We start from the raw sequence: 71,250 nt of genomic DNA, 5'->3' as shown, positions 1-71,250 counted from the left end.
CTTTAGCTCCTGACACCTTATTTCTTATTCCCAAACTGAGTATCATTTCCCCATATAAAGGGCTCTACGTAATTATTAGTCCCCAGTCCAACCCACAAAAGCCTAAGTAATCCATGGTATACCTAAAAGTTGTATTTCAACTACTCTCAAGTATACTCGGAGTTTTCTTTCCCTTGGGAAAATACTGAATTCTCACTAGAGGAGCAAGCAAAGGACGTCTTCCCAAGATTCTAACAGAAACCTTTACCTACTCCTTGAACAGAGAGAAATGGAACTAACCTTACTGCCTTCATTGTTGCCACAGTCATTTTACACAGATTATGTCACCAAATTTTACACAGATTATCTCATTTTCTCGAAGATATTACACAGATTTTACAAATGGGGAAACTGAGTGCCAGAGAGCACAAAGCAAAAAATGGAGTAAGTGATCAAGTCGGGATTTACACCGGTAGCAGTCTAACTTCAGAGTTTGTGCTCCATCCTGCCTTTCAAAAGAAAATCCCGCGGTCCAAGTCTATTACTGCTTGGGTGTTCTAAGTGAGGAACAAAGAAAAATTAGTCCCTTAGAGAAAGAATCCTATTCCCCAAAATCCACATGTTGAAGCCCTAACCTCTTGTACGTCAGTACACAGTATGTTGGAGTTTTATACTTTATGTTACATAAAAAAGACTTCAGAATATGACTGCATTTGGTGATATGGTCTTCAAAGGGGTAATTAAGTTAAAATGAGGCCATCAGGAGAGGGACCTTAGAAAAAAAACCACCTTGATCTTGGACTTCCAGGCTCCACAATTGTAAGAAATAAATTTCTGTTATTTAAGTCACCCAATCTGTGGTATTTTGCCATGACAGCCCTAGCAAACTAACCACAGTTCTCATGGTAAACACCACTGGATCTCCTACCCATTCACGTGGGATGAGTTATCTTGAGGCCATTGTTGGGCTCAAGGCTCATTAATGCAATTCCTTTTCTCCCCTAGGCTTGAGGTATGATTTCTATAGAGCTTTTTATATTAACCAAATCAGGATAACTTATATTAAATCTTCAAGTATTTTCTTTAGGCACAGGAGACCATATCAATGCGCAGGACTAGAAATAGGGATACAAAATAAACAGGAGAGAGATGTCTACAGCATGCCTGATGTCTTTGGCACACTCTTGGTCTGTGAGCCAAGCATCACAGGGCTTAGCTTAGCACACCCCAAGGCTTAGTGCTAAGCTAAGACTTCGGGTGCTACAATAAGGACAGGCATTGGAGCTGAGTTCCTAAGCATGTGAAAAAATTGAACATACTTTATTAGTCTAATACTTTATAGTACAGCATAGTAGTTAAGAATGCAAACAGGAGATACACTGCCTGGCCTTAAATCTGGGATCCTTCACTTAGTAAGTGGGACATTCAGCAAGTTATTTAAACTTTCTGCACCTCAATTTTTTACGTCTTAAATAGAAGGGTTGTTATGAGGATTAACTCAGTTAATGCATTTAAAGAGTTCCAATACCTCTAGCACATAGTAAAGGCTCAATATATTTTAATATTATTGCTTTTGGTACAGAGGCACAACATTTTCAGGTTTGTTTCCTTTTTTTTAATTACGTATCCACCTATATGAACAGAGCAGAATTCGTATTTTTGTGACATCTGATTCCATTAAATGAATATAGATATAGAGCTATTTCTGCTATCAAAAGATTTGGTGTATTCAAAAAGTTTCTATAAATGGTGATTGTTTTATTCAGAAACTAGGTGTTTAGCTTTCCAATATATTGTCAATCTGTCATTCATTTAACAGTCATTCATTATGCATTTACTACATGCTAGGCAATGCTATAGGCAATGTAAACGCAAGAGAGGATAGCACAAGTCCTGTTCTTGGAGTTTGAATTGCGTAGTCTAATGGAAGAAATAGATATGAAAACAAATAATTATAAATATGCATCTAATACATTTAACCAACACTTAGCAGATTTTCAGTATTTACTAAATGAATGAATGAGTGCTTGAATAAAGTCATATAATGGGAGAAAAAAAAATCAGCAGAAGAAAAGAAACATTTAGAGGGAGCAAATAACTCAGCCTAAAGAATTAAGCAACACTTCACAGAGAATGTAATATTTGAATTAATTTTTTTTTTTTTTGAGACGGAGTCTCGCTCTGTTGCCCAGGCTGGAGTGCAGTGACATGATCTCAGCTCACTGCAAGCTCCGCCTCCTGGGTTCACGCCATTCTCCTGCCTCAACCTCCCGAGCAGCTGGGACTACAGGCGCCCGCCACCATGCCCGGCTAATTTTTTTTTATTTTTATTTTTTAGTAGAGACAGGGTTTCACCGTGTTAGCCAGGATGGTCTTGATCTCCTGACCTTGTGATCCACCCACCTCAGCCTCCCAAAGTGCTGGGATTACAGGTGTGAGCCACCGCGCCCAGCCTTGAATTAATCTTAAAGTGTATCCATTAAAAAGTATTATTAAATAAGAAATTTCTTTTTCCTTTTTTGAGACAAGGTCTTGCTCTGTCACCTAGGCTAGAGTTCAGTGGCATGATCACAGATCACTCCATCCTTGACTTCCTGGGCTCAAGTGATCCTCCCACCTCAGCCTATCAGGTAGCTGGAACTGCAGGCATTGTACCAACATTCCTGGCTAATTTTTTATTTTTAGTTTTTGTGGAGATGGAGTCTCACTACGTTGCTCAGGTTGGTTTCCAACTCCTGAGCTCAAGTGATCCTCCCACCTAGTCCTCCCAGAGTACTGGGATTACAGGCATGAGCCACTGTACCCAGCCTAAATTAGCAATTTCAACATGCAGAAAGAGGAAATCTTTACAAAAGCATTAATTCCTCATTGGAAACCCTCTGAACAAATGAAAAAATTTCAATTCTTTTATATATATATATATATTTAAAATCAGTGATGTAGTAGAATCTGCTTGTCTCTGCCCTCAGCATATATTTGATGGATATGTCAACATTTTAGAAAAACTCTTTGTTTTAGCTCTGCATCATCTTTATCACCAGACTTGCTGCCCTTTGTCAGAATGAGGTGGGTCTGAGGCTCAGCGATGCACAACGTGACCAACACCACAACCAGGATAGGAACCACCATGCCCAGGTCTCCCCTTTACCCACAGTGTCCTATGGTGGCTGGTGTGCTGCTGGATTCAGCTCAGGACTGACTTTGGAACCACCTGAGAAGCGGCCAGAATCTATTGCCACATAGACAGTGCCCTATGCACAGCTGTCAATTCAACAAAGAGCCACTTAGTTTAAGTATGGCAGATCCAAGATGAATGGATGGCATCCTGTTTGGACAGCTGCTGCATTAAGGCCTGTGGATGAAAGAAAATATGACATCTACTACAAAAGATATCATTTGGGAAGAAATTTCTGAGAACTGCTTTCTGCTAGGACTTCAAACCATGTAATATGCAGCTCCAAACACAGTAATCACTGTGTAACTATAAACCTTGATGATCCAATGCTTAGAAATGCCCTGGTTATTATAATGGGCTTTGAAATATAATGCAGCATGGCCAATATCCCACAATGTTCCATGCACAATTATGTATCAACCTTGTTTTTATGGATGGAAACCTATTAGAGAAAATAAGGGGGGGCCGGGTATGGTGGCTCACGCCTGTAATCCCAGCACTTTGGGAGGCTGAGGTGGGCAGATCATCTGAGGTCGGGAGTTTGAGACCAGCCTGGCCAACATGGTGAAACTAAATACACAATTAAATTGTCCCATAAGGCTATTTCATATTCTTTTTTTTCTCCACTCTACTAAAAATACAAAAATTAGCTAGGCATGGTGGTGGGCGCCTGTAATCCCAGCTACTCAGGAGGCTGAGGCAGGAGAATTGCTTGAACCCAGGAGGCGGAGGTTGCAGTGAGCTGAGATGGTGCCACTGTACTCCAGCCCGGGTGACAGAGCTAGACTCTGTCTCAAAAAAAAAAAAAAAAGAAAAGAAAGAAAAGAAAAGAAGGGAAAAAACAATGTGTTTTTCTGATGGAATTAAAGTAGGGGGCATCACTTGGTAGATCCAAATTACCCCTAAAGAATGGCCCCAAACTGAGACAAGGAAATCCTGGGAGGCCTCATAGTACACTCAAACTAAATTACATCTGCGTGTGATTGCTCATCTAAGCCTAGTATGAGGGATCCAACATTTCTGGATGCAAAACGTATTCTAAGTGCACTGGTGTTATTAGTGCACGATAGTAACTAATAGTTTAATGGTGGCTTAAACAACACTGGCCCACAAGACAGAAACGGGCTACAGGGTAGATAGATGCCAAGCTAGGTATACTAAGATGAGTTGTGTTTGCTCTTTAATGAGGAGTAGCATTCAAAGGAAAAAGATGTATTAACTAGAAGAGAAGGAATGCTCTTTTGGGAAGAAGGCAAAGGGGATCAGCCTGGGAAGATAATGAGGCATTAGCAAAGTGGGTTAGGCAGACTCAATAAATAACACTGGACACTGCTAAAATCCAATGTTGGAAATGGGTCTGTGCTGGAACCCAACGTAGCCTCATGACTAATTCAAATGAAAACTGAAGTGGGCATGAGGCGATGGCCTTCTATTCTAGCTGCTGAGGTTCCAGGGGCACACCTGTGTGAGTCCTATGGCTCCCCAAACATGTGGAAGTTCTCTGGGGACACTTGTAATTTACACAAATAGGACTGTTCTCACATCTGTAACTGGTTGATATTAAAATATATCCCACGAGACAGTTAATAAGGATAGGAGGTCTTGTAAATATTACTGTGTCCTCCCCATAGGTGTGAGGTGGGCCCTGCTGTGTAATAACACACAATGGAACTCAGCCTCAGTACAAACCTGAGAGATAAGATGGGCTGACTGGCTTTGTTCCCAATTAATTTACAGAAATAACTGTCCTGTCTAATTGTACTGACATTTGCCCTTGTGTGAGCAAGAGTAGATTCTGTGGGAAAGGAAGAGCAAATACCTTTGAAATTCTTGCTTTTTTATGAAATTGAATTATACCATGGTCACAACACAAAAAGATGTAATACTGGCATTGTTGGTAAGACTAAACTACCTCATGTAAATAAGTTTCATGATCTGATATTGACGATCAAGTGTATTGGAAGATGGAGTTAAAGCATATTGGAAGATGGAGTTAAAGCGTACTGGAAGATGGAGTTAAAGCCTCCTCAGGATGAAATACCTAGGGAAAATGGTTTGTTGAATAACTTTATCTAGTTAACCATCAGCTCATTCTTGTGCTAAATAAATCTATAAAACCTTATTATAAGGCAAAAATAGGTGTAGATGAAGGAGGGGGTAAGAATAATCATATTAGTATAAGAATATCCAAATGCACTTTGAGAGGCTGAGGCAGGAGGATCACTTGAGGCCAGGAATTTCAGACCCCAGCCTGGGCAACATAGTGAGACCCTGTCTCTACAAAAAAATTTTTTTAAATTAGCCAGGCATGGTGGTGCACATCTGCAGTCCCAGAAACTCTAGAGGCTGAGGTCGGAGGATTGCTTGAGCTCAGGTGTTTGAGGTTGCAGTGAGCCAGGATTGTACTACTGTACTAAAGCCTGGGCAACACAGCAAACCCCTGTCTCTTAAAAAAAAAAAAAAAAAAAAAAAAAAAGAATATGAAACAGCCTTATGGGACAATTTAATTTTTTTTTTTTTGAGATGGAGTTTCACTCTTTTTGCCAAGGCTGGAGTACAATGGCACAATCTCAGCTCACCGCAACCTCCGCCTCCCGGGTTCAAGTGATTCTCCTGCCTCAGCCTCCCAAATAGCTGTGATTACAGGTTCCTGCCACCACACCCGGCTAATTTTTTGTATTTTTAGTAGAGACCGGGTTTCACCATGTTGGCCAGGATGGTCTCAATCTCTTGACCTCGTGATCCGCCCACCTCGGCCTCCCAAAGTGCTGGGGTTACAGGCGTGAGCCACTGCGCCCAGCCTTTTAATTGTTTATTTAAATCTATCCTTTCTCCATACTGGGTTCCAAATGTTAGGCATACATGTATTGGTACTACTGCTCTATCTGTTCTATAAATGCTACACTAAATGTAACTGTTCTGGTAGATATGAACATTTTTTGGTGAGGGGTCTGTGATCAGAGACCAGGGATAAACACTGAAATAATAGGAAATATATACATTGGTCTCTGTCCCTGGTTCCTAACACAGAGCTCCTAGAAACCTTGTAAATAGCGGTTCTAGGAGAATCTTTTGTTCTAATAGTTAAACTTTGATGCAGCTTCTGACATACAGCTCCTAAGACCTTTGAAATTTCTTTAGTGATAGGAATATCTGACACAGAGCTCTTAAACACTTTGGAATTTCCTGGGTGATAGGAGTGTCTTTCGTTTTACTGAGGCGTCTCTTGTTCATCTCCTGGATGGGGCTGATCACCAGAAAGACCAAGCCATGATTAAAAGCTTAGAACTTTTAGCCCCATCCCCTATTCTCTGGAGAAGGGAGAAGGGCTAGAAATGTAGTTAATAATCAGTCATGCCTACATGATGTGGCCTCCGTAAAAATTCCAAGAGTAAGGGTTTTGGAGAGCTTCCAGTTTGATGAACACATTCCCATGTTAGGAGGGTGACTAACCCCAACTTCACGGGGACAGAAGCTCCTGTGCTTGAAATCCTTCCAGACCTTGTCCAAGGTACTGCTTCATCTGGCTGCTCATTTGTATTATTTAAAATATCCTGTGTTATAAGTCCACAATAGTAAGCGCCAACCTAAATAACAGAGAGATCCTCCCTAGAGGGAAAGATACTTACCTGAGAATAAAACACTGTAATGGGAATACTCATGCCTTAGTAAACTATGTGCATATTCAGGAAGGTAAAGGAAGACAAAGGTCTTCAAAAAAAATACAAAGATTATATAATTGTTTTGAAATATTTATTCTTGGCTACAAAGATCAATAACAAGGATGACAACAGTCCGAAACTGGACAGGCAGTTGCTGGGCATAAGTTCTTTCAGAAGTATTTTTTTGTGTAAGTTTGTGATAGCCTTTGTGCAAGGTTGTGGTTTTTGCATAGTCTTTTTTGTTATCAAGCAAACAAGCATGAGAACCCTCTCTTGGAGGCCTTCCCTAGCTCTATTTATCAGGATTTTCTCAACAGTAGTGACTGCATTTTGATTCTCACCACTTCCATTTAAGTAAACTGTCTTTCTGATTTCTGTGAGGTGCTCCACCAAATTACTGAACCTAAGGGAGGGGGTCATCAGAACCTCTGATTTGTAATCAAGTCAGACAGAAGTTGTGGGTAACCTGGGAACCTACTACTTGTAGTTGGCAAGTGAAGTGGGAGGCAGTCTAGTGGGATTCAGCCTTTAATCAGTGAGGTTGGTGCTAACTCTGGTTAGTGACAGAATTGAGATGAATTGAACTGAATTGTTAGACACCCACTTGGTCTTGGAGAATTGGTTGGTGTGAGGAAATGAAAATCCACACAATCCATTGTCAGCAGTGAAGTGTTGTGAGTAAAAGCAGTACAATAGGGAGAAAAAATGTTGTTTTTTTCTATACAGAACATTATGATGGTTTGAAGAAAAAAATTTTTGCCTATTAAAGGCTTTTTGTTTCATTCCCAATGATTTTGGCAATTATAAACAGCTACATGGTTTTTGGTGTACATACATAAACACGCATTTCTCTGGAGCATATACCAAGGATAAGAATTCATTTTTTTGAGAGGACTCAAGTTTAAATTTAATGTATACTGCCAAATATTTCTCCAAAATGATTCTACCAATCTATGCACACAGTAGTAGCTTATGCTATTTACTAATTTCTGAATTGTTATCAAAATTTGGAAATGCGGCCTGGTGGCTCATACCTGTAACCCCAGCAGTTGTGATTACACACCTTGGGAGGCCAAGGCAGGTGCATTGCTTAAGCCCAGGAGTTTGAGACCAGCCTGGGCAACATGGCAAAACCCCATGTCTACAAAAAGTTCAAAAATTAGGCCGGGCGCGGTGGCTCACGCCTGTAATCCCAGCACTTTGGGAGGCCGAGGCGGGCGGATCACGAGGTCAGCAGATAGAGACCATCCTGGCTAACACGGTGAAACCCCGTCTCTACTAAAAGTACAAAAAAAAATTAGCCAGGCATAGTGGCGGGCGCCTGTAGTCTCAGCTACTCGGGAGGCTGAGGCAGGAGAATGGCGTGAACCCGGGAGGCGGAGCTTGCAGTGAGCCGAGATGGCGCCACTGCACTCCAGCCTGGGTGACAGAGCGAGACTCCGTCTCAAAAAAAAAAAATTTTTTTTCAAAAATTAGCCTGATATGGTGGATGTGCTTGTAGTCCCAGCTACTTAGGAGTCTGAGGTGGCAGGATCACCTGAGACCAGGAGGTGAAAGCTGCAATGACCCATGATTGTGCCACTGCACTCCAGCCTAGGCAGCAGAGTGAGACCCTGTCTCTAAAAGTAAGAAAAAAAAAAAAAAAAAGGGAATGTCAGCTTTATTAAGTTTCCAAGTCAAATGAGTTTTGTTTTAATTTTCATTTTCCTGTTTACCAATAAGGTTAAGCTTTTTGTTTTTATTGTTGATTGTTGGCCTTTTGGAATTGTCATCTACACAGAAGTTTTCATTATGCCACTATCACAGTAATTTTTACCGTAGATTTATTGTCTAAGTTTTTTGGAGAAATCATTTCAAATTTACACATTAAAATTATCTTTGTCTATTCTCAAAAAAAACTTTATTTTTTTTTGAGACAGTCTCACTCTGTCGACCAGGCTAGAGTGCAGTGGCACAATCTCAGCACACTGCAACCTCCGCCTCCCAAGTTCGAGCAATTCTTGTGCCTCAGCCTCCTGAGTAGCTGGGATTACAGGTGCACGCTACCATGCCCAGCTAATTTTCTGTATTTTTAGTAGAGACAGGGTTTCACCACATTGCCCAGGCTGGTCTCGAACTCCTGAGCTCAGGCAATCTGCCCACCTCAGCCTCCCAAAGTGCTAGGATTTAAAGGCGTCAGCCACTGCACCCAGCCAAAAAAAAAAAAAAAAAAAAAAAAAACTTTTTTATTATAAAAAATTTCTAATATACATTTGAAAATGGAGAAAATAGTATCCTGAACTGTCATGTTTGTCACCCAGCTTCACCAACTGTCTATTCACAGTTAATCTTATTTCTTCTAAGCACCACCTAACTGCCACCCCCACCCCCCACACACATATACCAGGATAGCTCTGAAGTAAACCTGGATATCACAGTATTTCACTCATTAAATGTACGTATATTAAATACATAGAAATATATTTATAATATAATATAAAATATGTTAATATGTCAATTATAATCATATAGTGTAATTATATTATACATTAAATATATACAATTATATAGAGATATATTCACATTTTTAACATATTTTAAGCTATATTATGATAAAGACTTTTCTTTTTTTTTTTTTGAACAGGATCTGGCTCTGTCACCCAGGCTAGAGAGCAGTGGTGCCATCTCACTGGAGCCTCCACCTCCCAAGCTCAGGCAATCCTCCCACCTCAGCCTCCTGAGAAGCTGGGATGACAGACATGCACCACCACACCCGGCTAGTTTTTTGTATTTTTTGTGGAGATGGGGGTTTCACCATGTTACCCAGGCTGGTGTTGAACTCCCTGGGTTCAAGTGATCCACCTGCCTCTGCCTCCCAAAGTGCAGAGATTACAGGCGTGAGCCACTGCACCCGGCTGATAAGCACTTTTTTGGAACAACTGCTATACATTTATATAACCTAAAATAACAATAATTCTTATTATCACTAATATGCAGTGTTCAGAATTCCAGAGTGCCTCATAATTATTTTTTCACAGAGGGTTGTGCTTTTTACAGACATTCCATTTAGTTGTGCCTTGCAGAGGTACCCATGGCTGCGGGCTTCCTCAGAGGAACAGACATTTCTTTCATGGAAAATCTCAGAAGCAAATGAAGCCCATGACCTGCCTACCCTAAAATAGTTCTAAACTTCAGGTTGGCCTGAGAAACTCACATTCTACTTCATGTGGGAGCTTTGTTTATTTGTTTAATGATTAATGTGTAGGATTAAATATTTCCTAAATACTCAAGGACTTATTGCCTCCTTCTTCATTACATATATTGATATGTTTGATATGCCTAATAACTTTGTTAGCATGACAGCTTATTTTCTCTAGGGCACATAGAAATTGATCTGCAAAACGACCACCCCCAAACCATCCATTGCAACCCACTAGAGTGAGGGGAAGATAGTGATAGAGTTATTATTGTGTTTCAAAATTTGCGTCCAGGCCAGGGGTGATGGCTCACATGTGTAATCACAACACTTTGGGAGGCCACGGTGGGAGTATCCCTTGAGCCCAGGAGTTGGAGACCAACCTGGGCAACATAGTGAGACCCCATCTCTACAAAAAATTTTTTTAAAAATTAGCCTAGCATTGTAGTCCTTGCCTGTAGTCCCAGCTACTAGGGAGGTTGAGGCAGGAGGATTGCTTGAGTCTGGAAGGTCAAGGCTGCAGTGAGCCATGACTGTGCCACTGCACACCAGCCTGGGCAAGAGAGTAAGACCCTGCTCCAAAAAATAAAATAAAATTTCGTGTCCAAAGGATGAGGTAGAGCCGATCATTATTTAGATATTGAAGAAATTATCAGCCCAAATCCCTTCCTCACGCAGTTGTCATGGGGACCAGATGAGTTGTAAGAACACGTGCTGGGATTTGTAGGGCTTAACCCTGCCAGACACAAGTATGTTGCTCCATGTCTGCCTGTGTCCCAGGGCATCCACCCTAAATGTGAGCATGAACACATTTACCTGTGAGAGAGGCAGAAATGACAAGAAGGGATGAAGAGAGAGCAATGAAAATCATCCCTCCAATTCAATGACCAGCTTTTGTTTTCCCTCATCAAGGAGTTTGGTAACGTGCCATTTTCCCAGTACTCTGGACAAGCTAAACGGTAATGCCAGGGAAGCCAAGAAATGCCTCAATTCATGATCAAGACTGGAAAGGTGACTTATCCTCTAAGGAAAATGCTAGAACTCTCCCAGACTCAAAGGAAAGCAGCCAACCTATTGCTTGAGATCACAAATACATGGCCATTAACTTTATTTCACTAGAACTTAAACCTTTGCCACAAATTATTAGTATCACATTTTTCAAAACAACATGCTCCTTTATTAAAGATTAGCTCCCAGGAGCCACTCTTACTTTTCGTCTAAAACACTATGGTATGCACTAAGTTCACTTCATGTCCTCGGGGCAGGAAGATACCTCTGGGGTGGCTAAGGAGACTCTACCTCCTCCCCCTCTTTCTGGTCCTTTGGCCCCTGGCCGAGGCTGCTGGCAGAAGAGCTGTGTTACACCACTGGAGAAGCCATGTAGGAATATTCCCTTCAGGGGAACTGAGCGATGGCCAGTACTGGAGGGGAGAGCAGCTGCACCTAACAGTTTCCCCTGAGTAGTCCCAGACATTCCATCTTTCTGGGAAGTGCAACCAAGAACATTTGGGAAATCAGACAAAGGAATGCAGAGAGCAAACCCGGTTCATGTTTCTTCTCCATCAAAATCTGAAGAAGCATCCAAGGAAGAGAAAGAGTGCCTCACATAGTATTTATTATCCAAAAGTAAGAGAAATGTACTCCTACTAGGATTCTTTTTTAAAACAGACAGGGAGATAGTTCTTTAGGGAAATCTCATTTGCAAATGTGTATTCTCATTTTCTTTCACACAACAGACAGTGGTGACAAAACATGCTGGAGCCTTGTAATATCTGAAACTGGGGCTTTAAAAAGGGGAGAAGAGGAAGAATGGTCTTCTGCTCTCATTTCTAAGATCTCTCATTTCTTTTTTTTGAGACAGAGTCTCACTCTGTCGCCCAGGCTGGAGTGCAGTGGTGCAATCTCGGCTCATTGCAACCTCCGCCTCCCAGGTTCAAGCGATTCTCCCGCCTCAGCCTCCTGAGTAGCTGGGATTACAGGCATAGGCCACCATGCTGGCTAATTTTTGTATTTTTAGTAGAGGTAGGGTTTCACCATGTTAGTTAGGGTGGTCTCATACTCCTGACTTCGTGACCCGCCCGTCTCGGCCTCCCAAAGTGCTGGGATTACAGGCGTGAGCCACCGTGCCCAGCCAAGATCTCCCATTTCTAATCTACTCATGAGAACCAAGTAACTGGAAAAGTAACTGGAAAAATAATAGATTTATAAAACAAAGGAAATAAAATGAGCTATTACCTATAACCAATTGATGAGAAATATTTTCATTTAATAATAGATTTATCTTAAATATAAAATGCCTTACTATATATACTAGTTATAAATTAGACTCTAGAGTAAAGATAATAAACTGGAAAATAGTTTTGACAAATATATCACAGGATTTTAGAACAATGTGCTACATCTGGTGCAGCATAGCATTCTCTTTTATCACACAAACAGATTTAACTGGACATGTGAAACAATTAGTATTATACTCATTCCTGAAAAATAATGAATGGCATTTGTTAATATTCTAGCAGTCTAATATTAAACATTTATTCTATAAAACTGAGCAGCAACTTAAAATTGATTATATGACCAGCAGTTACTGAAATTTAAGGGGGTAATAATGTATACATTTGATAGTAAAAGGAGCTCCCTTAAGAGTCTACACATGAATAGAAAGCACCTTTCACACATGTATAAAGTAGGTACATTTTCAAGTCATGCTATGGAAATACATCCATTATAAAATACTGGATGTAGAGTCTCAAAGTTGATTTCCATTCTTTAAAATCATTTTGGGGGCTGGGTATGGTGGCTCATGCCTGTAACCCCAGAACTTTGGGAGGCTGAGGTGGGAGAATTGCTTGAAGCCCAGAAGTTTGAAACCAATCTAAGCAACATAGAGAGACCCTGTCTCCAGGAAGATTAAAAAATTAGCCAGGCCCGGTGGTATGTGCCTGTAGTGTCCCAGCTACTTGGGAGGCTAAGGCAGGAGGACTGCTTGGGCCTGGGAGGTCAAGAATGCAGAAAGCCATGATCAAGCCACTTCACTCCAGCCTTCGCTTCACTCTGGGCAGCAAGAGTGAGATCCTGTCTCAAAAACAACAATAAAAACATTTTGGTAGGCTTCCTTGCTTAAATCCATTTATTTATTTATTTATTTTTGGTATTTTTCTTTCGTTTAAAAAAATAATATAAGTAACAGAATTTCATTACACACACTTAACAAGACTGGGAATGTGTACACAGTAGACTATGAAAGGCCCCAGTAATGCCACTCATAAAACCAAAGAGTTCAGTGGTTCCTATGCAAACCCTTAGACTTCCTGAGTTCAAGTCCCAACTCTGCTGCTTGCTACCTGTGTGATGTTGGCTGAGTTACTTATATCCATAAAAAGAGATAATAATAAAATCTACCTCAAAATATCAGGAACATTACATAAAATAGTTCACAAAAATCTCATAGTGTAGTTCCTAGTGTATCCCAAAAGTCTAATAAATGTTAGCTTATCATCACCATCATGTTTATAGGCAACCGACTTCAATGGTTTAATTTAATTTTCAGTTACTTTCACTGTTCTGAGTGACTTGAAGATTCTCTCAATTCATTTCCTTCTGACAGGTACTTGGGCCTATTTCTGTGAATGCACAGGAACCAGATGCTATGAACTGCAACTAAATCCCAGAACAAGTAGGAGCAGGAAATTAGGACAGAACCTGCCCGTTTTCTCTGTTACCTATTGGAATTTCCCTACTTACCAAGTATAGATTTTCTGTCACTGGGAACAAATTTGGCAATCCTATTCACAAATAAGTTTTCTCTGTACAGCTTTGGCATAGATTAGAAAGATTGTGTAGCTGGGTCATTCCCAGTTGGTCACTATATGAATTCACCTTCTCTGCCCCCAAAATCAACAAATCTTTCCAGTGCCATAAATCCCACCCTCATCCCACATAGCAACATGGGCTCCAAATTGCTCATCAGGCTGCCGTTCTCATAAAGTCTTTCTGACTGCAAGGCCTTGAACATATCTAAGGCTGGCATTCCAGCATCGATGCCTAATGCTTGGCCTTCTCGGACACCCTAGTCTGGAGGTTGCCTGTGTGGGCTGTGCATGAATCTACTGTGATGTGTGTACGTATCTACAGTCAGTTCTGCTATAATGCTTGTTTGGAAAATCTCGCCCAATGTGACAGATATATTAGGAAAGCTTTTAGCACAATGCTACTTCACATTTGCTTATGCCAATTTTATCTGCCAATCTCATCACTAGGCCAACACAGAAAACTGCACCCAATTGAACTATGCAGGAATCCTCACATGTGCACACTGCACAAGGACAATGAGCAGCTACACCCTTCTATGTCTGCAGTTACACCTTACTTTCCAATAACTCGCAAGCTGCAACCATGCACACTAGCCATATGGCCACCTGCCCTCTCCTTAATTTTTCCTTCTTTCCTCTCAGCCTATTTTGCATTTTCCTCTATGTTCTCTGTTGTTTTGCTCCTTTTCCTCATTCTTTTTCTATCTCCTCTTGTACACAAGGCTGCCGGCGTGGAAACAGGGAAGGCATGTGTCTGTCTGAGAGCAGTTGTATCAAATGTCCATTCCACAAACAAAAGAAATACTTTTCAAGGGCTACATTTATTACAGCATTGATATAGATCTTCACCATTTACCGTGCTACTGTTTTTATTAAGTTCCTAACCCTTTATGTATCAATTACAAAATTGTGAATGTTTTCCCCTAATTCCAGCCCTGTGGTTTCTATTGCATGATATTGCACAGTACACACCTTAAGAACACATGCTGGGTATAGCAGAACTGACAGTATCTATCAATATTTATGATTTATAGAGCTTTTATCCTATACTCAAAGAAATCTATTATTTAATCAAGAAAGATTAAGAACTATTGGCCTAGGGAAGCTCTGTCCAACAGAAATATAATATGAGCCATGTGAGTAACTAAAAATTTATGAATAGTGAAAAAGTAAAAAGAAACAGGTGAAAATAACTTTACTAGCATTTTATTTAATCCAAACAGTATCATTTCAACATATCATCAATACTTTAAGAGTTAATTAGATATTTCACATTCTTTTTATTTCTTTGTACCAAGTCTTTGATTTTTTTTTCTTTTTTTTTGAGACAGCGTCTTGCTCTGTTGTCCAGGCCAGAGTGCAGTGGCAGAATCATAGCTCACTGCAGCCTTGAACTCCTGAGCTCAAGTGATCCTCCCACCTCAGCCTCCCAAAATGCTGAGATTACAGGTGTCACACCACATCTGGCCTTGCACTAAGTCTTTGAAACACGGTATATATTTCAGCACATTTCAAGTGCTCACTAGCCCCATGTGCATAATAGCTACTGTATTTTGGTTTGGGTTTCGGCTTTATTTGAGATAGAGTCTGGCTCTACCACCCAGGTTGGAGGGCAGTGGCGCAATCACAGCTCTCTGGAGCCTCAACCACCCTGGGCTCAAGCAGTCCTCCCACCTCAGCCTCCTGAGGAGCCAGAACTACAGGCACGCACCACAACACACAGCTAATTTTTTCATTTTTGTGTAGAGTTGGGGGTCTTGCTATGTTGCCCAGGCTGGTCTCGAACTCTTGGCTCCAAACAGTCCTCCCACCTCAGCCTCTCAACATGCTGGAATTACAGGCGTGAGCCACTGCACCTGGCCGCTACCGTATTAAGTAGTATAGATCTGGAGGATCTCTATCCTTCTGACCAGAAGGGTATGGAGGGCAAGAAACAAGGTTCATATTTTTTTCTCAAGTAATATGTATAAAACTAAAAGATAGCTGTGAGGCTTGAAGTAATTCCAACAGATCTTGTATGCTTCCTGTCCTTACTTAGATTAATGCATTGCTTAGTGTCAGATTTCATGTGGCACAAGGGTGAGGGACACATGCATCCATCTAAACATATAACTTATTCCATGTGGATCTCCTAGGGAATATGGATAAAAGCTTTCCCTTTCCAAACTGCATTTCCTAGAGTCTTAAGAACATATGAGTAATCTTTCGATGAATGGTTCTTCTAACAATGTAAAGAGTAGTTTTAAAAATAGCTATCATTGGCCCAGCCCAGTGGCTCACTCCTGTAATCCCAGCACTTTGGGAGGCCAAGGCGGGAGGATCATGAGGTCAGGGGATGGAGACCATCCTGGCCAACATGGTGAAAGCCTATCTCTACTAAAAATACAAAAAAAAAAAAAAAAAAAAATTAGCTGGGCATGGTGGCGTGCACTTGTAGTCCCAGCTACCCGGGAGGCTGAAGCAGAAGAATTGCTTGAACCTGGGAGGCAGAGCTCGCAGTGAGCTGATAGCACGCCACTACACTCCAGCCTTGGCAACAAAGCAAGACTGTGTCAAAAAAAAAAAAAAAAAAAAAGCCAGGCGCGGTGGCTCACGCCTGTAATCCCAGCACTTTGGGAGGCCGAGGCAGGCAGATCACTTGAGGTCAGGAGTTCGAGACCAGCCTGACCAACATGGTGAAACCCCATCTCTACAAAAAATACAAAAATTAGGGCTCACTTTGGCAGCACATATACTACAATTGTGAACGATACAGAGAAGATTAGCATTGGCCCCTGCCCAAGGATGACACACAAATTCGTGAAGCGTTCCATATTTTGCACAGTCTGGGAAGATCATTTCAGTATCTGCTAACTAGCACTAAGGAAATAGTGTGAATCTAAGCAAAAACGGGTGGCACCCAATGACAAAATTGTGGTTTTCATTAAAAAAAAAAAAAAATTAGCCAGGTATGGTGGCACACGCCTGTAATCCCAGCTACTCGGGAGGCTGAGGCAGGAGAATCGCTCGAACCCAGGAGGTGGAGGTTGCGGTGAACTGAGATCACACCACTGCACTCCAGCCTGGGTGACAGAGTAAGACTCTGTCAAAAAAAATATATATATATAATAAATATATTATATATATTTATATGTTTTTATATATATTATATATATTATATATTTATATATAATATATATTATATAATATATATATTTATATATTATATAATATATATTATATAATATATATATTTATATATTTATATATATTATATATAATATATATATTAATATATTATATATATTATATATATTTATATATTTATATATATTTATATATTTATATATTTATATATATTTATATTATATATATATTTATATTATATATATTTATTATATTTTTTTTATATATTTATATACATATTTTATATATATATTTATATATATATATATGCCTTCAATGAAAAGTTCCCTGTGTTCAATTGTTTTCAAGTATCAGCTTGATTATCATAAGCAAAATCCACTTATAGTTTTCTGAAATTTTTAGGACAATTCTTTCTTCAAGGGAAAAACCCCGTCTCTACTAAAAATACAAAAAATTAGCCGGGCATGGTGGTGCATGCCTGTAATTCCAGCTACTCGGGAGGCTGAGGCAAGAGAATCGCTTGAACTCGGGAGGCGGAGGTTGCCGTGAGCCGAGATCGTGCCATTGCACTCCAGCCTGGGCAACAAGAGCGAAACTCCGTCTCAAAAAAAAAAAAAAGAAAACAAACAAGCAAAAAACCTTAACAGCTCTGTCATTTACAGTAATCTGGGTAAAAATTTAAGTTAGGCACTTGGGGAAATGCAAAAGCTCTGAAAAAACGTTCCTGCATTGAACAAACTTAAAGTATATCATCTGAAGAGAAAAAAAACTGAAAACAAATATATGAAAAGTTAGAGAACAATTATGTGGTCCTGAAAGTAAATGTAAAAGTTGTTTGAAGAATGGGTGTTCTGGTATCTTTAGTCTCTAACCTCTAATGTAGAATGACTTTATGAGCAGGCTAAGTAAGCATTAGCCCATACATCATGCTTTGTGAAGCAAGGGGCATGACCTCTCATCCAATAATGTCTCCTAAAATTCCTCCCTTTGGCACAGTTATCTGTGTGCTTCTAGGTCCTAAACTGAACATGCACTCCTGTGCAAACCCTCTTCAGTCTCAGGATGAAGGAATGTAGCAGTATATTGAGGTTAGTATCAAATCAGCCTTATCCATGGCCACTCACATCCCACTTTCCAGAGCAGGGATCCTACCATTAGTATTCCTGACCTCAGAGCCCAGCCATAGAAACTGAGTCTTGTTTTCGCTTTGATTCACTCCCTGTTGACTCCAGGTCCTCTAGCACTGGAATCCAAGAATTTATGCCCCCTCAGTCCAACCCCTCCACAACATCCACACCCAGCACTCTCTAAAGTCCTTTGTTGGGGCTCAGGAAGTGATACTCAAAAGTAAATATCTCATTGCTCACACTGTATAGAGCCCCGACTTTCATGGAAGCCCATCGGCAACACCACTGCCTGAAATGAGACACAACTGTTAACTGTTTAGCTAGACTGGCCTATTATCAGGACTGAGAGACTGATTCAATGGCTTATGAGACAATCTATCAATCAATTTTTGGACTGTGAAACTTCTTGAGGAAGTTTCAGAATGAGAAATGTTGGGGTTCAGAAAAAGAAACCCCAAAGCGAAGGCTTGCAAAGCAAAGTCTCTCTCCAACCTTCTGCCCTCCTGTCTCTTGCCCCTCATTCTCCCTGAGGCAAGCCATAGAAATTAGAACGCTTTTTCTCTAAAGTCAGTCCTAAAGCCTAAAAATACAACTCTATCCTTCCCCCATCTTTCTGTGTAATACCTGGCCATAAGGAAATTAGACCCTCATTCCAGAGGGGTCCTGCTCCATATCCCAAAGGAAAGCGTTAGCAAAAATTAAAATCCTAAGCCTCTCAACTGACTGAATAGACCCCCCTCTAGGCCAAGGTGATCTGAAAGAAACCTGAAGAACTAGTTCAGGCCATGACAAGAAGTGGGGTCCGACATGCCTTATTATACTCTGTTCTCTTCAGAGTTAAGACACCACTGACCAGCATTAACACTGAAATAGAGATCATAGGCTGGGTGTGGTGGCTCATGCCTGTAATCTCAGCACTTTGGGAGGCCAAGGCAGGTGGATCACCTGAGGTCAGGAGTTCAAGACCAGCCTGGCCAACATGGTAAAACCCCATCTCTACAAAAATACAAAAATTAGCCAGGCATGATGGCAGGTGCCTGTAATCCCAGCTACTTGGGAGGCTGAGGCAGGAGAATTGCTTGAACCCGGGAGACAGAGGTTGCAGTGAGCCAAGATCACACCACTGCACTCCAGCCTGGACAACAGAGCAAGACTATCTCAAAAAAAAAGAAAGAAAGAAAGAAAGAAAGAAATAGAGATCATAAGGCTGACGAAACAGATTCTTTGTAGCAATAAGATAGCAAATTCAACCTAACTCTCTTATAGTATCACATGACAAATAACAGGCCCCCCCCCCAAAAAAAAACAAAGTATTTTACTCCAAAATATATTTATTTGAAATATTTTTGGATGGCCCTGCAAAGCTGTCTCTTGTGGGGAAAATCTACATTCAGTAAATAATCCCCTTCCCTTTCCTTGTCTTTTCCTGACCCAGGAGAGATTTAAGTAAGAGTCTGGCATCTTTTATGTCCCATAAGAGACATTTACATCTATTATTTAAGAGGCTTCACCTACATAGTAAGAACCTTGATTTCCACAAACCTCCTTATCTTAACTCAAGCATTTCTTTATGCTGACTTCAAGTCATCAGGCAAAGCTTAATTATTATCATTATTTTTGTTTTGTTTTGTTTTGTTTTTGAGATAGGGTCTCACTCTGTCACCCAGGCTGCAATGCAGTGGTGCAATCACAACTCACTGCAGCCTTGACTTCCCAGGCTCCAGCAATACTCCTACCTCAGCCTCCCAAGTAGCTGGGTTTACAGGCATGTGCCACCACACCCAGCTAATGTTTGTATTTTTAGTAGAGACGGGTTTTTGCCATGTTGCCCAGGCTGGCTTTGAACTCCTGAGCTCAAGCAATCCACCTCCCTTGGCCTCCTGAAGTGCTGGGATTACAGGCGTGAACCACCACACCCAGCCAAGCTTAATTATTTCAACCAATTGTCAATCAGAAAATCTTTGAATCCATCTATGACGAAGAAGCTCCCCTTCCCCACCTTCCCCCCTCACTTTGAGATGTCCCACCTTTCTGGGCCAAACCAATGTATACCTTACATGCCTATAACTTCTGTCTCCCTAAAATGTATTAAACCAAGCTGTAACACAATCCTCTTAGGTGCATGTTCTTAGGGCCTCCTGAGGCTGTGTCAAAGGCCCTGCCACTCATATTTGGCTCAGAATAAACCTCTTCAAATATCTTACAGAGTTTGGCTTTTTTTGTCAACAAAATAATGCTGTACAGAAAGACCAAGAAAAATCTGGACAGGCTTTGCCGAGTTTCCTGACTCTGTCTATTAGCATCAAAGCATTAGATTTTATCCTTTTTGTCCAATCATATTTTATATGGCTATCCATACTTCATTGAACATCAGCATAAAACGCAACAATTTTCCCTGCATCTTTGGGTCTTCATTCTGAAGCCTCCCATATCATATCAAACTGTGCTTAAATAAATGTATTATTCTTTTTTCTTGATAACCTGCCTTTGTTATAGGGGTGTTAGCCATAATGCTTATGATGGAGAGGAAAGTAATCACCTCATTTCTGCCTCTACACTTTCCAGAGCCTAGAAATTCCACATCTAAACTCCAGCAGCAATGGCTGGATCTCCTTATTAGAAACTGCTTCTCCCTGATGTTAATTGTCACTTGCTAAACCTCTCCGTGGTATTTTCCAGAGTGTTAAAATGATCTGATGATGGTATCTTGCACACCAGTGATGAGTAAGGTTGATTTGGGAGATCTGACCTTCTACTCTGTTATTTCCTTTCTGTTTTACCATTCCGCAAGCACACCTCACAAAAATGACTTTTAAGAAGACAGCAGCTCTCAGTAGAGGACATACAGTTCCTTTTCTTTCCCAATGAGTGACACCTCCTTCCTTTCACTCCTTATTGCCTATTGCTTAGGGTTCTCCTCATTCTGCACCCCATTCCCAGCTTGTTGATTGTTTAGAGGCAACACTTTCTCATCTACTTTATCTTACTACAAAAACTCTCCCTAAAACCTACCATTAAAAATGCTTCTTTAAGAAGCTCATTGAGACTCCAAAGCTCCCTACTGAATACCTATACCCCTAGGGAAATAGTTTCCTATTTTATCATATAATACACTAACTGATTTCTACCTAAAGCCAAAAGTTAGTAAGAGTTGAATATGTAGAGAGAGAATCTTCACATTAAGCACCTTTAAGACTCAGAATATAATACTATAATACAGGGTATAATAAGCATTTAGAAGTGATTTAATACAAGTATTAGTTAAATGAACACTGTATATGGATCAACATACTCTGATTCATGAAAGTACAAATTCACAGAGAGCAAATTGATGAATCCAATGAATTCTAAGAATCTTTAATTATAGTATGGATATCAAGATAAATTAAATCAACTATGCAATTTCCAAATATCTTTCACATAGGATGATGTAGACTAAAATAATGATACAGCAAAGTGTTCAATTACAGAATGTAATTCTCCAGTGATAATGTCACTCCAAACCTCTATTTTGCTTACTAGAGTGTCAGCTTGATGTTCAAATAGCCAACTTTACTACTGCTAGGTCAAGTTACTGAGAGTTAGCTATATAAGGTTAACTCCTACCCAAGAAAAATCCCAATAAATAAGAATTGTTATGCTTTATGTCCTGCTTCATGATATAAGAAAGGAGGAATTAATTTTAAAAGGATTATAATTATCTAGCCCAACTTCAGAATCACTATTGAATTTTAAGAAAGAATAAATTTTCAGAAACTACATTGGCATTTGCTACCAATCAAGGATAACACTTGTATATAGAAATAATGTTTAAAGACCAAAAGTAACAGAATTTTCCTTGCTGTCTTTTCATCCTCCCAAATCACCGCAACAAACTGTTGCAGGGAAACCAGCAGAGGGAGCACTAATCATTGCGATTTTTTTTTTTTTTTAATGTGTGCTCTGAAAAACAAAAGAAACTGTCTTTTAGCGAATTTCTAGATACTTTGTCAAGACTGGCAAAACCCTTATAAAATACAGATATTATTTGCCACTGTTAAATTTCCTCTTTAACTGTTTTTAATCAGTATTGAAACATTTTTTATTGATGTTTTTAATTAAGAAAGTAATACCTGTTTGTTGTACAAAGTGAAACAAATCAGGGGAAATTTTTTTTAAATCAATATTTGCCTATCTCTCCTTCAGATCTGTATTATAAACAGACTTGTGTATCTTTTCACATCCTTCTCATAAAAACAAATTATATATACATATATATATGTGTACTGCTACATGGAGAGAGATTTATAAATACACACACATGCACACATAGGTGTACTCCTACATATATGTATATATGTCTCCCCATGTAGCAGTAGCCTCTCTTTAGGTAACAAAATAGCATGAAATATCCTCAGATATACAGTGGAAAAATAGGAAATGTGAAGTAAACACAATGTCAGGGCATATAACAACCATGTGTGAACAGAGGGTCAAAACATATAGGCCTGAAATTATATCACTGCCTTCCACATGAAAAATCTAAACACATATGAGTGAATGTGTGGACCCGGAAAAACAAATAAGCAAACCAGAACACAAATATCCGTCTTAAACTGTGATGAGGAAAGCTAGGTGAATTAATTTCTGCTTTACAATTTATGTTACCAATCTCTTCACAAAACAAAATTTAAAAAAATTAGCAACAAAACCACTTAGGAGCTTTAAAAAGTGAAACATATTAAAATGCATTCTTTAAAACTCACAATACTGGCCGGGCGTGTGGTGGCTCATACCTGTAATTCTAGCTACTTGGGAGGCTGAGGCAGGAGAATCACTTGAACCCCAGAAGCGGAGGTTACGGTGAGTCGAGATCGCAGCATTGCACTCCAGCCTGGGCAACAAGAGCGAAACTCCATCTCAAAAAAAAAAAAAAAAAGAAAAAAAAATCACAATATTTTACAAATTCTAACTGAAGTAGAGTAAATCGCTTTTCATTCCATTTATTCACATAATTGAACTAAATAAGCAAAAGAATATAACTACTGATATCAGTGGAAGAGACACTTCATCCCACTCCATAGAGAGAATCCCTGAATTTCACTATAGGTTCTGACCCCTGTCCAACATCATCTCTTTACAAAAAGATCCTTCTAAATTAGTGGGCCCAGGACCCAGAGACCCATCTAGCCAGGTGGTAGCTGCTTTTGTGGATTTATGTTTCTGAAGCCAATAAATTTGCTGAAGCTTCCATGGCCTTTACTGTGTGCCCTCATTCATTCCTGTCACTCAGCATGCTCTCCTTGTTTTCCTCCACGTCTCTGCAGATGCACTTTGAACACAGCCTTTTATAAGTGTACTTTATATTTACCAACTTCTACGCACCCTGATCCCATAGCATGGGGCTATCATTTCCCACATAGAAAGGAAGGAAATATTGCAGGGGGAAGAGACAGCACACAAAATGAAATAATGAGAAAAAACTTACAACGGTAGAAGGGAAAGGCCCTACTTACGAGGTTCTAAAGAGAAGTATTTCTGGGAGTAGGGAGTAATTAATCAACTGCGGTATCCATCCCATCTCTCCAAAGCAGAAAAAGGTCATTTTATCTACTTGTAGAAAAAAATCTTTTACTAAGGGCTTTAAGCATTTAGAAACTCTTTCAGAAACCACATCTCTGTAATAAAATAAGAGAACACAGTATAGGGATCCTCATTTCATAGATGAGGAAAACTGAGGAATGGAGAGGTCAAAAGCTGGCTCAATGTCACAGGAAAGGCAGTTGCAGAGTTAGGATAAGACCCAGGGTTCTTGACTCCAGCCCTTTACTTTATCCACAAAGTCAACACAAGCAGTCTAGATTTGTTATCTCGCCCCCTTCTGTCTCAAAGACTGAGTGACAAAGAGCCCTTAGTGTGATACTGAGTGTAAATGACAGCACAGGAAGTCCATTCTCAGGGCAAGCTGTGAGACTGGCAGCTGAACAGGAGGCCACAAAGCAAGTCTGTACAGAGCACTTTCAGTCTACACTCACTATCTCATCCCTACTAAGGCCCAGAGTCCACAGAAGCCAAGGGAGGGAGTGACGGAGGCTGCAGGAGGGTCCACTTAGTTCATCAATTCCTGAGTATCCTTTAGCACCACAAAAGGCTTAGACTTAATGAGAAAGAAATGAATCATCTATAGAACTGAATATTTATTTTAAAGATGGTATTTTCAATGTGTAACTCACATATAAATTATGAATTACATAATTGTTTGTGAACTGTCTGTATAACTACTGTGCAACTTTTCAAGGAACACTCTTTTCTGACATGGTACTAACCTGTTAATTCAACTCTTTGAAACATGTTAATACAGTTCTCAAGGAATTCCATCTAGTCAGGTAGCACATGTTTGAAGCTGAAAATGCTGAAAGTGAAGAAAAATTGTATCAAAACAGGTTCAGTATGAATATCAACCATATATGGAAGAAACATTTATATAGAAGCCACACCCATGTGGATTCACAGTTGTATCAGCCAAGATACTGCAAGTATACCAAGTGTGTTAGTCTAACCATATAGCATAAAGCTGGATTTATTTGTGCTATTATGGCATGGTTGTTTACTGCAAATATAAAAGAAAATGAAGGCTACCACGACCTAATTCCATTGTAAATTGAATTGTATTATCTTCCTGTAAGCATACGTTTCATTACAAACATTTTATTATGAAAGGATGGTCAAAGGAGAAAAATAAATTTATGATACATGTATGACAATATCTCAAAGTATAACTTGTAATTTTCCATATACTGTTAAACTGACCAGCACTTCTTTTAATTCATTAAATAGTGATCAAACTATCCTGTGAAAAGAGATGTTTTACATAACCTTATACTTAATTTTAATATTAACAGTTCAATCATATTTAAATTGATTGAAATAGACACAGTGCATTAAAATCTGACACATTCATTCTTAATTTTAGATGTCCACAAGTTGTGAAAAACTCATCTCTAAGATGCACAATTTTTAAGATCAAAATTTCTTTGATTTAAAAAATTGTCATTTAAAATGGTTTCTGTTCAAAACATTAGTCATCTATAAAAATAAAGATACATAGTAATCATCACAGAAGGAAATTATTTTACATTGTTTATTTATGCCTCTATTTTAATTATTTGTAAAGTCAAAGAGAAGATGCTTTTTTCCAGAATCTAGAGTGCAACATGTTTAAAGAGAGAAAGAGACACACAAAGTAAGACACAAACAGAGATCCAAAGAGACAGAAAAATTGCAAAATGCTCTTACTTAAAGCACCAGACTACTTCAGTTACAGCATATGCACTCCTAGGTCAGGGTTCCTAAATCAATAGACTAAAGAAAAACTGCCTTGTCATCAGAACTCCAAAATATATGGGTCTCAGGAGAAACAAATATGTGGAGCTGTAGATCTAAATCCAAACTCAACTCTGTGGAAGAAAACAAATTTTACCTGTAAAATAAGTTGAGCTACTTGACCAGTACATTAGAAATTACACAGCAAAATACTCTAAAGACAGGATCCTAAACTCATTTTCCTTTCAAAAGTAGGGAGTGAACAGATAAGGGACACTAATTGCAGCAAACAGAATGCAAAACTGAAAAGCTTAAATAAAAAAGACTGATGAAAGCATAACATTAAAAAGAGAAGTGTTTAACTGTTAAATCATCCAAATTGCTTTGCCAAATTTTGACATGCTTGGTTTCCTGTAGTAAAATCTCATTCTTTTTTTTTTTTTTTTTTTTGGCTTTTGGAAAAAAAAAGTGAGGAAAAATAACCAGCTGTTCCTTGTATAGTTCAGGAAACAAGTTTGATTTATTACTTTAAGGTTATTTTTGAATGAGCTGCTTGTGGGAGCCAGAGTGCAGAAGTCACTGAGGCCTGTCCACTTGAAGGGCTCAAACTGTTTCCTGAACAGCCCTTCTTCACTCCTCACCTCCGACGGCTATTATTGACAACGTGTGACTGGGGCCTTCTAGGATTTTAAAACAGCAGGGGTCCCAGCCAAACAATCGGGCTGTCAATTACCTTTTCCCCTGTTGTGAAAGAGGGGCCCAAGACAATGCAACTTCTCAGCAGGGAGTTGTGCAGCTCCAAGTATGTAAGCCACCCTTGCACCGTTCAGCATTCAAAACCAAGTAAATGGTTGGTGCCTTCACTTTTGTCTGTGTGTGTCGGTGCAAACCAGAATTACTGCAAGGTGTAGATGTCTCCACGGCTGGATTTTTAAGTTCTTGGTAGGGCAAAACTGACTCTGTACATTGTTATCTCTGAGCTTCATGGAAGTTTTTTCTAAGTTCCAAACAGACACAGAAAGTCCCCCTCCCCCCACCTCCCAGCCTCCTTCTGTAAGCTTGTCCTCTGGGAACGCCCAAGCCTCTCTACCTATACTGTGGCTTAAAAAACTTCCTGTGGGCATTGATGACTTGCTGTGAGCACTGTCCATCATCCCGCCCCTTTGTCTGGCAGTCACTTCCATTCGAATTTGACTGACTGAGGCAGCCTGAGTTATTTGTAAAGAACAACAAGGCTTTTCATTCATAATTTTAGTAGGGGGACAGGGTGCTAATGACTGAGCTTGAAGAACTAGGGAATGTGGTATTCAAGGCAGGAAGAAGCTCAACTGGCTGCCAGATGAGGGAAGGAAAGGATGTAGGTGAAATGTGTCTGCATAAAAAGCCAATGACATGAAGATCACGTGTATACAAATAGAAATTGAATTTTTAAAACGTGAGATAATCTGAAGGATGGAAGCAGGAAGGAGGGCAGGGAAAGTCTAACAGGATTTCATTAACTTTGGGGTCAAGTTATGTGCCAGAGTTTACAGAATCCGAAACCCATAAAGTGTCTACAAAGGAAGTGATCTTTTCTTCCACTGCTGGTTCTCCTACAAAAACAAAAGAGTAAAGAAAAAAAAAAAAGAGGAAAACTGGTTTTCACTCTTTTTTGGTACCTTTCACATACTCAGACAAAGAGGGTTTGTTTTCCCTCTTTGGAACCAAATCTCCAAAGAATTTACTTTTGGGGTCTGTAGTCCATTTTATGTACATACAGCATGAACATAATATGTAATGATTTTACATATCTGCTGCTTCCAAAGAAGAAAATTTGTAAAAAGGTAAATTTATAGTTGAATTATTTGTATAGGTAAGTCTTATGTGATTTATCTTTCTTGCAAAAATAGTAAAATTGTGGTTTGGTTTTTTAAAATTAAGAAATTAAAACTCACATTGAAGTTTTTTACGTATGATTTTGTTCAGATTCATAGAAAAAAATTGAAATAACAATGTTGCATATTTGCAATCTACTGTGAATTAGCAGAATGATACAAAACGCTTTTAAAAAAAAAATGTAATTCCGGCTGGGCGCGGTGGCTCACACTTGTAATCCCAGCACTTTGGGAAGCAGAGGCGGGCGGATCACCTGAGGTCGGGAGTTCAGGACCAGCCTGACCAACATGGAGAAACCCAATCTCTACTAAAAATACAAAATTAGCCAGGCATGGTGGCACATGCCTGTAATCCCAGCTACTTGGGAGGCTGAGGCAGGAAAATCGCTTGAACCTGGGAGGCGGAGGTTGCAGTGAGCAGAGATTGCACCATTGTACTCTTGCCTGGGCAACAAGAGCAAAACTCCGTCTCAAAAATAAATAAATAAATAAATAAATAAATAAATAAATAAATAAATGTGATTCCATAAGTGAAGAATGTTTCAATCATTTGTAGAAAATCTTTACTATGTTTCTTTCATTAAAGCAAGTCAAATAAAGGCAAAATTGAACAATAACAAATGCTGATTTTTGTAAAGATCGGCAAAAATAATTTTTCAGGCAATGAGACTCTGGCTCTTTCCATGTTTAGTCTATTAGGATTTGTGTTCTCAGGGAGCACTTAGGGCTACTGAGGCCTTGAGTCAATGTTCAGACCCTGGGTTGGGTGCTTACTAATCGCTAAACTCCTAAGCCATAAGCTGACCCAACAAACCTTCCTAAAAACAGAGGAGCAGCCGGGCTCAGTGGCTCACGCCTGTAATCCCAGCACTTTGGGAGGCCGAGGCAGGCGGATCACGAGGTCAGGCGATCGAGACCATCCTGGTTAACACGGTGAAACCCCGTCTCTACTAAAAATACAAAAAATTAGCCGGGCATGGTGGCAGGCGCCTGTAGTCCCAGCTACTTGGGAGGCTGAAGCAGGAGAATGGCATGAACCCGGGAGGCGGAGGTTGCAGTGAGCCGAGATCGGGCCATTGCACTCCAGCCTAGGTGACAGAGCAAGACTCCGTCTCAAAAACAAAACAAAACAAAACAAAACAGGAGCTACTGCCACTACTCCATGGCCCACATCCATGATTTCCTTTCATTCTGACAACCATCCTGCTCTGTTCAGTGGGGAAGCAGAGGCATGGAGATACTCTTGTATTTTCCGTTCATTTCCATCTAAGTACGCAACAAAAGCAAAGACCAGTGAACAGGTAGCTGGGGAGTTCCAACACTAACCTAAAGTAGGCCTTCAGTGGGCTTGTATTATCATTTATTAATTTACTTTGGTCTGTATTTCAAGTATATATATATATATATATATATATGTAAATTGAAATAATGTTAGATAGCCCATGTTATCTTGTGGCTTGCTGTGCCACCTGAGCATATCCTCAAAAAAACCCTTAGGTTTTTGAGAAAAGGATTAAATAACTTACCCCAATCTTAGGATAAAGATAAATTTAAAGCTCAATCACACCCTGGTTATTCTATATTCAAAGCCAAGTGAAGCCTCACCATGCTCTTCTGTCCACTATCTCTTGGGACCTGAAGCTCAGGCGATTGTTCCATGAATGACAGATGTCACAACTGGCTGAGTCCAAGCCCAGGTCAAAACATGAAGTAAGTGAAGGTAATAACCTTTAGTATCTTCTTAGACTTCCCTGTCAGCTACCTCTATCCTCTCCTTTGGTGGTGCATGTTAATAACTGGCTTCCTGGGGTTAAAAAAATAAATTCCAACATCTGGGGATGTCTGTGTTGTAAACACATTGACCACGGCTAATTCTCTTTTCTTTTCTTTCTTTTTTTTTTTTTTTTTTGAGATGGAGTCTCGCTCTGTCACCCAAGCTGGAGTGCAATGGCACGATCTCAGCTCGCTGCAACCTCTGCCTCCCAGGTTCAAGCAATTCTCCTGTCTCAGCCTCCCAAGTAGATGGGATTACAGGCACCCGTCACTGTGTCCGGAATTGGTGGGTTCCTGGTCTCACTGACTTCAAGAATGAAGCCGCAGACCCTCGCGTTGAGTGTTACAGCTCTTAAGGTGGCGCGTCTGGAGTTTGTTCCTTCTGATGTTCGGATGTGTTCGGAGTTTCTTCCTTCTGGTGGGTTCGTCGTCTCGCTGGCTCAGAAGTGAAGCTGCAGGCCTTCGCGGTGAGTGTTACAGCTCTTAAGGTGGCGCATCTGGAGTTGTTCGTTCTTCCTGGTGGTATCGTGGTCTCGCTGGCTTCGGGAGCGAAGCTGCAGACTTTCGCGGTGAGTGTTACAGCTCATGAAAGCAGTGTGGACCCAAAGAGTGAGCAGTAGCACGATTTATTGCAAAGAGCGAAAGAACAAAGCTACCACAGTGTGGAAGGGGACCCGAAAGGGTTGCCACTGCTGGCTAGGGGCAGACTGCTTTTATTCTCTTATCCGGCCCCACCCACGTCCTGCTGATTGGTAGAGCCGAGTGGTCTGTTTTGACAGGGCACTGATTGGTGCGTTTACAATCCCTGAGCTAGACACAAAGGTTCTCCACCTCCCTACCAGATTAGCTAGATACAGTGTCTACACAAAGGTTCTCCAAGGCCCCACCAGAGTAGCTAGATACAGTGTCGATTGGTGCATTCACAAACCCTGAGTTAGACACACGGTGCTGATTGGTGTGTTTACAAACCTTGAGCTAGAGACAGAATGCCTATTGGTGTATTTACAATCCCTGAGCTAGACTTAAAGGTTCTCCAAGACTCAGGAGCCCAGCTGGCTTCACCCAGTGGATCCCACACCGGGCCTGCAGGTGGAGCTGCCTGCCAGTCCTGCGCCGTGTGCCTGCACTCCTCAGCCCTTGGGTGGTCGCTGGGACTGGGCGCCTCAGAGCAGGGATGGAGGAGGCTCGGGCCGCACAGGAGCCCACGGAGGGGGTGGGAGGCTTAGGCATGGCGGGCTGCAGGTCCCGAGCCCTGCCCCACAGGAAGGCAGCTAAGGCCCGGGGAGAAATCGAGCGCAGCGCTGGTGGGCTGGCACTGCGGGGGGACCCAGTACACCCTCCGCAGCCGCTGGGCCGGGTGCTAAGCCCCTCATTGCCCAGGGCTGGCAGGGCCGGCCGGCTGCTCCGAGTGCGGGGCCCGCCAAGCCCACGCCCACCCGGAACTCCAGCTGGTCCGCAAGCGCCGCAGGCAGCCCTGGTTCCCGCTCGCGCCTCTCCCTCCACACCTCCCTGCAAGCTGAGAGAGCCGGCTCTGGCCTTGGCCAGCCCAGAAAGGGGCTCCCACAGTGCAGGGGTGGGCTGAAGGGCTCCTCAAGTGCCGCCAAAGTGGGAGCCCAGGCAGAGGAGGCGCGGAGAGCGAGCGAGGGCTGTGAGGACTGCCAGCGCGCTGTCACCTCTCACCACCACGCCTGGCTAATTTTTGTATTTTTAGTAGAGATAAGGTTTCACCACATTGGTAAGGCTGGTCTCAAACTCCTGACCTCAGATGATCCACCGGCTTCAGCCTCCCAAAGTTTGGAGATTCCAGGCGTGAGCCACTGTGCCTGGCGACCATGGCTAATTTTCGAACCTGACATTACTAAAAACATGGGAAGAGATGCACATAATCAGCTCTTGCAAGCAGGTATAAGCCTGTTCTAGCACCCACCATCATCTATCCATACTTTGTTCCATGTCTACATTCTAGTTTTGTTTTTGGTGAGCTATGAATCCCTATTATGATTTCAAAATATAATAATATAATGACTTTCATTTATTGAAGGGTTATTAGAAGTCAGACATCTTCTAAAACACCACACGCATTCAGCATTTAATCCTCACAGTGATGCTCTGACATAGGAAATACTTTTATCCCCCACTTTACTAGTAAAGAAACTGAGGCATTGGGAGATTGAATAATTTATAAAAGACCCCCTTCTAGATCAACATAAATCATACTCTGTGTGAAGGTTCTTGTCATCTTATTTTTCTTAATCTCCCCATGTAATTCTAATATATGGCCAGAGTTGAGAACCATTAACATAGTTAACAAAACAAGAATCCTTGCTATTTGAAAAAAAAATAGAATAACATCCCTATTGCATGTGATTAACTCTATGTTAGGTCTTGGATAAAGCTGGACTCAAAGTTCTATTTGGTTGTGTAGAAACATCATACATTGAAAAACAATAGCTCTGTAGAGATAATGAAGTGAGAATGTGGGTCATCTTTAGGATATAATATAGTTTTCTTTTTTTTTTTTCTTTTGAGACAGAGTCCTGCTCTGTTGCCCAGGCTGGAGTGCAATGGCGCAATCTCGGCTCACCACAACCTCCACCTCCCGGGTTCAAGCGATTCTCCTGTCTCAGCCTCCCGAGTGGCTGGGATTACAGGCATGCACCACTGCGCCTGGCTAATTTTGTATTTTTAGTAGAGACGGGGTTTCTCCATGTTGATCAGACTGGTCTCGAACTCCTGATCTCAGGTGATCCACCCGCCTCGGCCTCCCAAAGTGCTGGGATTACAGGCGTGAGCCACTGCGCCCAGCAGAATATAATATAGTTTTCTAAAAAAAAATTCTGAATAACCTAAGTATCTCAATTCATAAGGTATCAGTAAATTTTATGACTTTCTGGCTGTCATTTCAAATATCACTGTATTTTTATTTACTTATTCCACTTAATTTTGTGTTAAAATTAACACAAATTTAATACAATATGAAATACAATACATATAAAATACAATATGAAACATACTATACAATATGAAACATACTAAGATAAAATACACTATGAAACATACTAAGAAACTTGTTTATCTGTAATGCAAATGTAACTGATTGTTCTTCATTTTTGTTAGCTCTGGCAACTATAGATTAATTTGGGGTGAGAATTGTCATGCTTTGAATCAAAATTTCACATAGGATCATCCTCCTTTATTATCTTTCATCGTCCAAACTTATCCATCCACCACGGTTGGCCTTGAGAGCATGCCAATAAGCAACTTGGCTTTATCATTCATACCAAATGGATTCTGGATGATTCACAGAAAAAAAAATGCAAATGTCCAATGAATATAAGAAAATATGCTAAACTTCTGAAGTAAACAAAGAAAAAATGAAACAATGAGATATTCTGCTTCATCTACCAGATAAGCACTTATTTATTTATTTATTTATTTATTTTTGAGACAGAGTCTCTCTGTCACCCAGGCTGGAGTGCAGTGGTGTGACTCGGCTCACTGCAACCTCTGCCTCCCGGGTTCCAGCGATTCTCCCGCCTCAGCCTCCCAAGTAGCTGGACTTACAGGCACCTGCCATCATGCCCAGCTAATTTTTTTTTTTTTTTGGAAAGATGGGACTTCACCATCTTGTCCAGGCTGGTCTTGAACTCCTGACCTCAGGTGATCCACCCACCTCCACCTCCCAACGTTCTGGGATTACAGGCGTGAGCCACTGCGCCTGACCTAAGCACTAATTTAAAATCATCCAGAATCCAGTTGGTATGAGTGATAATGTTAAATTATAAATGTACTAGAAGGGCCAATATTTTTATAATTTGGCTGCAAGAAGCTATTTTAAGCAACTGAACACAACCAGAAACCGTAAATGGAAAAATTGATAGGCATGAGTTTTCATATAAGTTGAAAATGTCTTGTATGGTGAAACACAAAATAAAAGGAAAAATACTGAAAGTAGGTTTGAAAGATAAATAGAAAATGGGAGAATATTTGCATTTTTAAATAGGATACTTCAGAAAATAAATAAATAAAGGACAAGCCTCTCAATTAAAACATGGAAAAAGGATATGAACTTGAATTCACAGAAGAAAAAGCAAATGTCCAATGACTATAAGAAAATATGCTCAACTTCTGAAGTAAACACAGAAAAAACGGAACAATTAGATATTCTGTGTCACATACCAGGTAAGCACTGATTTAAAATTTTGACAAAGCTTGCTATTGGTCAGGTTTTGGGGAAATAGTCACTCTCATAGAATGGTTAGAAAGGCAAACTGGAATAATGTTTTAGGGAGCATATTAGCAGTATTATTAGAAATTTTAAATATGCACACATTTGACTTAAAGTCTATTTTCATGAATCTATCCTAAGAAAACACAAATGTGCAAATATAAAAAAGCATGCCTATCACAACACTACTTATTCTAGCAAAACAACCTGTCCCCAAACCTCCAGATGTCTGGAATCTAATGACTAGCAATATGGAATTTTAAAGTAAATATTCACCAAATATTAACCAGAAATGCCACTATGATGTCTCAAATATACTTAAAGAATTCTTTCTGAGATTTTTGCTTTTATAATTTTAGGAAATGTTTGAGGTTTTTTTTTTTTCATACAGTGAGTATATAATTCAGAAGAGAAATAAATAAATCCATTTGCTATTTGGAGAGCAATTATAAGAAAAAAAGAATACATGCATTTTTTTCTGCATAATTCTGGAACATAAAGTACTCAGTATAAATTGATGAAAAATGGGTATTAAAATATACTCGAGATTTTTGTTAAAATTCTCTCTCTATTACTGAAAGCATACCAAATCCTTCCTGATCCCAGCTGATTCATTTTATAACACCTGCTAAGCCATGATGCTAGTGACTTCATGGAAGAGGTACTTACCCTTCAGGTACTATGGGCTGACAGAGGGTATTTTACATTATCTTAGACTTAAAAAGTATCATGATTTGTAATAACTTGAAAAGTAGTTATGAAGATGGAGGAAAAAAACTTATTTTATCAATTGTATGAAGTTCTTGGGAAATGAATGCCAAATACATGAAAAGAGTTGTTGGTCTAACCTGACAAAAACAAGCAATGGGGAAAGGATTCCCTATTTAATTAATGGTGTTGGGAAAACTGGCTAGCCATATGCAGAAAACTGAAACTGGACCCCTTCCTTACACCTCATACAAAAATTAACTCAAGGTGGATTAAAGACTTAAACGTAAAACCTAAAACCATAAAAACCCTGGAAAGAAACCCTGGCAATACCATTCAGGACATAGGCATGGGCAAAGACTTCATGACTAAAACACCAAAAGCAATGGAAACAAAAGCCAAAATCAACTAATGGGATCTAATTAATCTAAAGAGCTTCTGCACAGCAAGAGAAACTATCATCAAAGTGAACAGGCAACCTACAGAATAGGAGAAAATTTCTTCAATCCATCCATCTGACATCATACCCAGAATCTACAAGGAACTTAAGTAAAGTTACAAGAAAGAAAAACAGCCCTATCAAAAAGTGGGGGAAGGATATGAACAGACACTTCTCAAAAGAAGACATTTATGCAGCCAACAAACATATGAAAAAAAGCTCATCATCACTGGTCATTAGAGAAATGCAGATCAAAACCACAATGAGATACTATCTCACAACAGTTAGAATGGAGATCATTAAAAAGTCAGGAAACAACAGATGCTGGAGAGGATGTGGGGAAATAGGAATACTTTTACACTCTTGGTGGGAGTGTAAATTAGTTCAACCATTGTGGAAGACAGTGTGGTGATTCCTCAAGGATCTGGAACCAGAAATACCATTTGACCCAGGAATCCCATTACTGGGTATATACCCAAAGGATTATAAATCATTCTACTATAAAGACACATGCACAGGTATGTTTATTGTAGCACTATTTACAACAGCAAAGACTTGGAACCAACCCAAATGCCCAGCAATGATAGACTGGATAAAGAAAATGTGGCACATATACACCACGGAATACTATGCAGCCATAAAAAAGAATGAGTTCATGTCCTTTGCAGGCACATGGATCAATCTGGAAATCATCATTCTCAGCAAACTAACACAGGAACAGAAAACCAAACACCACATATTCTCAATCATAAGTTGGAGTTGAACAATGAGAACACATGGACACAGGGAGGGGAACACCACACCGGGGCCTGTCGGGGGATGGGGGACAAGGGGAGGGAGAGCATCAGGACAAATATGTAATGCATGCAGGGCTTAAAACCTAGATGATGGGTTGATGGGTGCAGCTAACCACCATGGCACATGTACACCTATGTAAAAACCTGCACGTTCTGCACATGTCTCCCAGAACTTAAGGTATAATAAAAAAGAATAATTAAAAAAAAAAAACAGAATCGTTTGTCTACTGCCACAATCCCTGGCCCTGCCTGGTGTTGAAATGCCGTGATGATGTCTCAGACTTATAGGACTCTTTCTTGGAACTCAAGTATTTCATCTTCTGCCTAGAACTGAATTCCATTGTAAGGTTATTGTACTTGCTACAAACCTAAGAGTCTTTTTCACTCACACCCTCAGTATATATGTAGAGAATTTTAGCTTCCTAATAAACCATTTAAAATTAGTGCTGGGATTACAAGTGTGAGCCACCACACCCGGCCAGTGATTTTTATTCTAACTCCTATACAAATTCACATTTACAGGATCATAGTAGCCTAAAGAATTCAAAACAGTGAAATACCACTGCATTCTACTGTACAACAAATACCTATGCCATTACATAATTTATTATAGGTGAATGTACCTGTTCCTCCTAATGGGGGATGGAGCTTCTAAACCATTTCAGATACAGGGCTACATTCCAAAAATATATACTTCAATCCAGTGTTGGATAAGAGCCTAAATGTTGGATAATATCCTAAATGTTCCCTCAAATAAGAGGGAATTTACATTCTCAAGCCTCCAGATTTCCTGAACAAATAATTCAATGAGTAGATATTCTAGTTAGAAACAACCATATCGGCTAAACAGGTCCCTTCTTCCCTAAAATGTTTTATGTACTTTGAAGAAGTCATACATGAAAGAAAAGTCAATGTATGGTTAAGATTTAATGTAAGAAACACTGTCTATTACTAGGTAAATATAGCTAAATACAGTTAAAACTTATTCTAAATCTCTAAATTATTATTCCTGTGTTTATGCAAACATAAAATAAATCAAATTCTACTAAGTTTAAAGCTTTTTGAAAGGATGGAAGCAAAACAGCTAATTTTACTAAATAAACTATCAAGCCCCATTTAACTGAAGTTATTGCAGCTACTTATTGAGAACTTCCCACATGCTAGGCTGGGTAGATACTTTATGTCATCCAATCTTCCAAGTGACCCCATGCCCCTCTTTTACAGGTGGGGACTAAGGTTAATTATTTCAGTCATTTATTCATTCATCCTTTTTTTTTTTTTTTTTTTTTTTTTTTGAGACGGAGTCTCGCTCTGTCCCCAGGCTGGAGTGCAGTGGCGCGATCTCAGCTCACTGCAAGTTCCGCCTCCCAGGTGCATGCTATTCTCCTGCCTCAGCCTCCAGAGTAGCTGGGACTACAGGCGCCTGCCACCACGCCCAGATAATTTTTTGTATTTTTAGTAGAGACGGGGTTTCACCATGTTAGCCAGGATGGTCTCAATCTCCTGACCTCGTGATTCGCCCGCCTCGGCCTCCCAAAGTGCTGGGATTACAGGCGTGAGCCACCGCGCCTGGCTCATTCATCCTATTGAAAACTAATGTTTGAGCTCCCTGTATGTATTAGGCCCTTCGGTTCTGGAAATACAATGGTGGGCAAAACCAGACTTGGATTCCAGCCCTCATGGACCTTAAAATACAGTGAAAGAGACAGTTATTAATGAAACAATCACAATTACATGTATAGTTGCACCGGAGAAGGTCATGAGAAAAAAAGGTGGGATTTCACCTAGTCAGAGAAGTCAGAAAAAGCTTTCCTGAGAATATGACAACAGAGATTTGAAAGATAAGTAGGCCATCGTGGGCAACATTGTGAGAACTGTCTCTACAAAAAAAAAAAAGTTAATTAGCCAGGCATGGCGGTGGTGCATGCCTGTGGTCTCAGCTATTCAGGAGTCTGAATTAGGAGGACTGCTTGAGCCCAGAAGTTCAAGGCTGCAGTGAGCCAGGATAGGACTACTGCATTCCGGCCTGGGTGACATAGCAAGACGCGTCTAAAAAAAAAGAAAGAAAGAGAATGAAAAGAGAAAGATAAATAAGAGTTAATAAAGCAAATAAGGTTAATAAGAAAAGTGCATCAGGGAATAGCATGTAATAAGGCCCTGTTGCAGGAGAGAGGTGCTTCTGAGCAACTAAAAAGTAGCCTTCATAACTGCAGGGTAGAAAGCAAGAGAGTGTGTAAAAACAGAAAGAAAAGAGAAGAGAAGAGAACTGGTGTAACAGGAGTCTGGTGAGGGAAAACAGCCAGACCAGAGTAGGACCTTGAAGTTGTTTGAAAGACTTGGATCTTTACCCAGAAAGTAATGTGAAGCCAGGGGAGAATCTAAGCAACAGGCAATTGTGATCAGATTCACCCAAAGTGGTCTAGATTGCATCCAAATCCAGCTCTCTTGAACTACCAAAGTCTCTGGAACCTATTATGATATCAAAAGTTCAATCTTGAGCATCTTTTTCTATTAGCAACTACAGTTTAAAAAAAGAAAATAATGATTTTGAAAATCTAATTTCTTTTTCTTTTTCTTTTTCTTTCTTTTTTTTTTTTTTTTGAGACAGAGTGTCTCTCTGTCGCCTAGGCTGGAGTACAGTGGCACGATCTCGGCTCAATGCAACCTCTGCCTCCTGCATTCAAGCAATTCTGCCTCAGCCTCCCAAGTGCCTGGGACTGCAGATGTGTACCACCACGCCTGGCTAATTTTTGCATTTTTAGTAGAGACGGGGTTTCACCATGTTGGCCAGGCTGGTCTTGAACTCCTGACCTCAGGTGATCCATCCTCCTCAGCCTCCCAAAGTGCTGGGATTACGGGCATGAAGCACTGTGCCCAGACTGAAGATCTAATTTTTAATTTTGCTCATATATTTATTTTAACACATGTTAGGATATAATGCAAGAAGGTCTCTGTGGTGTAAAATGAGGGTGAGAAGAATACTTACCAAAAGTGCAAGGGGATTTCTCACATACAACATGAACGGCAAACTGTCCACTAATTGACGGCTTCCTTGAGCTATTTTTAAAATGTGTTCTTGAAAGTTAACAGACTGCTAACTTCTTATTTGAAATTACAGTTTAACACTTAATTTTAATTATTAATATAGTCATATCTTTCAAAGTAAAAAGTTTACTTTTACCTACATTCTTTACCCACCCATCATCATCCTCTTTGTCATTTCTTTGTTATATAGTTTAAAACTAGATGTTCCCTACAGCTTTATTTCCAGTTACCTCACATTTCCATAAAGATTTATTTGTAATTTAATAAGTATTTAATATTTCACCTATTAAAAGTCATAGCCCTGGCCAGGCGCAGTGGCTCATGCCTGTAATCCCAGCACTTTGGGAGGCCAAGGTGGGTGGATCACTTGAGGTCAAGAGTTCAAGACCAGCCTGGCCAACATAGTGAAACCCACCTCTAGAAAAAATACAAAAATTAGCCGGACATGGTGACAGGCTAATAGGTAGCCTGTAGTCCCAGCTACTCAGGAGGCTGAGGCAAGAGAATCACTTGAACCCAGGAAGCAGAGGTTGCAGTGAGCTATGATTGTGCCACTGTAATCTAGCCTGGGCGACAAAGCAAGACTCTGTCTCAAAAAACAAAACAAAACCAAATAATCATAGCCTTAACAAACTTGTTTCAGTCACTTCCTAGTAATTATGCAAAACACAATGGTAATTTCTAGAACAGCAGAATGACTTAACTTCTGCCATTAAAGAATTCAAAAACTGTGAATTTCCTTTTACAAAATTAAGACTTTAAAATATTATCTTATTTTAATCATACTTTTTTTTTCTTTTTTTTTTTTTAGATGGAATTTCACTCTTGTTTCCCAGGCTGGAGTGCAATGGCACGATCTTGGCTTACCGCAACCTCCGCCTGCTGGGTTCTAGCGATTCTCCTGCCTCAGCCTCCTGAGTAGCTGGGATTACAGGCATGCGCCACCACGCCCAGCTAATTTTTGTATTTTTAGTACAGACGGGGTTTCACCATGTTGGTCAGGCTGGTCTCGAACTCCCGACCTTAGAGGATCCGCCCACCTTGGCCTCCCAAAGTGCTGGGATTACAGGTGTCAGCCACCACACCCGGCCTAATTATACTTCTTAATTTCATTCATTCATTGAAAAGCGTTTAGTGAGTGTCTAGTGTCTACAGAGATCGGAGTGAGTGCTTTCTTTTTTTAAGAATGAAATGCTGGGCTGGGCACAGCGGCTCACTCCTGTAAGCCACTGTAAGCTACTTTGGGAGGCTGACACAGAATGATCATTTGAGCCTAGGAATTCAGGACCAGCCTGGGCAACATAATAAGACCTCATTTCTACTAACAATTTAAAAAATTAGCCTGGCGTGGTGGCATGTTACTGTAGTCCCAGCTACTTGTGAGGCTGCGGTGGGAGGATCTCTTGAGCCAGGGAGGTCAAGGCTGCAGTGAGCCATGACCACACCACTGCACTTCCGCCTGGGTAACAGAGTGAGACCTGTCAAAGAAAAAAAAAAAAAAAAAAAAAAGAGAGAGAGAGAGCAAAAAAAAGAAAAGAAAAGAAAATGAATGAGAAGGTGAAGAATCTTCCTGTTTCAATTCCAGGTTCCAAAGAAGTCCAAGGCAGCCTTGATATATAGTCTCCAGATCCTTGGAGCAGTCTATCCTTTAAAGTTCCATCCAACACAATATGCACAAACAAAGCTGTTTCTACCTACCCCACAATATTCTCAAATGATTCTCTGTAACTTCAAAACACTTCCTGTCCAAAGGAACAAACAAACTAAATCTGCATGCAATCATAGTCCGTTTACCAAACTGAACAATTTTGGACTTGATCTGTTAGCGGAGGTTAATTCCGAGCTGGCCGGCAGCCCTGATATTGTGTGGCATCTGCACAGTAAGAATGGCTTAAGTGGAATCTGTTTAACTACATCTTTCTTAGAGAACAGGTTGAACTTCCTATGCCCTTTTGACCAAGTGTCCACATAATAGGAAGTATAAAAGCAAAACCCTCCAACTATTCCGGGGCTAAAATCTTCCAACTGCTACTAATCTTGGCCAGTAATATCCAAATACTAATTTCAATTAATGATTTTTGCTTATATGATCCAGAACATAGGGGATCAAATGTTAAAAACAAACAAAAACAAATAAACCCAGGGCTATTCAGGGAAATGCAGTGAAAGAATGCAATGTCCTCACTGATTAGGTTTTCTCTGCACATATCAGTCCTACAAAGAAGTTTAATCTTCAAACCAAAGGATAGATAAATTGAAAAAAATAATGAGAAAAATCGTGTTGGCCAGCAGAGAAATTCTGTTTCTGCCTTGTTATAGAACTTCAGTTCACATCAGACCTTGCATAAACTGTAGTCATAATGTGCATGCATCTCACAGGAGTATTCATTAATTAACCAGTAAAAATCACCAGGTGGATCCCAGTTGAATACAAGGCCTCCGGAAAAAACCAGACCCGCAGGAGCCTGGAGCTCAAGGTCGACTCTGCAACACCACCCCTCTTACCCTGAGAGAACCCCAGAGCTTTCCCCCAGTTTAGTTAGGGATAAAGAATATATCTCCAAAGAAGGTTAGATCCAGAGATAACTGTTTCCAGTCCTTCAAGCAATCTAGATAAGAACTCAAGTGGTCTATTTTGAATTCCTTTGCATCTTTTGTTACAGCCACTCCCAATTCCCTTCTAGAGGCATTATCAACAGAATTTGGGAAATTCAAAAGTGAAATGACTAGAGTCACAGTTGTCAAAACAAAAGGTCCATCATTACAAAACCCTTTGTCTCAGGAAGGTCCCTGAAGAGGCCATGCATAGACTAATTTTACTATTGCAACTGGGCTGTTAGGAGAGATAATGGTTGAAAGCCCCAAATTGTTAGTCGTGGAAGCAGCACACACTGTTACATTCTGTGCCATCTTCAAATAGATTGCCTTGGTAATAGAACTAACAAACTAACCAAATAGCTATTCATTCTTCTTTTTCTCAAGAATGTGTGATATCATTGCAAGATATCAGTACTAGGACTAAACCTATTAAGGCCAAGTGGTTTGTGCAATCCCGGAAAAACGAGCTACGGTTGCTAAAAGATGCACTCTCCCGTTACTACAACATAAATTCAAAGCTTACACCAGCCAGCAAGTGCAATCTTACAAATATCTCACTTCAACTCACTCAACACACCTACTAGCAAAGAAGCATGTCTATTGATGCCTTCAACCAAAGATTGGAAAAAACAAAATGCACATATTTTATGTACTGTCTCATTGAAAAAAGTTGAGATTATAGTTGTAAAATGAAGTAATTATAAATAAATGAATACAGAATATAAAATGAAGCCAGAGATGACAGATCCCAAGTGTGTGACCAGAGTCCTATTTAACGACAAGTACTAGGAAGGTATGTTACTTGGTGAGTATTAGAAACTTGGGGCCAAGCGTGGTGGCTCATGCCTGTAATCTCAGCACTTTGGGAGGCCAAGGTGGGTGGACCGCTTGAGGTCAGGAGTTCGAGACCAGCCTAGCCAACATGGTGAAACCCCATCTCTACTAAAAAAATTACAAAAAATCAGCCGGGCTTGGTGGCGGATACTTGTAATCCCCGCTACTTGGGAGACTGAGGTAGGAGAATCGCTTGAACCCGGGAGGCGGAGGCTGCAGTGAGCCAAGATCGCACCATTGCACTCCACCCTGGGTAATAAGAGGGAAACTCCGTCTCAAAAAAGAAAGAAAGAAAGAAACTTAGCAGTGAGTTATTGGTGCAGCATGGATTTCCATAGATTCTGTATTTTCCAGCATTAGGCAAATGGCAACACCTGTTCATGTGTCAGAGTTGTCTCTCTAGAACGTTCCACAACACAGTTGAAAACAGGTTTGTGTGTGTGTGTGTGTGTGTGTGTAGTGTTAAGTTTTGCCTTACATTCTATCATACTTCTGAAAGTATCTTCCAAAATTAGTCTCAGTTATAATTTTGGAATGTAACATGAGAATCAGTTTGGGGACACATTACAATAGCTGCACTAGACATTTCATTGTGCATGCATCATACATACACAAAAACATAGTTCCTCTTTTGGATTATAATTCTCTAAACTTTGGAGGCACAATATAGTAGCTTGATACTCTTCAGTCTCTGAAAAAGAGTAACAGTTGCAGTAATTAATATAAAGACTAAGGAGTAAATCAGAAAGAATCCAAAGGGTTCTTGTGTTTATCTTGAACTTAAGTTACAGGTTAAATGTTTTCCCAGTCAGCAAACTGGAGATTGTGAGGAAAGGGGGTGGGAGGAAGAGCTAGATGACATGAGATTCTTTATAGCTCATGGAAGATAAGATATAAATTTCTAGATTTTCCCCTATTAACTCCATAAAAATATAAGGTTCTCTAAACAGCTGGAAGTTTCTGATCTAAATTCCATTGCATGCTTTGATCCCTAACGATGTATCTTCGCAAAGTTCCTGCAGCGCTGGGAGACCAGCAAGGCACAGATGTCTCCTAAAAAGCCGCCATCGAGTGCAGGAGTTTGAAGAGGCGAAGCGACGGCGTTGCTTTCACCTGCTCTGCTCGAGAGACTTGCTGGCCGCACACCGGCAGCACGTTCCTGCCTAGCCTTGCACACCCAGGCTTTGACCCTCCCAAGCAGACAGGAGGGCAAGCTATCTTCTGTGTCGTTTATATTAATATCTTTGTATTCATTTTAAACCAGCCGGCCTAATGCACACACGTTTTGGAAGGTAACCCAGCCTGTCCGCGTCGTGTCCCGGAGAAGAAAGCAGCCTTAGCCCCGCGCCGGGCGGGCGCCCCCTGGTGGCCAGAGGGGCCGCGAGCGCAGCGGCGCCTGCGTTCACCGTCGGCTCAATGGATTCGGGCGTCCGGCGAGCGGCTGTGGCCAGAGAGGCCCAGCTGTTTTGCGCCCGCAGTCCCGGGACGCTCGGGAGCAGGCCGTTGTAGCCTCGTCCACCCTCACCTTAGGGGTCGGGGGACGTAGGCCAGCGCCCGGAAATAACGCATGCCACTTCCCTTGCCATCTCTGGTTCCAAATCCCTAGAGAAAGAGGAGAGCCCTAGAGAAACATGGAGAAGTCAGGGTGAGACCGCAGCGAGGCAGAGAGCGCGCTGGGGACATTCTAGAGCAGGAGCTCAGAAGAAGGCAGCTAGTTCCAGGGTAGCTGCAAATGGATTGGGTTAAAGCTGGACGAGTGAAGCACCATGTTTTCCTAACACTGCTTTCAAGAACACCCCGCATGGGGCAAGATCGCAGGTGCTATTCGGGAATTTTGACCGTACAAGCAGGTACTTCCCTGTAAAGTAAAAGCATTCTGTAAGTCGCTCGACAGAATGCAATATTAGGCGTGTGTATGCGCAAGTTTTAATTTTCCACTGGTGCTCCCACGTGAAGGCACATTTCTTAGTAAATGAACGGCAGCTAGGACAGTGCATATGTATGCATTTTCTATCTTTATTTTTTTTTTGTAAATGGGAAAGAATAGTGCACCTTCAACATGGACAACAGAATCTTGAGAAATGTTCTAGGTGGCAAGAAAAGTGGGAAATGAAGGATGACTTTTAGTTAAGGGAAGAAGGAAATCTGCAGTGAGCCAACCCTTCCCTCCCCCCCGCCCCCCCATTTCGGAAGCCCATGCTGTCGCCCTGAGTAATCTTGTTCCTGTCTATTAATGAATTAAGTTAAAAGGCTTAGACTGTAGACTTTAGCTACTGCATGAAGCAAAATAGTAAGGAAGCTCTTCAAAAAGCCTCCATTCATAGATAACCCCCCTTAAAAATGAAATTCTAATAAACGGAAAAACTACAAGTCGACACAATCAAAAGCAAATCCCAGCAAGAGCAGAAGGTACTTGAAACTCGAATCTGCATTCCGTTCCTCCCGTACAAGGCTCGGAGGTGGGGGAGGCGGTTTGTGCTGGTGCCTGGTGTATAATCGGGTTAATCCAGTAGACAAAGAATAAACCAATAGCCCTCCCACCTCACTTCCCGCTCCCCTTCCCCTCCCCCTTCTTCTCCCCCCGCCCCAGCCCCCGTCACCCGCTCCGCAAAGGGGAACAGAAAAGGGGAGAGGTAGACTTGAAATGGATTCTGGATAAAGTCTTAAAACCTGCAACTTGTTTTTCATGCTAACACTGCGTGGCCCAGATTAGTCTTAAATGTTCATTCCCCTTTCCTGGTGGCAAGGAGAAAGTTCCCTAAGTCAGCTCGAGCCTCTGGCTCGTCCTCATTGCCTCTGGGCAAACCTTAAGGTCAGTGTTTCCTTGAAACTAGATAAACTGACCCTGCAGTGCCCAGCCCGGCCCCGCGGGCGCCCCGCGTGACGGCGCTCGGGCGGCAGGACCGGCCTGGGGACGCGCGGGGCGGCGCGGTTGCCCTTTTGAATGCCTCCTGCGGCTCGGAGCGCTGGCGGGCGCTGGAGTGTGAGTGAATGTAGCCCCGCGGAGCCAATGAGCTGGGACCGGATGCGATATATCCTCTGGGACAACAACTGCTCTGTTCCGCCTCGGATCCACATGACGCCATTTACTGCTGCCGCGGCCGCCGCAGAGCTCCCTGCCTCCTCCGGAAAGGCGAGGGCGCAGGCCAACGGCGAGCCCCCCCCGGGCGGGCCCCAGACCCTCCTCCTCCTCCTCCTCCTCCTCTTCCTCCTCCTCCGCACCCACCGCCCCCGCCTCGGCCTCGCTGCCTCGCCTCCACAACGCCCAGTCTGCACCGCCGAGAGCTGCGCGCCGCAGCGCTAGCGGAGGAGAGGGGCCGGCGGAGCGCGCAGCGCCCAGGCCCCCGCGCCCGCCCGGCCCGGCCCGGCCCGCGCCCCCGCGCCGCCTCCGCTACGACGCGGCCCCGGCCGCACCACTTGGCGATCTGGCTTTAGGTTCTCCGTAAGGCCGTTTTCTTTTCCCATTCGCTCATCTGCCAGGAAAAGGGACTTGCCGTTGGCGCTTCGGCCTCTTGTTCATTGAGAAAAAAGAGGAAATACTCCGCGTGCGCTTGTAGAAGGGGAGTCGTCTCCAGCTCCGAACCCCGGAGTGTTCATCAGCGGGGAATCTGGCTCCGAATTCTCTTTTTTTCTCCCGCCGATTGCTCGGAAGTTGGTCTAAAGCAGAGGTTGGAAAGAAAGGAAAAAAGTTTGCATCGAGACTGGATTTATTTGCACATCGCAGAAAGAAGAGAATCCAAGGGAGAGGGGTTGGTGCAAAGCCGCGATCACGGTGAGGCACGTTTGGCTCTTCCCCTCCTGGCGCCGCGGCCGGCGCGTTGTGGGCAACATGGAGTAGGTGCAGCCGGACCAGGAGTTGGGTCCGTCTCTCCCCGAGCCTCCCTTTCTCAAATCCCGCAGGGTCTTCGCGAGGATCCGGGGCGCTCCCCGCGGACCTGCCTCGCCCGGGGCTTGGGCTCGGCCTGCCTCTGCGGGGACTTCTGTATGCACCCCGTGCAGTGTCCCCGACAGGCGACCCCGCGCGCCCGCGCTCTAGGGGGTTGGGACGGAGGACAGCTAGCCTGAAGTCTGCTCCCAGCCGTGCACTGGCCGCGAATTCGGCGCTGAGAGCGGGAGAGGGAGAGAAAAACACTTTGTATTTTCCAGGTTGCCTTTGCAGGCGCCCGCATTTCTAACCTGTTCTTCCTCTTGGTGGAAGGCAAAGTCCAGGGAGAGGCTGTCCCTAGGCGGGGCGCTGGTGGGGCTGGGGGACACAGGTTGCCCGCCTCGGGGGCAGGAGACTTCCAGGGTGAGAAAAAGGCAGGGTGCCGGGTGGAGGGAGTGCCCGCCTCTGCTCCGTGTGGACAGTCTAGCCCGGAGCGGGTGGGAGCGTCGCCCTGCCTGGCGCCGGGTCTCTGCGGTTCGGAAGTGCAGCTCTCTCTCTTCCGTTCTTCGTGGTCAGCCTGGGTCACACTTATTTTATTTTTGGAAGCTCGGGCTGACCCAGCGCAGGAAGAAAGTCATCAAGCGGTCGCGATCATTTTCCATTACCTGAAAGTAGGTGGCAAAATAGGCAATTTTTTATTTCCTTTTGTTGTTGTTGTTGCTGTGTTTTAATTTGGATTCTTGTGTGTTTTTTACAAAGCAGTTTCTGTGTCCGTTTGCCCCACCCTAGAGCTGAAGTTCTTTTCCCCTAATCCTCAGTCTGATCACACACTGTTCTTAATGGGGGTTTCAAAGCACTTTCAAAGGGGAGGGGGGACTGGGAAAGAGAAGAGGGGCGGAGGTAGGGAGTCCAGCTTTGAAGAAGGAGGCCAGGGATCGGATCGGCAGAAATCACTTAAAAAATAAAAACAAAAAAGCCCCCTTTTATTTCAAAGATGCTACTTTGACTGCAAGCAAATCTGCACCGAAAGTTTACAGCTCCGGGAGCTGGGTCCTGCGCGCCCGGAGTGAGCAGTGGGACCCTGGAAAATGCCCTTTTTTTAAAAAGCCATTTTTCTTTCACTTTAAGAAATATGATATCTTTTTTTTTTCTCTCGACCCAAAAGGAGATAGGCGTGTGCAGATTACAGGCAATGCCCCCTTCGGTCAGTGCAGCGTGGAGTCGCCGTGTGTGCGTGGGTTGGACTTGTGCGTCCTGGCTGCGTGTCTCAGGCAGGGCTTTCGTGCTCGCAGTGTCGGGGTGGGAAACCTGTGCCGGATGTCCGAGGGGCTTTGCAGAAAGCCTGGCAGTGGGCGGCGTGACCTCTGCCTGGGGGCGGAGTGGCTCCTTGGGGCTGGAAGGCAGTTCTCTTGAGTTGGGGGAGATCTTAGCTGGGGAGAGGGAGGCGGGGGAAGTGTGCTCCTGCATTTCGTGACACGTACCCTTCGGAGGCGCCCGCGGCCCCCGCCTGTCTGAGTCTGGGGATCGTAAGCAGGGGGGCAGCCTGGCCCATGGACAGCGTCAGTCCGCCTGGAGAAACTCCCCTGGGGATCGGCTGTGTCCCACCTGCTGGGGACGGTGTTGGGGCACAGAGAGGCGATAAACTAAGTGAAAGCAAAGAGCAGCGTTGTCTTCTGCCATTCTTTTGGAGGTGAGGAGATCCGGTTTCCAGCACTGCCTTGCTCCGAATTGGGAGACGTTTGTCACCTGCCTTGTTCGCTGTGGCCTCTATTCTAAAGAGCGGAGATCGGATAAAGGTCCACTTTTGCCTGTTTTATACTTTTTATTGTCATATAGGCTTGGGAAAGGGGGTGATCGTTTTGAAATTGAAGAAGGACTGCAGTTTAAGGAATTCCTTGACAGAATGCTAGATACGAAATGTGACATTTGAATTTTTAAAACGCTTTTCTGGTTATTATCACTTCGTTTGTGTTCTCAATTAGCAGGGAGAACAACCTTTTAGCTGCAGAATCTAAGGTGGTGTTCTAGGCTATCAGACTGTAAAATAGTTAATTCTTAAGTTGTTGAGAAGTTGAAAATAAATTCATGTCTTCTTCTTGTTAAGTTTGCTTTAATGTGTTTCTGGCACCTAATAGGATTTGATTTGCTTTTAGTTCTATAACTTTGTGCTACTATACAATTAATAAAAAATGGCATGATTGTTGTAGAATTTGGGTATTTACTTTTTTGCATGCCATATTCATTCTACCTGGTTTGAAAAAGTTACAGAATGCCGTATACGTCACAGTTAAAGTGTTTGATGTAAAAGTAAAAATTAAGAACCAAGAAAGAATCTTCTAGGTTGCATTATTAACGCTTAAGGCAAAAATGACTATGACAAATGGAAACCTATTTCAAATTTTGAAAGGATTTTCAACTTTTGAAAACATTGGTAGCAGTGTTATATTCCAGCAATACTTCCTTGCGATTTTTACGTTGAACCTGAACCTTACAAATTGTATGTTTCTTTGAATAAGGAATTCTTACTTAAGTGACTCAAAGATCAGTTTTGTATTGTTGTACATCACAGGATTACAGAATTGTCAGTAGCCCGCCGTAATTTTTACTTTTGGGTACATGCGTTGTTGATCATATGGCTAATACCTCCCTACTGCCATTCCATTTCAAATCCTGTTTCTCTAGGGAAAGTGGGAAGTGAGGAGTCAATTCAGGTGGGTGGAGAGTGGGAAGTATCTTAGAGTATCAACCGTTCTTTCCTCTTGGCTTCCTCAGGAGTTCAGATGTGTTCTAAGCCTGCTGGAGTGACCACACTTCCAAGACCTGATGGAGGCCAGAGCTCAGAGTGGCAACGGGTCGCAGCCCTTGCTGCAGACGCCCCGTGACGGTGGCAGACAGCGTGGGGAGCCCGACCCCAGAGACGCCCTCACCCAGCAGGTACATGTCTTGTCTCTGGATCAGATCAGAGCCATCCGAAACACCAATGAGTACACAGAGGGGCCTACTGTCGTCCCAAGACCTGGGCTCAAGCCTGCTCCTCGCCCCTCCACTCAGCACAAACACGAGAGACTCCACGGTCTGCCTGAGCACCGCCAGCCTCCTAGGCTCCAGCACTCGCAGGTCCATTCTTCTGCACGAGCCCCTCTGTCCAGATCCATAAGCACGGTCAGCTCAGGGTCGCGGAGCAGTACGAGGACAAGTACCAGCAGCAGCTCCTCTGAACAGAGACTGCTAGGATCATCCTTCTCCTCCGGGCCTGTTGCTGATGGCATAATCCGGGTGCAACCCAAATCTGAGCTCAAGCCAGGTGAGCTTAAGCCACTGAGCAAGGAAGATTTGGGCCTGCACGCCTACAGGTGTGAGGACTGTGGCAAGTGCAAATGTAAGGAGTGCACCTACCCAAGGCCTCTGCCATCAGACTGGATCTGCGACAAGCAGTGCCTTTGCTCGGCCCAGAACGTGATTGACTATGGGACTTGTGTATGCTGTGTGAAAGGTCTCTTCTATCACTGTTCTAATGATGATGAGGACAACTGTGCTGACAACCCATGTTCTTGCAGCCAGTCTCACTGTTGTACACGATGGTCAGCCATGGGTGTCATGTCCCTCTTTTTGCCTTGTTTATGGTGTTACCTTCCAGCCAAGGGTTGCCTTAAATTGTGCCAGGGGTGTTATGACCGGGTTAACAGGCCTGGTTGCCGCTGTAAAAACTCAAACACAGTTTGCTGCAAAGTTCCCACTGTCCCCCCTAGGAACTTTGAAAAACCAACATAGCATCATTAATCAGGAATATTACAGTAATGAGGATTTTTTCTTTCTTTTTTTAATACACATATGCAACCAACTAAACAGTTATAATCTTGGCACTGTTAATAGAAAGGTGGGATAGTCTTTGCTGTTTGCGGTGAAATGCTTTTTGTCCATGTGCCGTTTTAACTGATATGCTTGTTAGAACTCAGCTAATGGAGCTCAAAGTATGAGATACAGAACTTGGTGACCCATGTATTGCATAAGCTAAAGCAACACAGACACTCCTAGGCAAAGTTTTTGTTTGTGAATAGTACTTGCAAAACTTGTAAATTAGCAGATGACTTTTTTCCATTGTTTTCTCCAGAGAGAATGTGCTATATTTTTGTATATACAATAATATTTGCAACTGTGAAAAACAAGTTGTGCCATACTACATGGCACAGACACAAAATATTATACTAATATGTTGTACATTCGGAAGAATGTGAATCAATCAGTATGTTTTTAGATTGTATTTTGCCTTACAGAAAGCCTTTATTGTAAGACTCTGATTTCCCTTTGGACTTCATGTATATTGTACAGTTACAGTAAAATTCAACCTTTATTTTCTAATTTTTTCAACATATTGTTTAGTGTAAAGAATATTTATTTGAAGTTTTATTATTTTATAAAAAAGAATATTTATTTTAAGAGGCATCTTACAAATTTTGCCCCTTTTATGAGGATGTGATAGTTGCTGCAAATGAGGGGTTACAGATGCATATGTCCAATATAAAATAGAAAATATATTAACGTTTGAAATTAAACTGAGCTGTTTTGTCTTCTTTTATCTTGTTTCTTTCAAGTGTAAGAAACTACATTTTATGTTAAGGGTAACATTTTAATGAAATAGTTAATCACTTGTCTATAGAATTATTTTATGATTGCCGCTTTAAAGTAAGCTGGATTTGATGATTTTTCAGAGACAATTCTAGCAATCAAGAGAACATTTAACTTACTATCTGTACTTATATGGGAGCTGATTTTAGCTATATCATTGTTCTTGTTCCCCCACCCCCTTTTTTTTTTTTGCAGATTATCTGACTTGTGTTTGTTCTGCAGAGGTTTTTTTTTGGTTTTTTTTTTTAAATCTTTGATTCAGGAGACTTTCCTTAAAAATTAACAGTTAAGCTTTTTCTTTATATACAGTATCAAGGATTAATTCCATGAGGATAATTCAAAACTAGTGAAATGAGTTTAGCTCAATAAACATTTATTGAATGTCACCTGTGTCTCAGACATGCAGTATTCACAGATCAGTTCTTAAAATTAAGGCCAAAAATATTTTCTTGACTTAGCTGATCGTGGCAGTGTTTTTTCCAGTCTGTTTAATTTTTGACTCTGAAACATCACCATTTTACCTAATTCCTTATGTTAGAAAAGACATGAAAAAAAGAACTTGCTTTGATTCTGGTATTTGGTATCATAAAATTTGATCTGATATTGGTCTTACTCAAGACAAAGAAGGCCAATTTAAGGCCCTGACTTATTCAATCAGATTATTCAGAAAATTGTTGCTCTGGGAAAAAGATGCAGCATGAGAGTCAGTGTGCTTGGAGCTGTCTTTTAGAAGCAAAGGTACAGCAAGCTGCTGCAAGCCCATCTTGACAAATACTAGGTTTTAAGTCACTTGATTAGTCACTTTGTGGCTGATGTTTGTTTTTTTTTTTTCCAAAAGTTTGTACTTTTGCTGCCAAGAGTCACTGGAAGTCTAGAAAATAATTTATCTGTCATTATTGTTTAATCTCTTGTTTCCTGTTCTGAGGCTCCTTCTTAGCACAGGTTGTCTTCTGTTATGTTTTTTAAAATTGGCTTTCAAGGAACTATATAGCCTCCTACATTAAGACATTGCTCTAAGGACCTTCAATTTCCTCTGACTTCCTCCAAGAAACATAGTTAACTTAGAAATGATTTAAGCTTCAACTTTGAGTTACTGAATGTTTCAATTCTAACACTCTTAAAACGTCACCCTGGTGGTCTAAGGAAGAATTCCGTTGCTGGAGAATAGGGTAGGGTTTCTTATTCATTATGTAGTTTTCAAGATGTGTAAAGCACAAAAATTTTGACTGATTAGGTTTGTTCATCAAAAACTGCCATGTGCATTGACAGAGCTCTTTTTGGTATAAAAATTGTGAGTTAAATATTTTTTTTTCACCGCATAAGTGGCTTTCAAAGTATTCTTAGACATATTGCATCAGATGTCATTGAGTGTTTATTGAAAAAGTAAGAACCTCTTCCCATAGTTACTGAGTCAGAATCTGATGGTGTGGCCTAGAAATTAGCATTTTTAATCATTCTACAAGTGATTATGTGCAGTGTGGCAACTACTGACCTAGGAATTGCTTTCTAACTTGGTTTTCTTTTTTTTTTTTTTTGAGACGGAGTCTCGCTCTGTCGCCCAGGCTGGAGTGCAGTGGCGCGATCTCGGCTCACTGCAAGCTCCGCCTCCCGGGTTCACGCCATCCTCCTGCCTCAGCCTCCCGGCTAGCTGGGACTACAGGCACCCGCCACCACGCCCGGATAATTTTTTTGTATTTTTAGTAGAGACGGGGTTTCACCGTGTTAGCCAGGATGGTCTCGATTTCCTGACCTCGTGATCCGCCCGCCTCCGCCTCCCAAAGTGCTGGGATTACAGGCGTGAGCCACCGCGCCCGGCCTCTAATTCAGTTTTTTAATGGGCTCTGATCTCTAAAGTATAACTCATTGGTTTGAATATTGAGCATAAAGTGATAGTCAACTGAAATTTGAAGAGGATTTGAATTAAGTATATTAAGTCCTATGAAAATAATTTGTTTAAAGATAAATAAGAAAATTGGAGCCCAGGCATGGTGGCTCACGCCTGTAATCCCAACACTTTGGGAGGCTGAGGCAAGTGAATCACTTGAGGTCAGGAGTTTGAGACCAACCTGGCCAACATGATGCAACCCCGTCTCTACTAAAAATACAAATTAGTGGGCATGGTATCAGGCACCTATAATCCCAGCTACTTGAGAGGCTGAGGCCGGAGAATTGCTTGAACCTGGGAGGTGGAGGTTGAAGTAAGCCAAGATCGTGTCACTGCACTGTAGCCTGGACAACAGAGTAAGACTCTGTCTTAAAAAAAAAAAAAAAAAAAAGAAAATTGGATTTTTCAAGAAGCTTCCAACTAACCTGTTAAATGTTGACTTTATCTATATACCAGCATAGAATTAATTTTCAAAATATGGAAGATTAAATATTTATGTCTAATAGATTAAAAGCAACTGGCACTCATTCACTGCATTAAAAATAATTTCTTATTTTTATTTTTATTTTTTGAGACAAAGTCTTGCTCTGTAACCCAGGCTGGAGTGCAGTGGCGCCATCTCAACTCACTGCAACCACTGCCTGCCGGGTTCAAGAGAGTCTCCTGCTTCATTTCAGCCTCCTGAATAGCTGGGATTACAGGTGCGCACCACCATGCCCGGCTAATTTTTGTATTTTCAGTAGAGATGGGGTTGCACTATGTTGGTCACGCTGGTCTTGAACACCTGTCCTCAGGTGATCTGCCCACCTCAGCCTCCCAAAGTGCTGAGATTACAGGCATGAGCCACCGCACCCAGCAATTTTATTTATTTTTTAGGTTATTATTTTTTGAGGCAGAGTTTTGCTGTGTTGCCCAGACTGGAGTGCAGTGGTGGGATTTTGGCTCACTGCAACCTCTGCCTCCCGGGTTCAAGCCATTCTCCTACCTCAGCCTCCCAAGTAGCTGGGACTACAGGGGCACGCCACCATGCCTAGCTAATTTTTGTATGTTTAGTAGAGATTGTGTTTTGCCATGTTGACCAGGCTGGTCTCGAACTCCTGATCTCAGGTGATTCATCACACTTGGCCAAAAATAACTGTTTTAATGTTGCAAATTATCTCACTTGGGAAAAAATATGGAGGAATAACCTCAATTTCTTAATCTCTATTTAAAGTTCATGAAAAATTATAACATGATAAATTTGTAATCCAATGGCCATTATTTTGATGTGATAGAGTAAAAGTATGATGATAATGCAAACATAACTGCTAAGCATTTAGGGGAATTTTAATCATTTTTGTGGTTTCTTGCTTTTTAATTTTTTTTAAACCTGTGGATGCTCTATATTTGAGATTCATATAAGAATGACAACTTGATTGTTGTTACTTAAAACATTCATTTATGTGTTTTGAGGAGGAGATTTTAAGGCCCTGCCAAATTTCTGCCATGTTGTAGCTTGCTCTGGGGATTGTCTGTGAAAGAAGAAAGCCAAAACCCAGGCAAGTAATCCCAACCAAACTTTTTGCATAACTTCTTTCTTCAGTATACTTCTGTCTCAAGGACTACTTGACTCCAGGATATGTAAGTTAAGGTACTGATGATGTCAGATAAATGAATTTGCTCTTGCACAGTGCTGTAAGGTATTTGATAGGCAGTTGATGGGTTTGATGTAATTTATTAACTTTTAAGCATTTAGGTCAAAATTTTCAAAGGTTTAATGGTTTTAGAGTTTCACTTGAAGTCATACCCACAATTGGCCATTTGTCTTCCTCTCCTAAATGTGCACAAGGACCAGGGTATAAACACAGAAGTTTCAACTTTGAAAATGGGCTGAATTTGTACAGCTCAAAAACAGGTCTGTCAACTTGTGGAGAATATTTTACATTGTTTTCATAAAGAAAACATATAATAGTAGGTTATTAACTAGTCACGTCATTATTGTATCAGTATCCAGTCTCTGGTTTGCAATATCCGTTAAGGCAAAAGTCATGTTAATTTCTATTTTAATTTGGTCTAATGCCTCACTTCTTTATGACATACTAAGGGTGGGTCTCCATTGAGTGGAGATCAGATTAGAATTTTAACAAGGCCTATCTGATTTGACATAAAACTGATCATCAGAGTAAAGCTATACATCTGGAGTATTTCATCATGGGTTTGGCCATTCACAAGAGGATAAGAGTAAGACTGTATATGTCCTATACTGTAGATTTTATTTGTACACCACACTGCCACTCCCTTTTCACCACAAGAGACAACTGTGTGAATAATGAGAGGCAAAATGTGAATACCGCTGATGATACTGCACCTCTGGTCAAAATTTAACTTAATACATTCATTTAATTTACAATCAAAGAAGAAAAAAGGGAGATAGAAATATAGCAAAAGAGGAAAAAAGTAACATTTAAACTTTTTTCCACGCCTAGCAAATATTTTACATTTTTATTTAATACTACATTTTGATTGATTGACTTAAATAATTTTTAAAAGTCAGTCTTATTTGGCAACTCATACTTTTTTTTTTTTAAATAAACTGTTAAAGGAGATTAGAAAGAAGCCTTGGCCTCTGGCTTGGCTAGATGAGACATGTAAGGCTTCAGCATCACTTATGAATTTATTTCTCAAAACAGTTGCTAATACACAGAGATGAATAAATAATTTGACTTAATACAAGGACTCACTTGGAAGAGAATTTGGGCACAGAAATATAAATTTGGCATTTCAACCTAGTTTTTGGATGCCTACTGCTTACAAATTACTGGGCTAGTTGATCTAATGCAAAAGGAAAGCGGTAGCAACTCTAATGCAAGACAGGACTTAGAAGCACAAGCAAGATGCTATGAGAGTGCAGAAATTGAGGGAAACGTTGATGCATTCTCGTTAGTTGGTTTGATCGCCATGTCTTTGCAATGGTTTCAGATACTTAAATACCTCAAGAGTTTTTGCTAAGACAGTTGCAACAGAATTAGCATCACTCATTAAATAAAACTATGCTCACCATCCCATATCCACATCCTAAAATGAATTGTAGAGGTGTTTAATGAATATGTGAACAACTACATGTTGCTATGTGCATTCTTTTTTTTTTTTTTTTGGAGATGGAGTTTTGCTCTTCTTGCCCAGGGTGGAGTGTAGGGGCATGATCTCAGCTCACCGCAACCTCTACCTCCTGGGTTCAAGTGATTTTCCTGCCTTAGCCTCTTGAGTAGCTGGGATTATAGGCATGTGCCACCACACACGGCTAATTTTGTATTTTTAGTAGAGACGGGGTTTCTCCATGTTGGTCAGGCTGGTCTCGAACTCCTGACCTCAGGTGATCTGCCCGCCTCGGCCTCCCGAAGTGCTGGGATTACAGGCGTGAGCCACTGCGCCCAGTCGCTATGTTTATTCTTAATTTTAAGATTCATGACTCACTAAAATCTTCCCTTAAAAAAATACAAATAAAAAAATACTTTTTCAAGATGTAGAACTAAGAAACAAGTTGAAAAGATCTGTCTATTCTTGTTCTTCCAGTTCTTGCTGGAATTTACCTTTTGCCATTAACCCATAGTTTTAGCTTGCTTCTGAACCTAGAGAAGGATGAATTGGAAATAATCAAGTTAGGGGGGCAAAAAAAAAAAAAAAGTGTAAATGATATTGTGAAAAGAAGTGGTTGAGCTTTGGAGCAATTCTGCCCTTGTCAAAAAATACCCGAGACCTGGCTGCTCAGGCTCACATGCCTCTCAAAACCTATGTGACCCTCTCCAGTTCCTAGGCCAATGCAACTTTCATTTTTGGAACAGTTTTTGCTCCAAATAAAATCTAGTTTATTGACTTGCACCAATAGTGTTTACAGTCAAGCAGGGTTCCAATAAATATCATGTTTGTATCATCTCTCATTTCTCCAGATTCCTAGTAGGCATAGTGCACCCATCCTGGCCTCAAACGCAGATTTCCTCCTCCAAAGTAGTCATAAAATAGCCAAAATATATCTGTAGCTACTCACACTAGAAGGCCGCTCCTGAGTTTCCTATTAGAAAGTCATGTTTGTAAGTTCAGAACAGCATTTAAGTTTGCATATCTAGGCTGGGTGTGGTGACTTATGCCTGTGATCCCAGCACTTTGGGAGGCTGAGGCCGGCGGATCACAAGGTCAGGAGGTTGAGACCAGTCTGGCCAACATAGTGAAACCCCGTCTCTACTAAAAATACAAAAAATTAGCCGGGTGTAGTGGTGTGTGCCTGTAATCCCAGCTATTCGAGAGGCTATTCGGGAGGCTGAGACAGGAAAACTCGGGAGGTTGCAGTGAGCCGAGATCATGCCATTGCACTCCAGCCCAGATGACAGTGCAAGACTCTGCCACAAAAACAAAACAAAACAAAACAAAAAATTTGCATATCTAATGGCCACTGTGAACATTATAAAATGTAGTGACCAAGCAGCCTAGCATGTATCAAGCAATAGCACATACAAAGCCTTTGGATAAATTTAGTACCTGCTCTGTTGGCAAAGCTAATGGCTAGGATGCCCCAAGAGATGTTTGTCTCTGACACATGACTCTAGTAGTGAGTAACTGACTCCAGGAACATGGGCAACCACACAATCAACATTTGCATTTAGGTCTTGATGTCACCTGGACTCTGACCTACACACCATTAGGATAGAGCCTAATTGATTTAGTTTTGTTTGAACTGTAAGTGTAAGCTTAAACTTTGGAAATACTGAAAATATGAATTATTTTACAGAGTACTGGTTTACTTCAAACCATCTGTGAAAAGTCACATGATGTGACTCTGATAATGTGTCATCTGTTTCTTTGCCCTTTTACATGAACAACCAAAACTATAGGCCCAGAGTGTAATTACTTGTCACTAATTTAGTATTTATTGTGTATCTTCAGTGTAAAAGGTATTATGGTAGATAGGGAAAAAGCATTCGTTAGATCTATGACTATGAACAAGCAAATGAGGAATGACTGCTCATGACCCTTTGGAAGCTGATTATCTAGGAATTAGATTATAAATCATAGAAAATGACTGGTAGCCGGCCGGGTGCAGCAGCTCATGCCTGTAATCCCAGCACTTTGGGAGGCCAAGGTGGGATCACAAGGTCAGGAGTTTGAGACCAGTCTGGCCAACATGGTGAAACCCCATCTTTACTAAAAATACAAAAATTAGCCAGGCATGGTGGCAGGCGCCTGTAGTCCCAGCTACTCGGGAGGCTGAGGCAGGAGAATCACTTGAACCCGGGAGGCAGAGGTTGCAGTGAGCCAAGATCGCACCACTGCACTGCAGCCTGGGTGACAGAGCAAGACTCCAACTAAAAAAAAAAAAAAAAAAAAAAGACTGGTAGAATTGTCTGCTTCCTGCCTTGGGTGATTTGACCCGGCAGGGGACGTTTGTCGAAGTCTGGAGACATTTTTGGTTTTCACTACTGGGGGCTGGAGTGGGAAACGACTGGCATCTAGTGGGTATAGGCCAGGGATGCCGCTAAACATCCTACAATACCCAGGACAACCCTCCATAACAAGAATTATCCAGCCCAATATCCCAATAATGCTTAATTCGAGAAACCCTGCTGTAGCTGGGCGTGAGGGGCTTATTCCTGTAATCCCAGTGACAGGAGGACTGCTCGAAGCCAGCAGTTTAAGATTAGCTTGGGCACATAGAAAGATCCTGTCTTTAAAAAATATAATATTTAAAAATTAGCCAGGCAGGGCCGGGCGCGGTGACTCACGCCTGTAATCCCAACACTTTGGGAGGCTGAGGCAGGCGGATCACCTGAGGTTAGGAGTTCGAGACCAGCCTCAACATGGAGAAACCCCGTCTCTACTAAAACTACAAAATTAGCTGGGCATAGTGGTGCGTGCTTGTAATCTCAGCTACTCGGGAGGCTGAGGCAGGAGAATTGCTTGAACCCTGGAGGCGGAGATTGCGGTAAGCCGAGATCGTGCCATTGCACTCCAGCCTGGGCAACAAGAGCGAAACTCCGTCTCAAAAAAAAAAAAAAAAGAAAGAAAAAAAATTAGCCAGGCATAGTGGCATGCATCTGTAGTCCTAGCTATTAGGACTACATGTGAAAAATTTTTCTATCAGAAAAATGATCTGTATCTGTAAAATATGTATGTCCAATGCACGTGCTTTCCTATAGTGCTTTAAGTTCATTAGCCTTGGAGACAAGCCCCTGTGCAAATGCCCTTCTCTGTTACTTGTTAGCTAATACTTAAGAGGCTGAAGTGGGAGGATCACCTGAGCCCAGGAATTTGAGGTTGTGGTGAGTATAAGACAGAACAAGACCCCCTCTCTGAAAAAGAAAAGAAAAAAGAGAAAAGAAATAAACCTGCCACAGAGAAAGCTGAGAGAGTAGTGAGGAGAAGGTGATATATTCATATATCCTTCCGACACACGGCAAGAAATGCTGTCGGCTGTGTGAGAGAAAGAGGTCAAAGGACAGGTGGAGATTACTGTGACCATAACTTTGGAATTTCCATTCTAAGTGCGAAGCCTCTAAAATTCTATGAGAAAAGGGGGCCAGGCGTGGTGGCTTACGCCTGTAATCCCAGGGTGAGGCAGGCGAATCACGAGGTCAGGAGTTCGAGACCACCCTGGTCAACATGATGAAACCGCATCTCTACTAAAAATACAAAAATCAGCCGAGTGTGGCGGCACACGCCTGTAATCCCAGCTACTCGGGAGGCTGAGGCAGGAGAATCGCTTGAACCTGGGAGGCGGAGGTTGCAGTGAGCCGAGATCGTGCCATTGCACTCCAGCCTGGGCAACAAGAGCAAAACTCCGTCTCAAAAAAAGAAAGAAAAGAAAAATGACCTGTATCTGTAAAATATCAATATATGTCCAATACACCTACTTTCCTATAGTGCTTTAAGTTCATCAGCCTTGGTGACAAGCCCCTGTACGAACGTCCTTCTCTGTTACTTATTAGCTGTGTGGCCAAAGGCAAGTTACTCAACTTTCCCAAGCCTAACATCTTCATCTGAGAGATAATACTTCCTGCTCGAAAGGTTACTGTGAAGGCTGAAGAGATGTGCGTGAAATATTAGCCTTTGTGATTGGTACAAAGTAAGTACTAAAGAAATAGTAACTCGAACTTACTTCAGTTGAATTCCACCCCCTATCAGTTCCCCTTGTCAGGCACAGTTTTAAATACTGAAGGTATAAGACATCATCTGCCTTGCTGGAAGTTGTCTGTAGGACAACTACATATGTATTTACTATAGAGTATAAGAAACATGATAAAAGACTTAAAATACATATGAAGGGGAAGTGACTAACTCTATCTTGGGTGTAGTAAGTGGGATCAGGGAAGTTTCTTAGGGTAATGTCACAAAGGGACTTGGATGATTTTCCAAAAATGGAGTGGTAGGTAGGAGTCCAGACAGCCAAGCATGGATGAGAAAGGGATTCGTTCTTGAAAAAAAGAAGAAAAAAAGTGATATGAAGCTGAAAGAATTAATAAATTTCAGATCAATGTTTATTTATAAGAGATTTAAGTTTCTAAATAATGGCTTCTAGTAATTACACACACACACACACATATACAAAGAGATGTGCATTTTTAGAGTTTGTTGATGTTATAAATGTTGTTTATTGATGTTTCTTTTTTTTTTTTTTTTTGAGATGGAGTCTCGCTCTGTCGCCCAGGTTGGAGTGCAGTGGCACGATCTCTGGCCCACTGTAAACTCTGCCTCCCAGGTTCATGCCATTCTCCTGCCTCAGCTTCCCGGGTAGCTGGGACTACAGGCGCCCACCACCATACCCAGCTAATTTTTTTGTATTTTTAGTAGAGACGGGGTTTCACTGTGTTAGCCAGGATGATCTAAATTTCCTGACCTCATGATCCGCCTACCTCAGCCTCCCAAAGTGCTGAGATTACAGGCTTGAGCCCCCGCGCCTGGTCTTTTTTTTGTTTTGTTTTGTTTTGTTTTGTTTTTTTTGTTTGTTTGAGATGGGAGTCTCACTTTGTCACCAGGCTGGAGTGCACTGGTGCGATCTTGGCTCACTGCAACCTCTGCCTCCCGGGTTCAAGCTATTCTCCTGCCTCAGCCTCCCAAGTAGCTGGGACTATAAGCACGTGCCACCTCGCCCAGCTAATTTTTGTATTTTTAGAGACAGGGTTTCACCATGTTGGCCAGGATGGTCTCTATCTCTCGACTTTGTGATCCACCCACCTCAGCCTCCCAAAGTGCTAGGATTACAGGTGTGAACCACAGCGCCTGGCCTGATGTTTCTTACTGGACATAAATTTGTTTTGAATACAAAACTTAGTCAACTGTCCCATAAAATTCACAAAACTCCTTTGTTGCCTAAAAAACACACAAAATGGACTGGGCATAATGGCTCATGCTTGTAATCCCAGCACTTTGGGAGGCCAAGGCAGGAAGATTACTTGAGCCCAGGAGTTCAAGACCAGCCTGGGCAACATAGTGAGACTCACTCAGTCTCTATTAAAAAAAATTTTTTAAATAAATAAGAAATGAAAACCCTACTTTTAGAATGGTTCACTAAGTAAAATTATTAGTCTACCCTAGTTTTAATTAATCTGTGGTATATATATTTTCCTTTTTCTCTTTTTTTTATTTTTTTTTTTGAGATGGAGTCTCGCTCTGTCGCTCAGGCTGAAGTGCAGTGGCGTGATATGGGATTACAGGCATGAGCTACCACGCCCGGCCAATTTCCAATTTGTGGTACATATGTTTTCATTTATTCTAAGTTATTTGAAAAGTTTTGGAGCAAACATGAGTATAAACCTTTTTTTTTTTTTTTTGAAATGGAGTCTTGCTCTGTAACCCAGGCTGGAGTGCAATGGCGCAATCTCGTCTCACTGCAACCTCCACCTCCTGGGTTCAAGCGATTCTCCTGCCTCAGCCTCCCAAGTAGCTGGGATTACAGGTGCGCGCCACCACGCCTGGCTAATTTTTTGTATCTTAGTAGAGATGGAGTTTCACCATGTTGGCCAGATTGGTCTTGAACTCCTGACCTCGTGATCCACCTGCCTCAGCCTCTCAAAGTTCTGGGATTACAGGTGTGAGCCACTGCACTCAGATGAGTATAAACCATTATAAGTAACAATCAATTTTTAAAAGTTGTATTATTGATTAAAGATATATTCAGAAGCCCTTTTTTTCCTTTCCTCACTCATCTTTCATTGTTGATAGGTTCTAACATGTTATTTTCTGCCCACTCACCTAAGTAATTGACTTTAAAATACACTTCTACTGAAAAAAAAGACATAGGTAATTCCATTGGTAATGCAATGAAATTTTTTTGTATGACAAGTAACTCTAAATTGGATTATCCATTAATAAGATAGAAATCTGAAATGTGTGTGGATCTATTATTGTTGATTATTACAACTATCTCAGTCCATTTTCTGTTATTATAACAGAATACCTAAGACTGGGCAATTCAGCCAGGCACAGTGGCTCACACTTCTAATCTCAGCACTTTGGGAGGCCGAGGTGGGTGAATCACCCAAGGTTGGGAGTTCGAGCCCAGCCTGGCCAACATGGTGAAACCCGTCTCTACTAAAAATACAAAAGTTAGCTGGGCATGGTCTGTAATCCCAGCTACTTGAGAGGCTGAGGCAGGAGAATAGCTTGAACCCAGGAGGCAGAGGTTGCAGTGAACCGGGATCACGCCACTGCACCCCAGCCTGGGTGACAGAGTGAGACTCAGTCTCAAAAAAAAAAAATACTGGGCAATTCATAGGCAATTCATCAAGCAAAGAGGTTTATTTGGCTCACTGTCCCTGGAAGTTCAAAATTGGGTGGCCACACCTGACAAGGACTTCATGCTACATCATAACATGGCAGTTGGCATCACACGGTGAGAGCACAGGAGACAGCAGTGAGTGAATGTGTGCAAAAGAGACACAATACAAGGGGCAACCTTGCTTTTATTTATTTATGTATTTATTTTTGAGATTGAGTCTTGCTCTATCACCCAGGCTGGAGTGCAGTGGCATGATCTCGGCTTTTTGCAACCTCCACCTCCTGGGTTCAAGCAATTCTCCTGCCTCAGCCTCCCAATTAGGTGGGATTATAAGTCCCCATCCCCACGCCCAGCTAATTTTTGTATTTTTAGTAGAGATGGGGTTTCACTATGTTGGCCAGGCTTGTCTCTAACTCCTGACCTCAAGTGATCTGCCCACCTTGGTCCCCCAAAGTCCTGGGATTACAGGAGTGAGCCACTGTGCTTGCCCACAGCCTTGCTTTTTAACAACCTGTTCTCTCTCTCTTGGTAACTGATCTCAGTAACTGAACTCATTCCCTGAAGATGGCATTAATCCCTTCATGAGGGTGGATCCTTCATGACCCCAAAGCCTCTTAAAGTTCTCACTATCTTTCAACACTGTTATATTGGAAACCAAACCTCAACATGAATTTTGGTGGGGACAAAACCATATTCAAAGCATAGCAACTATCTATAAAATATTAAATGTGTAAAATTTATAACATGACTTAATAGGAAGAACACTAGCTATAGAACCGTAGGCCAAGTGTCTTCATGAGCAAATCACTTAACTTCTCTGTGGTTCAGTTTCTTCCCTAAAAATGGTAGTTGTAATATATACTTCATGAGTGATCTGATAATTAAAAGAGATACTCCCTTTTAAATAAAGTACCTTATTAAAGGGAACTGTTAAATGGATATATTGATAATATAGTTATGTTCTTTAATGGATTATTATTTTTCCACAGAGAATGTATGCATGGGTGTATATACATGTATGTCTCTACATATATAGATTTTTGCAATGTTCCTACTAAAAGAAATAGCCATGTTAATTAACTTATGGACTAGTTTTATCCAATGTTTATCTACTTTGAATGCACTAACAGAAGAACTTTAAGAATTCATTCATAGTCCCAAGTAGTACATATTTCCATTAATAACTTCCCAAATGGAAAATAATTCAGTAGATAATAAAGGTATTGGCTGGGCGTGGTGGCTCATGCCTGTAATCCCAGCACTTTGGGAGGCTGAGGCGGGAGGATCACGAGGTCAAGAGATTGAGACCATCCTGGCCAACATGATGAAACCCTGTCTCTACTAAAAATACAAAAATTAGCTGGGCCTGGTGGCACGCACCTGTAGACCCAGCTACTCAGGAGGCTGAGGCAGGAGAATTGCTTGAACCCGGGAGGAGGAGGTTGCAGTGAGCTGAGATGGCGCCACTGCACTCCAGCCTGGTGACAGAGCGAGACTCTGTCTCAAAAAATAATAAATCAATAAATAAGTAAATGTATATTGAAGGTGTTGCAGGAAGAAAGAGCATAAATAATAACACATCAAAATGTTATTATCAATTGAGTGTTAGAGATATAACAAAGTTACTCAATTCTAGGATGAACATTTGTATTTTCATTTGTGCATCTCTGAAATTAGAAGGCATCTTGCAATCAATGGTGTTTTATAATTGCCATTGGCTAGGCAACCGGTATTCATGACATAATTTTTCATTGTTTGTTGTGCTTGAAGCTGATCACAGTTATTCATATTGTCCCACTTCAAGTGAGTTAATATGCATTATCACATTTAAGTTTACTTACACACTTTTTTTTTTTGAGACGGAGTCTTGCTCTCATCGCCCAGGCTGGAGTGCAGTGGTGTGATCTCAGTTCACTGCAACCTCCACCTCCTGGGTTCAAGCAATTCTCCTGCCTCAGCCTCCTGAGTAGCTGGGATTACAGGCACCCGCCACCACGCCCGGCTAATTTTTGTATTTTTAGTGGAGGGTTTCACCATGTTGACCAGGCTGGTCTCGAACTGCTGACCTCGTGGTCAGCCTGCCCCGGCCTCCCAAAGTACTGGGATTATAGGCGTGAGCCACCGTGCCCAACCTACTTACACATTTTAATTGTTGTTTAAAATACCTTCGAGGCTGGGCGTGGTGGCTCACACCTGTAATCCCAGCACTTTGGAAGGCCGAGGCGGGCAGATCTCCTGAGGTTAGGAATTCCGGACCACCCTGGCCAACATGGTGAAACACCATCTCTACTAAAAATACAAAATTAGCTGGGCGTGGTGGTACGCCCCTGTAATCCCAGCTACTCCGGAGGCTGAGGCAGGAGAATCATTTGAACCCAAGAGGCAGAGGTTGCAGTGAGCTGATATCACGTCATTGCACTCCAGCCTGGGCAACAAGAGTGAGACTCTGTCTCAAAAAAATTAATTAATTCATTAATTAAATACATAAATAAATAAAATAAAATACCTTCAAATGAAAATGTATATGCCCAAAGTCAAGAATATTTAATATTATGTTATTTGGCTTAAATTTAATAGTAAGAAAACAAATATCTGTTATTGGAGAAACGAATGCAATCCAATTTTTCTTGCAAAAAAACAACTAAACTCTTTATCGGACCTAAGAAAGGGAGAGGCCCACAGTAGATGAATAGATGAGAGAAATTTCAAGTCAATGATAAGCTGGCATGACCAATTTATGTATCTCAAATGGCTAACACTGAGATTTTGTCATGAATTTATCAGCAGTACTTTTTATTTTCTCCGTAGTTCAAAAATAATGAAGTTTCTTACAATCTGTTGCATCTTAAATGTGTAGAAATACATAGTCATTTTGGATATTCAGAGAAAGGGATGATGGTCAACCTGGATACTGAGGACAGATAAAATTTTGTCCGAGTCTTAAAAAATAGGTAGTGAGGAGGTGTTCTGGAAGGCCAAAAGTCAGGATCGAGCAAAATCCTGTTCAGGAGACAGTGAATGGATCAGTCTGGCAGAAGTGTACATTCATGTAAAAGTGAAATGAAAAAGAAGATTGGGGTGGACGGTGGCTCACACCTGTAATCCCAGTACTTTGGGAGGCCAAGGCAGACTGACTGCTTGAGCTCAGGAGTTCGAAACCCCGTCCCTACAAAAAAAAAAAAAAAAAAAATTAGCTGGACGTGGTGGCACGCGCCTGTAATCCCAGCTACTCTGGAGGCTGATGGTGGAAGAATTGGTTGAGCCCAGAAGGCAGAGGTTGCAGTGAGCCAAGATTGCGCCACAAAATAAAATAAAATAAAATAAAATAAAATAAAAGTTTTAAGATTGTAAAGATAGGCCACGTGCACTGGTGGCTCAGGCCTGTAATCTCAGCAGCAGTTTGGAAGACTGAGGTGGGTGGACCACCTGAGGTTAGGAGTTTGAGACCAGCCTGGCCAACATGGTGAAACCTCATCTCTACTAAAAATACAAAAAATAGCTGGATGTGATGGTGAGCGCCTGTAATAGCAGCTACTCAGGAGGCCGAGGCAGGAGAATTGCTTGAACCTGGGAGGTGGAGGTTGCAGTGAGCTGAGATCAGGCCACTGCACTCCAGCCTGGGTAACAAGAGCAAAACTCCATCTCAAAAAAAAAAGAAAGATTGTAAAGATAGGTTTGGTCTCAATTCTTTACTATTATTTATTTATTTATTTAATTTTATTTTTTAAATTTTTTTGAGACGAAGTCTTGATCTGTTGCCCAGGCTGGACTGGAGTGCAGTGGCACGATCTCGGCTTACTGCAACCTCTGCCTTCTGGGTTCAAGCGATTCTCATGGTTTGGCCTCAATTCTAAGGAGCCTGAAAGTCAGACTAAAGAACCTGGACTTCATCCTAATGCATCTCCCCAAATCTATTTTTGGCCCTTCCATAACATTTTTCAATCAATTTGTAAGAGGGATGTTTTACGAGTATATTCTAAGAATTTAGACCTTTGAAAAGAATGTATTTGATGACTTCCTTTTGCTCTTTGAACAAAGTTCCAGTTCTTTCAAGATCCATAAAGATCTGGTTCTTCCCTACGCCAATAACTATCCTCCTACCAGCCTTACCCGCTCACCACAGCTGCTCTGCCTCCTGTCTCTTTTCTTAGCTTCAGTCTCGTCCCTTTCCTCCACATGTCCTTCACAATACTGTTGTCTTTACCTGGAAACTCCCCTTCCTTAACCCTCATCCCACATCCATTCACCTGATAAACTTTTATTCTTCCTTTAAAACTCGGTAAATGCCGGGCATGGTGGCTCAAGCCTATAATTTGGGAGGCCGAGGTGGGCAGATCATCTGAGGTTAGGAGTTGGAGACCAGCCTGGCCAACATGATGAAACCCCCTTCTCTACTAAAAATACAAAAATTAGCTGGGTGTAGTTGCAGGGGCCTGTAATCCCAGTTGCTCAGGAGGCTGAGGCAGGAGAATCGCTTGAACCTGGGGGGGCAGAGGCTGCAGTGAGCCAAGATCGGCCACTGCACTCCAGTCTGGGAAACAGAGAGAGACTCCATCTCAAAACAAATAAACAAACGAACAAACAAAAACTCAGTAAAAATACCATTTCCCCTGGAAAACTGCTTCCAACCCCTAGTCCAGATTAGATAAAATCCTTCGTGTTTTTCTGTCATCATCTTCAGTCTTTTTCTTTCATGGCACATATTAGCAATGAAGTTTAATTATCAGTGTGATTATTTGTGTAATGTCTTTGTCTCCATTAGACCTTTATTATTTGATTTACGTCTGGATTCCCAGGACCATGCCCATCACCTGGAACATAGGAGAAGCTCAATAACTATTTGATGAATAAATGAATGGATGAATTCAATAGAGAGTAAAGATATACTGATGGCATCTAAGTAAGGAAGCATATGAGGAAGTAGCTATTTTGAAAAACTCAGATGATTGTTTTGGTGGAATGAATTAGAAATGCAAGAACTAGTTGAAGAAAAACTTACCTCTCCCTCCTTTCTTCTCTAAAGTACTGGATTCATTGTCATTTGGGTGGGGCACCTGTATCATGTTACTGCTCTTACTTACACATCTATGCTTCTACTGAACTGATGGTAAGGTTTTAAAAGACAGGGATGGGCCGAGCACGGTGACTCCTGCCTGTAATCCCAGCACTTTGGGAGGCTGAGGCAGGTGGATCACTTGAGGCCAAGAGTTTGAGACCAGCCTGACCAACATGGTGAGACCCCCTTTCTACCAAAAATACAAAAATTAGCCAGGCATGGTGGCATGTGCCTGTAATCTCAGCTACTCAGGAGGCTCACATACGAGAATTGTTGAACCTGGGAGGCAGAGGTTGCAATGAGCTGATATCGCACCACTGCACTCCAGCCTGGGCAACAGAGACTCCATCTAAAAAATAAATAAATAAAATAAAATAGACCAAAAGTGTCTGCTGTCAGCATTCCTCTTTGCTCAGGGGAGTTTAGTCTTTGTTCTAGTAAAGCTTCAACTGATTGAATGAGGATCTGCTACATTATGGAAGGCAGTCTGCTTTGCTTAAAGTTCACCAATTTAAATCATCCACAGACACCCTCTCACAGAAACATCCAATATGTTTAATGTTTGACTAAATATCTGGGTACCATGGCCCAACTAAGTTGCCACAAAAAATTAATCATCACAGGAAGCAGGGATATAGGGAAATACTTGGTTCTTAATTAAGATAGTTAGGTCTCCATCGTGGCCAACATGGTGAAACCCCGTCTCTACTAAATACACACACACATACACACACAAAAATTAGCCGGGCATGGTGGCGGGTGCCTGTAATTCCAGCTACTCGGGAGGCTGAAGCAGGAGAATCGCTTGACCCTGGGAGGCAGAGGTTACAGTGAGCTGAGATAGCGCCACTGCACTCCAGCCTGGGCGACAGATCAAGACTCTGTCTAAAAAAAAAAAGTTATGATTTTCTATCTCTTTAGATTTACCAAGACATTATGAATTAGCTGCCTGATGATGACAAGTGGGTGAGACTTTAGCAAATTGGAACACTAAGCCTCTTGTATTAAACAGAAAACCATATTCAAGCATATTGAATATACTTTTTTCTGAAAGCTTATATACTATCTATTAGAGCTTTAGAGGGATTTCTTAAAAAGCACCAACAATTTTTGATTTGATACAATACAAATATAATAGCCTAAGTCAACTGACTTTGAAACTTTATAGATGGCATCTCACACTGGCACCTCCATTTATTGAATAGCCTTGGGGTTGTTTCTTAACTTTCCCGAGCATCAGTTTACTCATATATAAAAGAGGGATTAAAAATACTTTCTCATAGGACGTCTCATAATTAAAACTATGTTATATTACCACTATCTTCTTTAAGTTGGTTTGTATATTCCTCTGCAGGACAAGGGACATTTTATCCCCAGCATCTAGCACGTGCCTTTAATGTTTGTGGCATGAGTACATGCCAATGAACACAGCACTATATAAATGGCAGCTTTGGTTGACAGCCACTTTACTTTCATTGTAGGGTGAAGCAGGATATAAATAAAACCATCTAAGATTAACCCTCATTGGATATCAATGTACCCTTGCTCTATCTTATTCCTGAGCTCTAGTCTCAGATCTTAACATGAAAATTGAGGCTACATTTGTATGAATCATAGCAATTCTTTACATTTTATGCCATAGTACCATACTATTGACTTGTAGCTTTATCTTTTTTTTTTTTCTTGAAACAGAGTCTTACTCTGTTGTCCCAGGCTGGAGTGCAGTGGCGTGATGTCACCTCACTGTAGCCTCAAACTCCTGGGCTGAAGTGATCCTCTTGCCTCAGCTTCCAAAGTAGCTGGAACTACAGGCCATGTGCCACCATGCCCAATTAATTTTTGTATTTTTTGTAAAGACAGGGCTTTGCCATGTTGCCTAGGCTGGACTTCATCTCCTAAGATCAAATGGTCTGCCCACCTCGGCTTCCCAAAGTGCTGGGATTACATGCATGAGCCACTATGTCTGCCCCATTGTCTCATTTTGACTTTTGATCTTCACAGCCCTGAGATGAATTAAGACAGATACTAATATGCCTATTTTACATAAGAGGAAATTGGAGTTTCTGTAGATGACAGAATTGCTCCAAATCACATAGCATGCAAATGAAAATATTTTGATTGAAGCCGACTTTTGATTCCAAGACCAATATTCTGATTGTATTATAGTTGTTTCCTTCTATCTCTGCTTACAGATAAATATTTCTTAAATGCATTCTTGGTTACCTGATGATATTTCTGTCCTGTCATTTTTATACCTGGGCAACCATGTACTATTTAAAATTGGGTTATTCTAGGCTGGGCACGAAGGATGCTTGTAATCCCAGCACTTTGGGAGGCCAAGGCAGACAGATCACCTGAGGTCAGGAGTTAGAGACCATCCTGGCCAACATGGTGAACCCCGTTTCTATTAATAATACAAAAATTAGCCAGGCATGGTGGTGCACACCTGTAATCCCAGCTACTTAGGAGGCTTAGGAGCAAGAATCGCTTGAATCCAGGAGGCAGAGGTTGCAGTGAGCCAAGGTCACAACACTGCAACTCCAGTCTGGGTGACAGAGTGAAACTGTAAAACAAACAAACAAACAAACAAACAAAAAAATAATAATAAAATTTAGGCTATTCTAAGCTAAGCTATCTTCTTGTATGAGTTCTACTATGATTTTGGTTGTTGGAATTGTCAGCAGCATTGTTACTATTCTTTCAAGTCAGTGATTAGTAGTAGGTCATATCCAATTACTTCTCAGCAATTCTAATCCTATAAATTAATGAAAGAATACATAAACCTTCTCATTTTTGATACATAAATTGCTTGATTTGGAAACATATCTAAAAGGAGATCTATGAAAATATATTTCCTATCCCTTCTGTGTGTTGCATTTTAATGAATCACAAGTGACAAAGTAGTTGAACAATCTATGGGAGTTTTCTCAAGTTCTTTAAATTTAAGAACAATTTATTTAATGTTTTACACAAAGTTTGCCATTTAATTCCCTGGTCAACTATCATTTAGGAATGTATCATTTTATTTTCATTGATATGCCTATTCCTAATAACTATGGAATGTAATTATTTTATGGCTGTTCTAATTAGATTAATCTAAAAATAGAAAAAGAGATGGGAATTTAAAAACCAAACTATTAATACTAAATTTTACATTCTATTTGAATTCCATAGAACTGGCTAATGTAAGATTTCCCCAGGAATGTACTGGAATTATCATTATGAACCTCCCAAATTCTAGGTTGGTTACTTCTATAACTTTCTTTTCTCTCATTTAGGAAAGTAAAAGATGCTAACCTGGTAAGTGTGGTAGATTTGTTTTAATTGTTTTCATATGTTGGCTCTCTCACATAGTATGAAACTCTAAGATTCACATCTGTAAATGCACTTACCAAAAAAAGAAAAAAAATACATAAACATTTCCAAATTCTACAGATTTGCAGGTGCATTCAGATATATATAATTACTATCTGCTTGCACCCTCACTCCTCATCTCCCCTGCCCCCACCCAAAAAAATAAACAAGTCTCCTTTGCTAGGGCTATGATTTTATTGATTTGTTTTTACAGGGATTTTCTTATGCATAATTTGAAGGAAGAAATGAGGCAAGGATTTGACTTAAAAGGCAAAAACCTTCTCTTAGTTACCTGCTTAAATCCTTGGAAGCAAGCCTAAACTTTAAGTAGCAATTTAAACAGTAAATAAATTCTGCTAATGGCTATTAGATTGCTAGCTAGGGAGATTAGTATAGGGAGCAATTCTAATTAAATAAGGAACACTGAAGAGAGCTGAAACGTTTCAAGAATAGATTGTGTCTCCCATGCCTCATTAGGAATATAAAATCAGCTTCTATTGTGAGAAGGACAATCTTTCAAAAGACTGCTCTTTTGCCATAAAGAGGTTACATAACCACCATTTTCAAATTTTGCCTTTCTTTTTTAGTAGCAAAGGGTATTTTTATTGCCCAAATCCAATTAAAATCATGCTAAATCACCATGTTGCATTTTAAGTTAACAATGATTTATCTCCCATTTAGACACATTGAAAGACTGATCTCAGCCACTGTAACAGAATTCAAGAACTCAGATTCTTCCTGCCCAGTGGTTCTTGGACAGGGCTGAGAGGAATTGATGTCAGTCTGATCCTGCCTTCTCGTTACCTTGCCTTCTTTTGCCAGAGATCTCACGTCTTGCAGCATGCTAGGTATTATTTTAAACCAAAGTAGAGAAGAAAATGGGAGTAGAGTAACTAAGTAATAGACTTGGTTTGCCTGAAGGTCCATCTTATCAATTTCGAGTTTAATTGCGTAATTCATTAAATAGGGCAACTGAGTTTTGAGATTTTTTTTGTGTGTGTCCCTTTCTCTACAAATGTGAGTTAGCACTAGTTCTACAGTCATTGCCTGGAATCTTTGGCCCTT

The 71,250-nt window shown here is 41.3% G+C and overlaps 1 protein-coding gene, 1 long non-coding RNA gene and 1 pseudogene across 6 annotated transcripts, besides 8 other annotated features; 2 read left to right on the top strand and 1 right to left on the bottom strand.

Moving 5' to 3' along the window:
- On the top strand, positions 16,514-16,622 carry RNU6-61P (RNA, U6 small nuclear 61, pseudogene; annotated as a pseudogene).
- LOC105370276 (uncharacterized) lies at positions 19,996-29,693 on the bottom strand. Of its 2 annotated transcripts, XR_001749939.2 has the most exons (4): positions 28,838-29,693; positions 25,332-25,492; positions 24,362-24,447; positions 19,996-22,954 (listed from the first exon to the last, which is right to left on the bottom strand). It is a non-coding gene; the product is annotated as an uncharacterized LOC105370276 (long non-coding RNA). The 2 variants fall into 2 exon arrangements; XR_001749938.3 differs by lacking the exon at positions 28,838-29,693 and having other exon boundaries at positions 25,332-25,809.
- Positions 25,676-26,440: an enhancer, noted in NCBI's record as "OCT4-NANOG-H3K27ac hESC enhancer chr13:80933743-80934507 (GRCh37/hg19 assembly coordinates)". NCBI's record gives its function as "activates a minimal SCP1, AML or CMV promoter by ChIP-STARR-seq in primed H9 embryonic stem cells {active_cell/tissue: H9 hESC(primed)}" and the evidence as "EXISTENCE:reporter gene assay evidence [ECO:0000049][PMID:30033119]".
- Positions 26,441-27,205: an enhancer, noted in NCBI's record as "OCT4-NANOG-H3K27ac hESC enhancer chr13:80932978-80933742 (GRCh37/hg19 assembly coordinates)". NCBI's record gives its function as "activates a minimal SCP1, AML or CMV promoter by ChIP-STARR-seq in naive and primed H9 embryonic stem cells {active_cell/tissue: H9 hESC(naive and primed)}" and the evidence as "EXISTENCE:reporter gene assay evidence [ECO:0000049][PMID:30033119]".
- Positions 42,300-43,098: an enhancer, noted in NCBI's record as "H3K27ac-H3K4me1 hESC enhancer chr13:80917085-80917883 (GRCh37/hg19 assembly coordinates)". NCBI's record gives its function as "activates a minimal SCP1, AML or CMV promoter by ChIP-STARR-seq in naive H9 embryonic stem cells {active_cell/tissue: H9 hESC(naive)}" and the evidence as "EXISTENCE:reporter gene assay evidence [ECO:0000049][PMID:30033119]".
- Positions 42,300-43,105: a biological region, named in NCBI's record as "H3K27ac-H3K4me1 hESC enhancer GRCh37_chr13:80917085-80917883".
- Positions 42,916-43,105: a silencer, noted in NCBI's record as "silent region_5430". NCBI's record gives its function as "represses an Ori minimal core promoter by ATAC-STARR-seq in GM12878 lymphoblastoid cells {active_cell/tissue: GM12878}" and the evidence as "EXISTENCE:reporter gene assay evidence [ECO:0000049][PMID:35858748]".
- Positions 44,505-44,554: a silencer, noted in NCBI's record as "silent region_5429". NCBI's record gives its function as "represses an Ori minimal core promoter by ATAC-STARR-seq in GM12878 lymphoblastoid cells {active_cell/tissue: GM12878}" and the evidence as "EXISTENCE:reporter gene assay evidence [ECO:0000049][PMID:35858748]".
- Positions 44,785-44,974: a silencer, noted in NCBI's record as "silent region_5428". NCBI's record gives its function as "represses an Ori minimal core promoter by ATAC-STARR-seq in GM12878 lymphoblastoid cells {active_cell/tissue: GM12878}" and the evidence as "EXISTENCE:reporter gene assay evidence [ECO:0000049][PMID:35858748]".
- SPRY2 (sprouty RTK signaling antagonist 2) lies at positions 44,922-50,072 on the top strand. Of its 4 annotated transcripts, none has more exons than NM_005842.4 (2): positions 44,922-45,426; positions 48,292-50,072. In NM_005842.4, the coding sequence occupies exon 2, from the start codon at positions 48,343-48,345 to the stop codon at positions 49,288-49,290; it is 948 nt and encodes a 315-aa protein (NP_005833.1). In that variant the 5' UTR covers positions 44,922-45,426; positions 48,292-48,342; the 3' UTR covers positions 49,291-50,072. The 4 variants fall into 4 exon arrangements, with proteins under 4 accessions (NP_005833.1, NP_001305465.1, NP_001305467.1 ...); NM_001318536.1 differs by lacking the exon at positions 44,922-45,426 and adding an exon at positions 45,940-46,190; NM_001318538.1 differs by lacking the exon at positions 44,922-45,426 and adding an exon at positions 46,389-47,209.
- Positions 47,069-47,118: an enhancer, noted in NCBI's record as "active region_7860". NCBI's record gives its function as "activates an Ori minimal core promoter by ATAC-STARR-seq in GM12878 lymphoblastoid cells {active_cell/tissue: GM12878}" and the evidence as "EXISTENCE:reporter gene assay evidence [ECO:0000049][PMID:35858748]".

The sequence above is a fragment of the Homo sapiens genome, chromosome 13 (assembly GCF_000001405.40).
Source record: "Homo sapiens chromosome 13, GRCh38.p14 Primary Assembly".
Taxonomy (NCBI): domain Eukaryota; kingdom Metazoa; phylum Chordata; class Mammalia; order Primates; family Hominidae; genus Homo; species Homo sapiens.
Note: the sequence above shows the minus strand (reverse complement) of the source record. Positions and strands in the feature narration are given on the sequence as shown.

Bases quoted from the DNA above. Each gene is read 5' to 3' on its own strand.
- SPRY2 (NM_005842.4), top strand. From the start codon at position 48,343: ATGGAGGCCAGAGCTCAGAGTGGCAACGGGTCGCAGCCCTTGCTGCAG.